The following is a 72089-nucleotide window of genomic DNA, read 5'->3' as shown; positions in this document are numbered from 1 at the left end:
TGTGGCAAAAACTTCCAAAACTATGTTGAATAACAGTGGTGAGAGTGGGCATCCTTGTCTTCTTCCTGATCTTAGTGGAAATGGTTTCAGTTTTTCACCATTGAGAGCGATGTTGGCTGTGGGTTTGTCATATATGGCCCTTATTATGTTGAGGTAAGTTCCCTCTATGCCTACTTCTGGAGAGTTTTTTATCATAAATGGGTGTTGAATTTTGTCAAAAGCTTTTTCTGCAACTACTGAGATTATCATATGGTTTTTATCCTTCAATTTGTTAATATGGTGTATCACATTGATTGATTTGCATATTTTGAAGAATCCTTGCAATCCTGGGATAAACCCCACTTAATCATGGTGTATGATCCTTTTAATGTGCTGTTCGGTTCTGTTTGGTATTACTTTGTTGAGGATTTTTGCATCTATGTTCATCAGTGACATTAGCCTATAGTTTTTTGTGTGTTACATCTTTGTCTCATTTTCGTATCAGGGTGATGGTGGCCTCGTAGAATGAGTTTGGGAGTGTTCCTCCCTCTGCTATATTTTGGAAGAGTTTGAGAAGGATAGGTGTTACCTTTTCTCTGAGTGTTTGATAGAATTTGCCTGTGAGCCATCTGGTCCTTGGTTTCTATTTGTTGGAAGATTTTTTTAATTTTATTTATTTTTTTTTTTGTGGTACGCTGGCCTCTCACTGTTGTGGCCTCTCCCATTGCAGAGCACAGGCTCCATACACGCAGGCTCAGTGGCCATGGCTAACGGGCCTAGATGCTCCACAGCATGTGGGATCTTCTCAGACCGGGGCACGAACACATGTCCCCTGCATTGGCAGGCAGACTCTCAACCACTGAGCCAACAGGGAAACCCCTGTTGGAAGATTTTTAATCACAGTTTCAATTTCCGTCCTTGTGATTGGTCTGTTTATATTTTCTATTTCTTCCTAGTTCCGTCTTGGAAGGTTGTGCTTTTCTAAGAATTTTTCCATTTCTCCCAGGTTGTCAATTTTATTTGCATATAGTTGCTTGTAGTAATCTCTCAGGATCCTTTGTATTTCTGCAGTGCCATTTGTTACTTCTTTTTCATTTCTAATTCTATTGATTTGAGTCTTTCCTCTTTTTTTCTTGATGAGTCTGGCTAATGGTTTATCAATTTTGTTTATCTTCTCAATGAACAAGCTTTTAGTTTTATTGATCTTTGCTATCATTAACTTCACTTCTTTTTCATTTATTTCTGATCTGATCTTTATGATTTCTTTCCTTCTGCTAACTTTGGGGTTCTTTGTTCTTCTTTCTCGAATTGCTTTAGGTGTAATGTTAGGTTGTTTATTTGAGATGTTTCTTGAGGTGGGATTGTATAGCTATAAACTTTCCTCTTTAGAAATGCCTTGGCTGCATCCCATATGTTTTGGGTCATCGTGTTTTCATTGTCATTTGTTTCTAGGTATTTTTTGATTTCCTCTTTGATTTCTTCAGCTATCTCTTGGTTATTTAGTAGCATATTGTTTAGCCTCCTTATGTTTGTATTTTTTACAGTTTTTTTCCTGTAATTGATATCTAGCCTCATAGTGTTATGGTCAGAAAAGTTACTTGATATGATTTCAATTTTCTTACATTTACCAAGGGTTGATTTTTGACCCAAGATGTGATCTATCCTGGAGAATGTTCCATGAGCACTTGAGAAGAAAGTGTATTTTGTTGTTTTGGGTTGGAATGTCCTATAATTATCAATTAAGTCCACCTTGTTTAATGTGTCATTTAAAGCTTGTGTTTCCTTATGTATTTTCATTTTAGTTGATCTGTCCATTGGTGAAAGTGGGGTGTTAAAGTCCCCCACTATGATTCTTTTACTGTCAATTTCCCCTTTTGTAGCTGTTAGCATTTGCCTTATGTATTGAGGTGCTCCTATGTTGGGCACATAAATATTTACAATTCTTATATATTCTTCTTGGATTGGTCCCTTGTTCATTATATAGTGTCCTTGTCTCTTGTAATAGTCTTTATTTTAAAGTCTATTTTGTCTGATATGAGAATTGCTACTCCAGCTTTCTTTTGATTTCCATTTGCATGGACTACCTTTTTCATATCCTCACTTTCAGTCTGTACATGTCCCTAGGTCTGAAGTGGGTCTCTTGTTGACAGCATATATATGGGTTTTGTTTTTGTATCCATTCAGCCAGTCTATGTCTTTTGGTTGGAGCATTTATTCCATTTACATTTAAGATAGTTATCAATGTGTATTTTCCTATTATCATTTTCTTAATTGTTTTGGGTTTGTTATTGTTAGGTCTTTTCCTTCTCTTGTGTTTCCTGCCTAGAGAAGTTCCTTTAGCCTTTGTGGTAACTCTGGTTTCATGGTGCTGAATTCTCTTAGCTTTTGCTTGTCTATAAAGTTTTTAATTTCTCTGTCAAATCTCAATGATATCCTTGCTGTATAGAGTAATCTTGGTTGCAGGTTTTCCACTTTCATCACTTTAAATATGTCCTGTCAGTCCTTTCTGGCTTACAGAGTTTCTCTTGGAAGATCAGCTGTTAACCTTATGGGGATTCCCTTGTACATTATTTGTTTTTTTTTTCCCTTGTTGCTTTTAATATTTTTTCTTTGTATGTAATTTTTGATAGTTTGATTAATATGCGCCTTGGCGTGTTTCTCCTTGGACTTATCCTGTATGGGACCCTCTGCACTTCCTGAACTTTATTGACTATTTCCTTTCCTATGTTGGGGAAGTTTTCAACTATAATGTCTTCAAATATTTTCTCAGACCCTTTCTTTACTTCTTCTTCTTCTGGGACTCCTGTAATTCAAATGTTGGTGCCCTTAATGTTGTCCTGGAGGTCTCTGAGCCTGTCCTCAATTCTTTTCATTCTTTTTCCTTTATTCTGCTCTGCAGTAGTTATTTCCCTATTTTATCTTCCAGGTCCCTTATCTGTTCTTCTGCCTCCATTATTCTGCTCTTGATTCCTTCTAGAAATTTTTAATTTCATTTATTGTGCTGTTCATCATTATTTGTTTGCTCTTTAGTTCTTCTAGGTCCTTGTTAAACATTTCTTGTATTTTCTCCCTTCTGTTTCCAAGATTTTGGAACATCTGTACTATCATTTCTCTGAATTCTTTTTCAGGTAGACTGCCTATTTCCTCTTCATTTGTTTGGTCAGGTGGGTTGTTACTTTGCTCCTTCATCTGCTGTGTATTTCTCTGTCTTATTTTGCTTAACTACTGTGTTTGGGGTCTCCTTTTCACAGGCTGCAGGTTCGTAGTTCTCATTGTTTTTGGTGTCTGCCCCTAGTGGGTAAGGTTGGTTCAGTGGGTTGTGTAGGCTTTCTGGTCGAGGGGACTGGTGCCTGTGTTCTGGTGGGTGGGGCTGGATCTTGTTTTTCTGGTGGGCAGGGCCACGTCCAGTGGTGTGTTTTGGGTTTTCTGTGAACTTAGAATGATTTTAGGCAGACGCTCTTCTAATGGATGGGCTTGTGTTCTTGTCTTGCTAGTAGTTTGGCATGGGGCGTCCAGCAGTGAAGCATACTGGCCGTTGGGTGGAGCTGGATCTTAGTGTTGATTTGGATATCTCTGGGAGAGCTCTAGCTGATTGATATTATGTGGGGCCGGGAGGTTTCTGGTGATCCAATGTCCTGAACTTGCCTCTCCCACCATCGGGGTTCAGGCCTGAAACCTAGCTGGAACACCAAAATCTTGTCAGCCTCACAGCTGGGTCATCCTTTTTACAATTGAATTTCTTAGGTTTCTTTCTTTATTTTCTCAGCAGCCATCTTACTAGAATGAGTCACCCTGCAACCCCTCTATTAGGTCCTATGTTGAATTTGATTTTAATATCTTATTTTGGAATAGCCTAACTCAAAACTATCTACCTCTAAGCTGCAGAGTCTAACAAACATCAGTGTATTTTATTTTGACTGGAGTTATATAAGGTAAGCTTTTTCATTCATTCATTCATTCAAGAAATAGCTTTTATAGAGTGTACAGTCTAGTGATCACACTGGTGAGTTCAACTTCATGGTTAGAAATGTTGTATTTCTTTGGTTAATTAAAAAAATAAGAAAGCAAATTCGTTATTACCCAATAAAATTGGGTAATTCATAGCTAATTAGTTTATACAGACAAGTGTTTCAAAACAAGGTTTCTGTGAAGGAAAAACAAGATTGAAAATAGTCTTTGGGGGACTTCCCTGGTGGCACAGCAGTTAAGAATCCACCTGCCAATGCAGGGGACGCAAGTTTGTTCCCTGGTCTGGGAAGTTCCCACATGCCATGGAGCAACTAAGCCTGTGGGCCACAACTACTGAGCCTGCACTCTAGAGCCCTCATGCCACAACTACTGAGCCTGCACGCCACAACCACTGAAGCCTGTGCGCCCGAGAGCCCGCGCGCCGCAACTACTGAATCCCACGTGCTGCATTTACTGAAGTCTGCATGTCTAGAGCCCGTGCTCCACAACAAGAGAAGCCACCACAATGAGAAGCCCATGCACTACAACAAAGAGTAGCTCCCACTCGCGGCAGCTAGAGAAAGCCTACATGCAGCAACGAAGACCCAGTGCAGACAACAACAACAACAAAATAGTCCTTGAGAAGCAGTAGAGGATAAACGGTTAAGAAGTCAGAATATCTGAGTTCAAAGCCTGACCATTCTTCCACTTACCAGCTGAGTGCCCTTGGGGAAATGACTTAATATCCCTGAGTCTTAGTTCACACTTTTGCAGAATTGGAGCAATAATAATAGAACCTATTTCACAGGATTGTTCTGAATGCTTGGTTATTATTATTACTTTGAGGATAAAATACTTGGAAACTTACCACTTCAGATAATATGGTTTGAGGAGGTGTCTAGCTGGGGAGACCAGACACATATTTCTAAGACAACAGGAAAGCAAAATAAGTCTGTATTAAAGTAATCCATACTGTCAGTTTTGAGAAAGCAGGTGAAATTTAGGTGTGCCCTATTTGATATGGAGCTCATGAGGGAAAAAGTCCTAAAGGGGTTGGATTTGGTCTTCAAACTATAAAACTTTAGAGTAGAAGTGAGTGTAGAAATCATCCAGTTCAACATCCTTCATAAAACATTTCACATCAATCACCTGGTGGGAAGTAAAACAAAAAAAAGGATGAGAATATAAGATTGGCTATTAAGAAGTTTACTGCTATGGAAAATTGATGCTGAATCCTATAGGGACCAACTGGAGTTGCTTCTGATTTGCTCTGTGTGAGGGGCCAGGAAACTGAGATATTTATCTGTCTAATTTTATCCAGGAGCACTTCTATGGTTGGGGGTTTGCTCACCAACAATTTCATCCTAACCCATGTGTGGCTCAGGAATGCTACTACATTGAGAGAAAGCCCTCAGGCAAAATTATGGGAGTTTGAGTGTGAATCTATTGGCACACCCAGGAACAATGAGTGTGGTGAGTAGTGGGTAGGGAGCCAACAGCATTTGCTACAAACCACCACCTTCCCCTCTTGGATCAACTAGTGCCCTCTATTAAGTTTATTCTGTTCTTTTACTGATTTTTCAATGTGGGGGATGGTCACAGTTTCTTAAGAAAATAAAAAGAGAATTAGTGGCATAAACTATAGTCCCTATTGCTGTAGATGGTCCTGAAGCTACTGCTGATATTTATCATCTTCCTCCTCCACCATCCATCTAGAGTCCCTTCATCCTCAGCCAACACTTCTGCTTGTCTAGGTTGCTTGCCTTACAGGGTGACCCAGACCTTTATCTCTGAAGGGTTCAAGTTCCTCATTACTGGGCTGTTGTCAGTCTGTGGTTGCTGAAATTAATGGTTCTATGTTAATCAACAGTCTGGAAGTAACAAGAGCGTCTCAGTGAATCCTTTGAGTTCCATACATACTTTTTACTACTCCAGTTATGTAGCAGCTGTCTTATCTTCTCATGATAACTAGGGCTAATAACTGCTAACAAGATAGAAACTGCCAATTGTCCCTGCCAATAAAGAGCCCCAAATGACCAGGCAGCAGGTGTAGTTTTAGAGTTAGAAGAATTTTACTGTGTCCACTGGTAGAAGTATTTCCCCACCCTGGAAACCTACAGAACCTAAAATCATAGAAATGGGAAGCACAAATTCAACTACTGGTCACTGCAAGAAATTATTCCCGGAGCCTCTTCCCACCCCTGAGTTCCCAGATTTTTGTATTCTACCTGTTAGAAATCAGCACCATATAGTGGCCATTGGTTACAAATATATACTGCATCTTGAAGAATAACAACCTATTCTGCAGAGTTCATCCCCAAGCAGGTGCATTAGCTGTTCAGAGTCTATTCCAACATCCTATCAGGCCAGCAGCTTCCAGATGATGCAATATATGGTTGAAAAGTTGATCTCATTGACATGCACCCATTTCCACATTTCCTTTGTCTTAAAGAGTCTTTTATCTGAGGTGATATTATATGGGCTCACAGGTCAGTAAAATGAACATTCTGTGGACCCTCAAAGAGTGATGCTGACCAAGACACTACCGGCAGGAAAGGAAAATCCTTACCCAGAATATGTATCAATTTCATTCAGGATGAATCATTGCCTTTTCTAGAGAGGAGTCTGATATAATCAGTTTACCAACAAATGATTCGTTGATCCCTTTGAGGGATGGTACAATATCAAGGGCTCAGTATTGGTATCTGATACTGATGGGTTGAATATTCAGCAATGAGAATAACTATATCAGCCTTGGTGAGTGGATCACCATGCTGTTGTGTTCATGCACAGCTTCTATCCCAGCCACTATCACTGCTCAAATCCCATGGGACCAATGTGGAAGAACCTAGACAGATGCTGTACATGGTGGATTTGCAACACAGTTGAGGAACACTGAGCTTGGAATTTAATGCTTTTACAGCAGGAAAAAGCAAGCCTACTCTTTGACTGGGGGGAGTCATAGCCTCATTACTTTTGTTAAATGTGCTTATTTTGGAATTCATCTATGTTATTTGTGTATCCATGGTTCATTCCTTTCTTTCTTTTTTTTCTTTTTTTTGTGGTACATGGGCCTCTCACTGTTGTGGCCTCTCCCGTTGCGGAGCACAGGCTCTGGATGTGCAGGCTTAGCGGCCATGGCTCACGGGCCCAGCTGCTCCATGGCATGTGGAATCTTCCTGGACCGGGTCACGAACCCGTGTCCCCTGCATCGGCAGGTGGACTCTCAACCACTGCGCCACCAGGGAAGCCCCATTCCTTTCTTTACCGAGTAATATTCCATTACAAGGATATGTTTATTCATTCACATGTTGATAAACATTTAGGTTTTTCCAGTTTTGGGTTATCACAGATAAAGCTGCTGTAAAAATTAATGTATGAGTCTTGGGTTGAACATATGCTTTCTTTTCTCCTGGGTAAAACATCTAGGAGACACAATAGGGGTATGTTTAAATTTTTAAGAAACTTCCAATTGTTTTTTTCAAGTGGTTGTTCCATAAGAGTCCCAGTTCTTTCACATCCTCTCCAACTCTTGGTATGGTCAGGATTTTTAATTTTAGATATTTTAATAAGTGTATAGGGAGGACCTTCAAGATGGTGAAAGAGCAAGACATGGAGATCACCTTCCTCCCAGCAGATACATCAGAAGTACATCTACACATGGAACAACTCCTACAGAAAACCTACTGAACACTGGCAGAAGACCTCAGACTTCCCAAAAGGGTCTTGGTGCTCTGGCCAGGTGTCAGGCCTGAGTCTCTGGGGTGGGAGAGCCGAGGTCAGGACATTGGTCAACCAGAGTCCTCCTGGCCCCTCATAATATCATTTGGCGAGAGCTCTCCCAGAACTCTCCATCTCAATGCTAAGACCCAGCTGTACTCAACAATCAGCAAGCTCCAGTGCTGGACACCACATGTAAAACAACTAGCAAGAAAAGAATACAACCTCACCTATTAGCAGAGAGGCTGCCTAAAATAATAATGAGTTCACAGACACCCCAAAACACACAATGGGACATGGTCCTGCCCACCGGAAAGACAAGATTCAACCTCATCCATCATTAAACAAGCAACAGTCCTCTCCACTAGGAAGCCTACACAACCCACTGAACTAACCTTACCCACTGAGAGCAGGCACCAAAAACAATGGGAACTATGAACCTGCAGCCTGTGAGAAGGAGACCCAAACACAGTAAGTTAAGCAAAATAAGAGGACAGAGAAATACACAGCAGATGAAGGAGCAAGATAAAAACTCACCTGGCCAAAGAAATGAGGAGGAAATAGGCAGACTACCTGAAAAAGAATTGAGAGTAATGATAGTAAAGATGATCCAAAATCTGGAAACAGAATAGAGAAAATACAAGAAACATTTAATAAGGACCTAAAGAGCAAACAATCAGTGATGAACAACACAAGAAATAAAATTAAAAATTCTCTAGAAGGAATCAATAGCAGAATAACGGAGGCAGAAGAACAGACAGGGGACCTGGAAGATAAAATAGTGGAAATAACTACTACAGAGCAGAATAAAGAAAAAAGAATGAAAAGAATTGAGGACAGTCTCAGAGACCTCTGGGACAACATTAAGTGCAACAATATTAGAATTATATGGGTCCCAGAAGAAGAAGAGAAAAAGAAAGGGAATGAGAAAATATTTGAAGAGATTATAGTTGAAAACTTCCCCAACATGGGAAAGGAAATAGTCAATCAAGTTCAGGAAGTGCAGAGAGTCCCATACAGGATAAGTCCAAGGAGAAACATGCCAAGACACATATTAATCAAACTATCAAAAATTAAATACAGGGCTTCCCTGGTGGCACAGTGGTTGAGAGTCCGCCTGCCGATGCAGGGGACATGGGTTCGTACCCCAGTCCAGGAGGATCCCACATGCTGCAGAGCGGCTGGGCCCATGAGCCATGGCCGTAGGGCCTGTGCGACTGGAGCCTGTGCTCTGCAATGGGAGAGGCCACAACAGTGAGAGGCCCGCATACTGCAAAAAAAAAAAAAAATTAAATACAAAGAAAAAATATTAAAAGAAGCAAGGGAAAAGCAACAAATAATATAAAAGGGAATCCCCATAAGGTTAACAGCTGATCTTCCAGCAGAAACTCTGCAAGCCAGAAGGGAGTGGCAGGACATATTTAAGATGATGAAAGTGAAAAACCTACAACCAAGTTTACTGTACCAAGCGAGGATCTCATTCAGATACGACAGAGGAAATAAAATCTTTACAAACGAGCAAAATTTAAGAGAATTCAGCACCACTAAAACAGTTTCACAACAAGTGCTAAAGGAACTTCTCTAGGCAGGAAATAAAAGAGAGGGAAAAGACCCACAAAAACAAACCCAAAATAATTAAGAAAATGGTAATAGGAACATACATATCGATAATTACCTTAAATGTAATTGGATTAAATACTCCAACCAAAATACATAGAGTGGCTGAAGAGATACAAAAACAAGACCTGAATATATGCTGTCTATAAGAGACACATTTCAGACCTAGGGACACATACAGACTGAAAGTGAGAAATGGAAAAGAGATATTCCATACAAACGGAAATCAAAAGAAAACTGGAGTAGCAATTCTCATATCAGATAAAATAGACTTTGAAATAAAGACTATTACAAAAGACAAATAAGGAAACTACATAATGATCAAGGGATCAATTCAAGAAGAAGATGTAAGAATTGTAAATATTTATGCGTTCAACATAGGAGCACCTAAATACATAAGGCAAATGTTAAAAGCCATAAACGGGAAATCAGCAGTAACAAAATGATAGTAGAGGACTCTAACAACCCATTTCAACAATGGAAATGTCATTCAAAATGAAAATAAATAAGGAAACACAAGCTTTAAATGACACATTAAACAACATAGACTTAACTGATATTTATAGGACATTCCATCCAAAAACAACAGAGTACCCTTTCTTCTCAAGTGCTCATGGATCATTCTCCAGGAGAGATCATATCTTGGGTCATGAATCAAGCCTTGGTAAATTTTAAAAAACTGAAATTGTATCAAGTACCTTTTCCAACCACAACGCTGTGAGATTAGATATTAAATACAGGATAAAAACTGTAGAAAATACAAACACATGGAGGCTAAACAATACACTACTAAATAACCAAGATATCACTTAAGAAATCAAAGAGGAAATCAAAAAATACCTGGAAACAAATGACAATGAAAACACATCAGCCCAAAACCTATGGGATGCAGCAAAAGCATTTCTAAGAGGAAAGTTTATAGCAATACAATCCTACCTCAATAAACAAGAAGCATTTCAAATAAACAACCTAAACTTACACCCAAAGCAATTAGAGAAAGAAGAACAAAAAAAACCCAAAGTTAGTAGAAGGAAAGAAATCATAAAGATCAGATCAGAAATAAATGAAAAAGAAATGAAGGAAACAATAGCAAAGGTCAATAAAACTAAAAGCTGGTTCTTTGAGAAGATAAACAAAATTGATAAGCCATCAGCCAGCCTCACCAAGAAAAAAAGGGGAAAGACTCAAATCAACAAAATTAGAAATGAAAAAGGAGAAGTAACAACTGACACTGCAGAAATATAAAGGATCATGAGAGATTACTACAAGCAACTCTATGCAAATAAAGTTGACAACTTGGAAGAAATGGACAAATTCTTAGAAAAATACAACCTTCCAAGACAGAACCATGAAGAAATAGAAAATATAAAGAGACCAATCACAAGCACGGAAATTGAAACTGTGAATAGAAATCATCCAACAAACAAAAGCTGGACCAGATGGCTTCACAGGTGAATTCTCTCAAACATTTATAGAAGAGCTAACACCAATCCTTCTCAACCTCTTCCAAAATATAGCAGAGGGAGGAACACTCCCAAACTCATTTTATGGGGCCAGCATCCTGATACCAAAACCAGACAAAGATATCACAAAAAATGAAAACCCCAGGCCAATATCACTGATGAACATAGATGCAAAAATCATCAACAAAATACTAGCAACCGGAATACAATAGCACATTAAAAGGATCATACACCACGATCAAGTGGGGTTTATCCCAGGAATGCAAGGATTCTTTAATATATGCAAATCAATCAATGTGATACACCATATTAACAAATTGAAGGATAAAAACCATAAGATAATCTCAATGCATGAAGAGAAATCTTTGGACAAAATTCAACATCCATTTATGATAAAAACCCTCCAGAAAGTAGGTATAGAGACAACTTACCTCAACATAATAAAGGCCATATATGACAAACCCACAGCCAACATCATTCTCAATGGTGAAAAACTGAAACCATTTCCACTAAGATCAGGAACAAGACAAGGTTGCCCACTCTCACTACTATTATTCAACATAGTTTTGGAAGTCTTCGCCATAGCACTCAGAGACGAAAAAGAAAGAAAAGGAATCCAAATTGGAAAAGAAGCAGTAAAACTGTCACTGTTTGCAGATGACATGATACTATACATAGATAATCCTAAAGATGCTAACAGAAAACTACTAGAGCTAGTCAAGTGAATTTGGTAAAGTAGCAGGATACAACGTTAATGCACAGAAATCTCTTGCATTCCTGTACAGTAATGATGAAAAATCTGAAAGAGAAATTAAAGAAACACTCCCATTTACAATTGCAACAAAAAGAATAAAATACCTAGGAATAAGCCTACCTAAGGAGACAAAAGACCTGTATGCAGAAAAATATAAGACACTGCTGAAAATAATTAAAGATGATACTAATGGATGGAGAGATATACCACATTCCTGTATTGGAAGAATCAACACTGCAAAAATGACTATACTATCCAGAGCAATCTACAGATTCAATGCAATCCCTGTCAAACTACCAATGGCATTTTTCACAGGAGTAGAACAAAAAATTTCACAATTTGTATGGAAACAAAAAAGTCCCTTAATAACAAAAGCAGTCTTGGGAAAGAAAAACGGAGCTGGAGGAATCAAGCTCCCTGACTTTAGACTATACTACAAAGCTACAGTAATCAAGACAATATGGTACTGGCACAAAAACAGAAATATAGATCAATGGAACAGAATAGAAAGCCCAGCAATAAAGCCATGCACATATGGTCACCTTATCTTTGATAAAGGAGGCAAGAATATACAATAGAGAAAAGACAGCCTCTTCAATAAATGGTGCTGGGAAAACTGGACAGCTACATGTAAAAGAATGAAATTAGAAGACTCCCTATCACCATACACAAAAAAACTCAAAATGGATTAAAGACCTAAAAGTAAGGCCAGACACTATAAAACTCTTAGAGGAAAACATAGGTAGATCACTCTATGACATAAATCACAGTAAGATCCTTTTTGACCCACCTCCTAGAGAAATGGAAATAAAAACAAAAATAAACAAATGGGACTTAATGAAACTTAAAAGCTTTTGCACAGCAAAGGTAACCATAAAGAACACAAAAAGACAGCCCTCAGAATGGGAGAAAATATTTGCAAATGAAGCAACCGACAAAAGATTAATCTCCAAAATATATAAGCAGCTCGTACAGCTCAATATCAAAAAACAAACAACCTAATCCAAAAATGGGCAGAAGACCTAAATTGACATTTCTCCAAAGAAGATATACAGATTGCCAACAGACACATGAAAGGATGCTCAGCGACACTAATCATTAGAGAAATGCAAATCAAAACTGCAATGAGGTATCACATTTCACTGGCCAGGATGGCCATCATCAAAAAATCTAGAAACAAAAAATGCTGGGGAGGGTGTGGAGAAAAGGGAATCCTCTTCCACTGTTGGTGGGAATATAAATTGATACAACCACTATGGAAAACAGTATGGAGGTTCCTTGAAAAACGAAAAATAGAACTACCATATGACCCAGCAATCTCCACTACTGGGCATATACCCTGAGAAAACCATAATTCAAAAAGAGTCATGTACTACAGTGTTCATTGCAGCACTATTTACAGTAGCCAGGACATGGAAGCAACCTACGTGTCCATCAGTAGATGAATGGATAAAGAAGATGTGGTACATATATACAATGGAATCTTCTCAGCCATAAAAAGATATGAAATTGAGTTATTTATAGTGAGGTGGATGGACCTAGAGTCTGTCATACAGAGTGAAGTAAGTCAGAAAGAGAAAAACAAATACCGTATGCTAACACATATATATGGAATCTAAAAAAAAAAAAGGTTTTGAAGAACCTAGGGGCAGGACAGGAATAAAGACACAGATGTAGAGAATGGACTTGAGGACATGGGGAATGGTAAGCTGGGACGAAGTGAGAGAGTGGCATGGACATACATACACTACCAAATGTAAAATAGATAGCTAGTGGGAAGCAGCTGCATAGCATAGGGAGATCAGCTCTGTGCTTTGTGACCACCTAGAGGGGTAGGTTAGGGAGGGTGGGAGGGAGGCTCAAGAGGGAGGAGATATGGAGATATATGTATATGTATAGCTGATTCACTTTGTTATAAAGCAGAAACTAACACACCATTATAAAGCAATTATGCTCCAATAAATATGTTAAAAAATAAAAATAAAAAAAAACCTTTCAATAAAAAAATAAAGCAATTATACTCCAATAAAGATGTTAAAAAAATAAGTGTATAATGGTATCTCATTTTTTTAATTTGCATTTCCTGATGACTAATGATGTTGACCCTCTTTTCATGTGCTTATTTGCCGTGCTTCCATCTTCACTGGTAACACATCTGTCCAAATATTTTGCCCATTTTTGTTGGTTTGAGAGTTATTAGTAAGTTTTGAGAATTGTATTTTATTTTTATATTTTTTGTTATGTAAGTCAAGCAGTATCTTTGTTAGCTGCCCATCTACCTTGCTTCTGGAATGTTTACAGCCTGTTAGTAATAACCTTAAATCCCAAGTTATTGCCATTTTGCTGTTTGGTCTTGCTTCCCTTTTCCATAAATACCTGCATGGGCCATGCTGAGACTTGATGTTATATATCCTATATATCTATAGGCCATTGCTGTCCAATATAATTTTCTGTAATGATTGAAATATTCTATGTATTTTGACATTATTGTACTATCTTATTTGAAAAATGAACTCATTAAGGTTATATTTATCTTTGCCTCTTTTTTGCCTTCATTAAGTAAATAAAACACAGGGGCATAAATCTTTATAATAAAATCAATCTTAAAATCCAGTGAATCCATACACAATACTCAAAAAAATAAGCGTTCTTCTAACTGTATACAGTAAAAGGCACAAATGATCCAATAATAATTTTTCTGATTGGCCAAATACATTTCCAACTCTTCTCAAAACAATGAAGTGAGACAAGGGCAGATCCTGAGGAGGATATCATCTTGTGATGAGTCTACTTCAAATCAGGGCTTTGCATGGTCTCCAGGTAATGGAAAATTCACTCTATTCGTGGGAAAGCAGCTTCTCCTGCCATCCCAGAGACACCTGAGGGGGAATCTGAGGTTTGAGTGTTCTCAAAGATATACACCAAAATTCCCTCATTCCTGTTCTCAGGGTCTCACTCCTTCCCTTTGGGGTCCTGACCCTTGCATAGGGGCCCTGCAGGAGCTGTAAATTCAGTTTCCTTTGTAACTCTATCATTCTTACAATCAGATCTTGGGCCTGATCTTCAGCATAGCCTGCCTTGCAACTGCAAGGAATTAAGTCTCTTAATGTTGCAATGGAGACCCTCTACCTTTCACATCATGCCCTGAGTAGATAGTTGGCTGATCTATCATATGTTTTTTCAAGTTCTCTGAAACTTGCCAATAAAACAAGCCAGCCATCTTTATAATTAATATTGCCTCCATTTCTTTAAAATAGTAGAGCTATTGCATAAGCCTTCCACCTGTATTCCATCACAACCCTCAAGAGGTGAACACCTAAGTAATTGCTATGCTACACATGCTGTGGATATCACCAAATTACTTGCACTGAAATCTCTGAGGGAAACCCAAGGTAAGACAAAGATCCCAGGGAGCAATATTAGGCAAGAGGAGAAGTGATGCAGGGAAGAGAGGAAGTAGTATGTGTGTTTATGAGCACACTGGGGACCACACGGACCTGTGTAGAAACTGTCTCAGAGGCTGAGTTTGTTGGGCATTTATCAGCCAGTTACCGTCATCATTGGTGGTATTTGTGCCTGTGGCTTTAACACCTCAGTACTTCAGTCCACCCTGCGCATGGGCAGAACCTGCCCCTGAGACCAGAGAAAACGCTCAGGCAGAGTAATGGGTTGGCGGAAAGGGTAGTCTGCATGCCCAGGAAGACTGAGTGCCGGGGGAAATGGTTGAAGACCACAGCATAAGGTACAATGTTCTTTCCTCTGCCTTTTGTTCATCTTCAGCCTGCACAACTCATGCCATCTGTGGTTCTCTTGAAGATTTAAGATTTGCAGCTTCTCTCACCAAAACACCTGTTTTCTTACCTCAACACCATCGCTCACGCTGTGCCCTTTGCTTGAAATATCCTCCGTTCCCTAAGGTCCACCCTACTGCCCTGCTGAACTATAATTCTTCTTTCAAATCTCAGTTCAGCTGCCGCATCCTCTTGGAAGCATTTCCAGCCTCCTGCAGGCAAAGTTTCGCTGGCCTGGAAGCCCACTTAATACCCTGGACATATTTCTGGTATAGAGCTTCTTGTGCTGCTGTTGTTACATTTGCTTTCCTTGCCTATCTCCCTGAAGGAACTTGGAGCAACTTAAGGAGAAGGATTTCTCTTATTCATCTTTATTTCCTAAGAACATAGCATGGGGCCTGGCATTAGGTAAAGAATCAAAAGGTGTTGAATGAATAAACAAATGAATATCATCTACTATAGCTCAGATTGCTTTTCAACATCTCATAGCCAGCCAGTAGCAAAGCTGGGGATAAAATTCATGTTTGTTAACACCCAGTCTTGGAGGAAGTGGCTTTTATCTTAGGTAATTAGAAGGCAAAAAACATGGGTGTCCCAGATGCCACGTATGAAGAATTCTCTCAGTGTTGTTTTGTTTACTTTGGTATTCCAGACCGTGAGGGTTGTCCTGCTGACCTGGAGAACTTTGATTTCAGGGCCAGACTTGGAGTGGGTGTTGGAGGATCTTGGAAGATGTACAGTGGTTTTTCTCCTTAGGCGTTCTGGCAGGAAGAACCTTGTGGAACGGAGCTGTATTAAGGGAAAATGATGGTTACTTTTCCTAACTGTCATGGGCACCTCACTGTTCAGAAGGCCCTTTCAGCGCTTTCATGAGTGTGGCTAGCTCATTGTTTGTGCTTCACATTTTCAGCATGCAAATTTCTTTCCAAATAAGCTCAGCAGAGCCTCAGAGTAACTAGTTTAATTTGCTTTCACGCAGATGCCTTATATGTTACTTTTGTCATCACCCACAATAATGATCTTTCTGGGTACTCCTTTAGGGTTCCCCAAGAAAATCCAGAGTTGCTGAACCACCACTTTTCCTTCAGCATGGCTCCTCCTTCTTTGAGGGTCAGCCACCAGGTGAGCTGAGTTTTACACTGGCCCAGAGTTTTATATAAGCCCTCCCAGGCCTGGCTCGGAATGAAACAGTGATTTTCTACTTAACAGCCCAAAGATTTGGGTGGCAGGAAGGGTTGAGGTAGGGGTTAATCAGGATAGGCTTGCTGGTGGGCCGCCAAGGGGCTGCAAGGTGAACATTCATCTTGGCCAGGTGAATGAGGTCAAGGTCTGACCCTTGGCTCTATTGCTTTAGAAACGTGGTTTGTCAAGGAGGCGGGATTCATCTCTCAAGAGGCTCTCTCAGGACCTGAGCTCAAAGAGACTGACAGATAACACAGAATACTCACCTATTACTTTATTTTGAAGCACATCTCTCTCATGTACATTAAGAAATGCACATCATGGTCTCTGTCAAATTCTAGAAAGCCAAATTCTAAACGGAAGCGAGTTCGGTGAGCAGGGAATCAGAGAAAGGGGAGCCTGCGGCATGACTGAAATGCTTTGTGGCATCTTGCTGATAACTGAGCCACTATCCAATGGATAGCTGGGCTACCATGTTAAAAATGCATATCTGAACATAAATCTCTTGGCTTAAAATCTTCAGTGGTTTCAAATTGCTCTTGGAATAAAGGGGAAAAAAGAACTTGTTCCATAAAGTCTGACATGAGTTTTCCTCAGCTTCACTCTAGCTTCTTGGTTTGCTTTTACTCTCCAAAGCCTTCTTACCTGCTCTTCTCTTCCTGCAGTGGCTTTTTTCTCTCTTATCTTAGTTAAATCCTACTACTTTTTATTTATTTTTTTTTAAACTTCTTTATTGGAGTATAATTGCTTTACAGTGGTGTGTTAGTTTCTGCTTTATAACAAAGTGAATCAGCTATACATACACATATATCCCCATATCTCCTCCCTCTTGTGTCTTCCTCCCACCCTCCCTATCCCACCCCTCTAAGTGGTCACAAAGCACCAAGCTGATCTCCCTGTGCTATGTGGCTGCTTCCCACTAGCTATCTATTTTACGTTTGGTAGTGTATATATGTCCATGCTGCTCTCTCACTTTGTCCCAGCTCACCCTTCCCCCTCCCCGTGTCCTCAAGCCCATTCTCTATGTCTGCGTCTTTATTCCTGTCCTGCCCCTAGGTTCATCAGAACCTTTCTTTTTCTTTTTTTAGATTCCATATATATGTGTTAGCATATGGTATTTGTTTTTCTCTTTCTGACTTACTTCACTCTGTATGAGAGACTCTAGGTCCATCCACCTCACTACAAATAACTCCATTTGTTTCTTTCTATGGCTGAGTAATATTCCATTGTATATGTGTACCACATCTTTAGAGAAATGTGAAATGCAAATCAAAACTACAATGAGGCATCACCTCCTACCGGTCAGAATGGCCATCATCAAAAACAATCTACAAACAATAAATGCTGGAGAGAGTGTGGAGAAAAGAGAAACCTCTTGCACTGTTGGTGGGAATGTAAATTGATACAGCCACTATGGAGAACAGTATGGAGGTTCCTTAAAAAACTAAAAATAGAACTACCATATGACCCAGCAATCCCACTACTGGGCATATACCCTACTACTCTTTAAAAAATGTGTGTAATACATGATTTCCAATCATCTGTAGTTTTATTCGTTTTTTAATAAACCTGTATTAGCCTCTTATGGGTATTAGGGATACAGCAGAGCAGTGAACAAAGAAAATTCTGTGTCCTGTAGCCTTCTTGGAGAGAGACAAACAGTGGGAGGAACAACCAATGGAAAACAGAACGTTATACACACACTGCACGCCTATGTACACATATGTGATACATATATGTATACATATACATATACATATATATATATATAACATCTAAAAGTAATAAGTATAATAGAGAAAACATAAGTGGCATTAAGGGAGGTGGGGAAGGAGGAAATGGCTGTTTTATACCAGGATTATCAGGGCATGTCTCACTGATAGAATGATGTTTGAGCAGACCTGAAGGAAGTGAGGGGAGAGCTTTAAGGATATCTGGAGAAAAATTGTTCCAAACAGGAGGAACAGCGAGTGTAAAGGCCCCAAGGTAGGGTTGTGCTTTGTCTGTGGCTTTGTAACATTTATCACAGGTATTCATTACAGCAATTATATATTTATATGTGTTATTGTTTTATTAATGCCAGTCTCTACCACTAGACGTCTAAGCTTTCTGGGAGCAGAGACTCAAATTTTTTTAACTTTGTATTCTCAACCTCTAAAGCATAGGTCCTGACAGAGAATATACAGTTCATACATATTTGTGGAAAAGTGAAAAGGAAAGAAGGAAAGGGAGGGAGGAAGTGGATGGGAGAAAGGGAACGAGGAATGAAGGGAGAGGGAAGGAGGGAAGGAGGGAGAAAGGAAGTAAGAAATCCCCCAAAGAGATGAGTTAAGCCCCTTGTCTCAGGCACCCTCTTCTCTGGTACGGGCAAAGATGGACATCACCAATATTAACCCCCAGACCTTTTCCCTCCTCTGCTTCTGTTGCTGCACAGCCCCTCTGTTGCCAGACATATTTTCCCCTTTAAATGTGTTGATAATTTCCTCTGGGTTAGTGTCAAGTCTTATGTGCCTGGAAAAACTCTTCTAAATCTTTAATGTGAATTCTCATATTTTTGCTCTGATACATTTTCTGTTGATTTTACAGTTTAAGTCTTGGGAGGCCTCTGTTTTTCCTTGTATTCAACACTTAGAGGAACCTTACTTTCGCCCCCGCCCCTCCTTAGCATGCATCCTTTCTCATTTTCTTTTGATCTCTGCTGGCCACCAATCTAGGCCAAAGCCACAGGTTAGTCCAGACAAATGTCTCTTTTCTGGGACTGTCCAAATTTCCCAGGCAGTTGGGCAGGGGTTTACTTCCTGTACTTTTAAAGCTCTTGCAGTTGTATGCCAGGTTTGGAATAGACACTCTCTAATCTGAAACAAGGACTCTCAGGAGGATTGGCTTCTTACCAAGTGAGGTGGGCCAGACAGCAAAGTTTGGTTTGGGTTCCAGGATGGGTAAGAGTAATCACACACCCACAGAGTAAGGCTGCTTTTCCTTAGCTTTCCTCCTGAACCAACTCACCAGTCGTGAACCAGCATGTATTAGTTTGTACCTGATAACGAGGAAATAAATATGTTACAAGGGTTTTGCATTTTTGCCAAGAGTGTCATGTGAGCCCTCTGGACTCAAGTCTCCCACGATCTCCCCCAACTGCCACATGATGTGGGTCTTTCCTGGGCAAGTCCAATCTTTCTCCTGTCAAGGGAATTGAGGAGGCCTTTTTGCCCCTTCACAGCAGTGTCCTGAGAAAGACATTTGGACTTCAGAGCAAAGAGATTAGAGGGCAGCTTAGGTGTCTAAGTTCAGAGCTAGTGAGATACTCAGAAATCACCAGGGGTCAGCAAATTTTCTATAAAGGGCCAGATAGTAAATATTTTAGGCTTTGAGGACCGTATGGTCTCTGGAGCAACTATCTCTAGTATTAGAGCATAAAAGGAGCCATGCGTTCCAATAAAACTCTACTTATAAGACAGGTGGAAGCCTGAATTTGGTCCATGGTGGAAGTTTGGTGACCCCCGTCATAAGCCATAAAATTTCTTCATTTCTGTTTGAATTGAACTCTACATTTTATGGTGAGCTGCCACCAAAAATGTTGAGTATATAGTTATTATTTTACACCTTTTAAAAAACGTTGATTATCACTGTATACATTTTAGAAAATATTGTCTTTTCCCCCAAAGAGTCTATCATCTAGTATGTTTAATAAGAAATCTGTGATGACAAATAGGAGTTACATCAACAAAGTGAAAGATGCTCTTGTAATTTGCTGCTCGAAGTGTGCCCACAGACAAGGAGCATCACGTCATCTAGAAGCTAGTTAGAAATGTAGGATTTCAGGAACGTCCCCTGATACAGTGCAGCAGAATTTGCATGTTGACATGATTCCCAGATGCCTCGTGTGTATTAAAGTTCAAGAAGCCCTGTTCCACCACTCAGCACTGAATGCAGTGTCTCACAAGCATTTCATATTGCAAACACCTAAAAGATGGAATGCAGATTGCCAACAACTCTCTAAAACAACTAGTAATAGGTTCAGATTTTCTCAGAGACTCCTACAGTAAATTTTTGTTACATGAATAACCATCCATTTACTTAACTATTTTGCAAATGATTGGTTTTCACACTATTCCTTAAAAAGTCTGACACATTCCTACTTTTACACCTGGACTTTCTCAGTTTTCTTGGCCTGGAATGACCTCTCACTAACTGACCTCTTTCACTAACTGAACCCCAAGGATCCCCTGGGGCATGATTCAAGCCCCTTTCCCTTTGACGTGGTTGCTCCCTTTTCTGAACGCCTATTATCTGGTCAACTCACAATTTGCTAAGCATGAGTTCTAGACTGCAGTCTCTCTGAGAGTGGAGACCAGTATCTCAATCATCCTTGAAACACTAAGGGCTTAGAGCATCCTCCTTTGAATATGGTAAGAACCTTAAATATATATCGATTTCCATATCACGGGACAATAGGTCCACTCACACTTGCCAAAGAACTGAGGCCATGTCCTTTTTCTGGAAAAATAGAAATCTCACTGTGACTTAAGTAACCTACATCTCGACCCCATTCAAACCAGGCAAGAACTAGCAGCAGTAGTACTCCAGGCACTCTGTGGATAGCATTGCAGACTATGAACTGTCAACATAAGAGCTCATAGGTGGATGGCATATGATATAAGATCCATGCAGGGGCTCATATTTCCCAGCACCTGATCCAGCCTATCAGATGTTATTTGGTTGAAGGTAAAGTGAAGATCTGCCACTGATACTCGGGTATCCTCAGGTCAGAAGAAGCTGATTCCTATAGGAAGCCTTGACTGTGTCCATGTAATAGATTCTGCTATAGTGAGACTTTTGATGAATGAATAAATCAGACTCAAGTCTGATTTATTGAGTGATTCTTGGTATCTCAAACTTAGCACTGTGCTTAATGCTGTGAACATATGAAAAGACATATAAAGAAGAACACAGTGTGATCCCTGACCTTTTAATTCAGTTGGGGAGGTAAGTCAGGACCTGCTTCCTTAGTTAAATAAAATGCATGGTCACTTAGCCAGAGCTGCTTGTGGCAAAGTGGTCAGTACTTAGTACCAATGCAACGAATATGTGGTCAGTAGGTGCTATGGTAGCTGGTAGGAGAGCCAGAGAGATTACCATAGGCTGGAGAGTTAGGAAAGTCTTACTGGCGGCAGTGGGCTTAGGGTAGGCCCTCAGCAAAGGGTACTTTGAACAGACTTGTGTGGGAAGGCTTGCGTTGCCCAAATCTGGGGTAAGGTTAGCTTCCTTAACCTTATCCATCCTTCTCACCCCCACCCCTCCTCCCTGTAGCGTGTAGCCAGGGAAAATCTGCTGCTCTTTCCTTCCTGGAAGCTGAACCACTGGCTTGGCCTTGTCTGTTAGTCGCCTTTACTCCTCTCCATCACCCAGCAAATCCGGGTGCTTGGCACTGTGGCTGGACTAGTGATGCAGTGGTAAAGCCCCTCTTTTTCATCAGAACTTGGTTCTTTCACTTGCTGTCAAGTTGTCTTCTCTCTGGGCTCCCCGAGGAGGCCATGGAATAGACTGCACGGCAGCCTGGGCCTACCTGAAAGTGAAAGTGAATTCTTGCTGCAGGAAAAGAGCAAGGAGCTACATATGCCTCATCATCTGTTCCTGCGTATTTTTTCCCTCCGCTGCAATGAGACCTGCTCTTAGCTCTGGGGGACGCAGCAGCTAAAGTTAAGTCCCATCTTTAGGAGGAAATATTTATCAACTTTTATATAGAATATTTTTTCATGTTACTATGCCACTTATCCTGTAGTCAACAGATGTTTATTAGGTACTGATTTTATGCCAAGCCCTGTATCAGATACTGGGGGTGTGACACCAAGTAAGGCACAGTTCCTTCCTTCTTGGTATTTCCTGTATATGGAGGAAACAGAAAAATTAAGCCAGGAAATTATAGTTCAGTGATAAGTGCTGTGAGACAGGCGTTCATGAGATTATTAGGCACCACCCAGGAGGAGTACTTCACCCAGACTTGGGGGTAGTGCAGTAGGAAAGTCTTCCAGACACACAAATGTCTAAGCAGAGTTTTAAGAACAAGTAGGAGATGCTAGGTGGAATTGGATAGGAATGGGAAAAGCACTAGGAAAATAATTCCCAAACAAGGGAAATGCCTGGACAAAAATCAGGGGAAGAGAGAGGTCATAGTGCTTTTAGGGGATTGCTTGTGGTTCAGCGTGGCTGGAGAGAAGAGTACGGGTGAGGAGAGTAGCATTAAAGTTAGAGACGTAAGTAGGGAACTTGTGTTTGGTATTTTTATATGAGATGGTCAGTCAAGTATTCTCATAAGAGGAAACAGATGAGAAGACTCAGGAAAACCAAGTTTATTGTATTCACAAGTCCTAGAGACAGAGGACATGGCATACTATGCAGGGCCACATGGGAAAACACCGGGTCGGGGGGGTGGTCAGGAGAGAGAAGACAGGGACCAGGCAAAGGTTTAGGCCAGAGCCCTTACTGGGTTTCCTTGGAAAAGGAAGACAGGGCAATGGAAACAGCATAGGACCCGCTAGTTTGAAAAATTATGGAGGGCTTTGGGCTATAGGAATGGTCTCTAGTTGCCTGGTATCTGACCCTAGGATAATTGAGGCAGAGGAATATTGCCTCCTGGGGTATATGGGCCAGATAGAGGAGATAAGGCTCTGGACTGGGTAGTTTGTATACTAAAGGCCTGCCCCAGACTCAGTCCTTGCTCTCTATGAATTGGCTAGCCCAACTAGGGGGAAGTGTCTCCCCAGGCAGAATGGTTTTTTAGGAGGTCAAAATATGCTAACGAACAGAAAATTAAAAAGTCTATATACAGTATACCTTGCATGTGGTATTAGTTTTGGAAGTTATTATTCCAGGCAATAATGGGGAGATACTGAAAGATTTTAAGGGAGGCAGTAATATGATCATATTATGCATTTTAGAAAAGTCACTTTGGGTAGAGACTGGGTTGGAGAGGGGCAGTACCAGGGCAGAAGGTTGAGGCAAAAGTCATGCAGCTACTCGAGTGGTTTGTGGCAAAGTGGTCTGTACTCAATACCAATGAACGGTAGTTGATAGGCTAAAGTTGTCCCAGCATTAAGTCCTATGAAGGAGAGTTCCACTTCTCCAAAAGGCCAAATAACAGTCACAAAACTCAGACTTCCACACTGCTCTTCTGACTTAGATCACGCTCCTTTTCCTGGAATCAATCACTGTGGCCAGTAAAATAATAAGCCTGATTCGGCCTAGACCAGGTTATGGGCACCTCCGCTAAAGACTACTCTCCCAGAGCCCTTGGGCTGAGAGTTGACCAGCAGAGGTTCTTCTAAAGGGAACTCATGGCAAGATTATCAGAATGAGAGCAAAAAACAGCTGGGAAAATAAAGAATCAATGTCACCCTCGTAAGATTCTGGTTTGGGCAACTGTCTGGGTCATGGTACCACTCACAAGGACTGGAACCATTGAAATAAGTGTGAGTTTTGAGTATAGAAGGGTTTGATAATTAGGTTTAAAACACAATGACTTAGGACACTGGAATTTTGAGTACTAGAATGAGATATTCAGTATGGGTGGAGAAAAGATTACCTGTGTCTGGGCTTTGTTATTTATATAAACACTGTCTCTGAACTGATGACGCTGGCTCAAGAATTCCTCTCTGTTGTACAAATCCTCTCTGTTGTTCTAGACACCACCACTGTCCCAGACAAGGTTGTAGGTACTGAAAATACAAAGTTCAGTGATCTCTATCCTCCAGGATCTGATTGTGTGGTAGGAAGGAAGGGACATATAAATAAGAAACTGCATTATAGTGAATTAGGGATTATTAGAGAAGACCAAAAATGGACAGAATTAACATAAAGAAAGGGACTAGTGATAGACTCTATTGGAGAGCTGGGGAAGTCTTCAGAGAGGAGGTAATTTCTGAATAGAGTTTTGCTGCGAGTGGGAAAGGGAGTGGAAACCCTAAATAGTATGTTAAGTGTTTGCAGAATTGCAAGTAGCTCTGTATAGTAAGAACGTGAAATGGTGGAGGTGTTGGTAAGAGTCTTTGCCCATTGATAACTCTTATTCTAAATAATAGCATGTCCACCTCTCCATGTGGTACAATTTGGGAAAGAGCAAACTCTTTATTCTTCCATCATTTTACCTATCCATCATAGGTATGACCTATCCATCATTTTACAATAAAGGATTAGGGTTTTGAGCAAAAATTAAAATATTAATCTTGAGGCAAGTAAAAAGCAAGGTAATCATTACCTTTTATTATGTATTTTTTCATATTAGCTAATCACATAAGATTAGACAAGAAGGGCTTCAGGAAGTGGGATACATTCTTGATACTCTCCCTCCTTCCTAGACACACATTAGGATCCCAGCGAGCGTCTGTATATCAAAAGTTCAAGAGCGTTAGTTGCTGCTACAAGAAGGACCGTGATTACTCACCAAAAACTATCCAACTCTCTTTAATACGGAAACTCCTATTCATTCTTCAAAATGCTGAATTGCAATACGATAAACCATGATTTGAACTAATGTAGCTTCTGCTTCAAGAGCAATTTTTTCAACTATTGGTACATTGTATTGCAATACTTCTATTCACTTATCTGTCTTATCTGTGAGATGTTAAGCTCTTTTTTGGAGGCAGGAAAGGAACCTTATGAATCCTTGTAACTCAAGGGTCTAATGTAATGTGTGGCACATTCAGAAATCTTTTAAAAGACAGAGTTCCATATGGTTTAATCACCTTCCAGCTCTAGACACTTCCCTAGAGTAGTCCAGAAGGGACAACCTACCTAGAAGTTTTAACATAGGAATTTCTAAAGATGACACAATTATTTGTTGATGATGATTGAATCTAGTCTGTGTTCTTCCCCTCCCATTTTCTGTCAGTTTTTATTTGTGTACCCAAGCCTCTTCTTCTCACATACTGTTTGGTTAGGGCTGGTTATCTTCATGTTGTAGGACTTTTAATTCAACTGTAAAAAGTTGAATTGTAATCGTTGTATAAACTGATCAAATTTCATTATAAAAATCTTAATAAAACCTCACTGTCTATTTTTTTAGTTTTATAAATACTGGCTTATTGTAGAACTTTCATAAAATATAAAAGAATATTAAGTAAATAGATTCCCTCATACCTTCTTTTCTTTTCACTTACCAAGCTTCCTGGCCCCAAGGTGACTACAGTTTTCTTCCAAGTTTTTTTCTTTCCATTTACAAATGTACTCATTTATTTTTTCCTTTCAATACATAATTATTGAAATTATATACTATATGCCACACTGTTCAGACACTGGTAATACTGCTGTAAATGAAAGAGGCAAGGTTTTTGCTTTCTTGGAGCTGAAATTCTAATAATAGGTAGAGGTAGATAGATAGGTAGGTAGGTAGGTAGGTAGACAGAGCTAAGAAATATTTTAAAAATATAAAAATGAGTGATAAAATACACAAAAAGATTTAAAACTGATATTATAGAGATTGAATCATTATTTCTATATGTATATATGTACATTTTGCTAAAAACAAGATGACAGGCCCAAAATGGGAGTCCCGAATGCTGAGCCCCATGTCACCAAACCAAGACTTAATTAGTTTTGGCTCCCCAGAAACAGAATCTTAAACCAGCCAATCAGGAATCACCTGATCAGCACTAGTTAGGTGATATGACTCCTAGACCCCTGCCAGCCCCTAAAGGAAAGTAACCTTGCAACAACAAAGCCACGTTTTTGCCTGGTATAACTTCCTTGCTCTTGTTTCCTTCTGCCCATCAAAGACTTTATTTCGTACAGCTCCTTGGGGCTCCTTTTCATCTGCTAGATTGGATGCTGCCTGATTTCAAAGTGAGTTTTGCTCAAGTAAACCCTTAAAATATTTAATATGCCTCAGTTTATCTTTTTTTTTTTTTTTTTTTTTTTTTTTTTGCGGTACACGGGCCTCTCACTGCTGTGGCCTCTCCCGTTGCGGAGCACAGGCTCCGGATGCGCAGGCTCAGCGGCCATGGCTCACGGACCCAGCCGCTCCGCGGCATGTGGCATCTTTCCGGACCGGGGCACGAACCCGTGTCCCCTGCATCGGCAGGCAGACTCTCAACCACTGTGCCACCAGGGAAGCCCCTCAGTTTATCTTTTAATTATATATGTATAAATGTATATAGTATACATATATGCAAAAAGGAATTATTTAATACATTCTTTTTCAGATTGCTCTCTATCCTTAATAGAATATTGTAGACCTCTTCTGCTGTCATTACGTGTGGATCTATATTAAGCTGTTTCATAAGAGTTCATAGTACTAATGTTGCACATGGGATGAGGGTGCCCCTGGAGTTGGCAATGTGTTCGCCTTGTATAGAAATTCACTTTAAATACAGTCATCATTGTATTGTATCATGAGCTTTGATGTTATTCCTTATACTGAGAAAAGTGCTAAATAGCCTGCTTTCCTTATTAGCTTGAGGTTGGATGGCTCAGATGGCCTCTCAGATGCTGTCTCTCTTTAACCCGAGCTTTCTGGGTTGCATTGGTCTCTGTTCTCTTTGGCAATCAGCCTTGCGGGGGAGGGGAGGGTGCATGGAGGAGAAGGTGGCCGTGGGGGAATAGGTAATGATGGGATGTGTTCTTTTGGCAAAACGCATTCTTTGCTGTATTTCTTTCATTGCAGAGGTCTGTTCCTTTTACTAGGAAGAACCTCTTGCTGAAATATACTACGTTTTTAAAAAATGGATGTTTTCCATTGTAGAGTGCACATCTGCACATTGAGAGTGTTTTCCTAGAGGACACAGCTAAATAAGCCAAGAGCAGAAGTGGCTATAAGGATACCTCTCTCATGAAGTTTCTGATAACATAATGTCGGACATACAGTAAGTACTCATTAAACACATGAACGAATGATTGGTATCAGGACCACAAGAGGACCCTGCAGTCATCAAAGAGTGGGAGGGTAATGAGTATCTTGTAAGGATGGGAGAAGCTCCTGAAGGGTAAGAGTGTTCATTCATTCAGCAAATATACAGTGAGCACTTACTATTCAGCAAATATTCAGTGAGCACAGCCTCTAGAAAGGGGCTAGTACCTTTCTAGTCACTGGGCATGAATGGACTCTGAAGATAGAATTTACCAGCTTCATAGATTTATCAGGGATCTCCCCCAAATAATCCGCAATTTTCCTTAATCACTTGTTTTAAAACTGAATGTTTCAAAGCTCTCCGTGGGAGGGGGATATGAGAATGGGAACAGCAACAAGAAAATTAGGATTATAATATTGTTAGAGCGCCTACTATGATATATTTTAAATCATTTCAACTAGGTCACTCTAGAAAGAGCCTCTCTGGTTCTGAAGAGCTTAATCCTCCCAGATAATTTCCTCTAATGTGCCACTTCAAACCCAGTCCTCTTTTCTCTTTTTTTCCCCAACTCCTTAAACCTCATCAGAGGCTGCTGAGCAATTTTTTGAACACAAGAAAAAAGATCATTATCATCATTATGCTGTTACCCTTGAAGAAAGCATGTAGAGACTGACAGAGGTTGTATAATTGAAGAAAATATGGAAACTCGAGGTTGTATCATAGCCTTTTGCTTTCCTGACTTCCAATAAATCTAATTGAGATGAAATATGTGTGTATTTACACACACACACACATACCCCTATTATGGGACAGTGTTTTGATAAGTTTCATCAGACTGTAAGTTTCATGATAATAGGGGCCACATTTATGTGTTCACCAATATATAATCCAGTGTTTGCACAGTGCCTGGCACAAAGTAGGCACTTACAAGATAGCAGGTAAATGGACAAATACATAAATTGCATTTCTAGCCCCTCTTATATGTTAATTCTTATGTTTATCTTTTTCTATTTGCTGTAGCTTTTACATTCACGGGATTCCATTTCAAGTAACTCTCCTCCTCTTTCACAATTGTTCTCATTAGTTTATGGAACTCCTGTATTATTAGAGAATTACCTTTCATTACCTATACCTATATCTGATTTATGGCTTTAGGAGAGGGTCGGTTTTTCAATCTCCTCACTCCTCCTTTTAAAAGTGCTCCAGAATTTTCTTTCCTCTCCAATGTCCCCAGGAGCCTCAGTATTGTCTGCTGATTGAGATTTAATATCCTCACCCCCAGGGTTCAGCTTCAGTTCCAATTTCAAGTCAGGGAAGTTCTAGTGAATGAGGCAGCTGTGATAGGAGGGAAGGAACACTGAGAGTCAGACCTGGTTTAATGATGGTATTACAACTTATTAAATGTTCGGTCCTGGGAAAGTTATTTAAATTCTGAGCCTTTGTTTCATCGTCTGTAAAATGGGATTAAGCACGTTAACATAAGTAAATGTCTCAGCACAGTGTTTAGCTGATTGCAAACGCTGCAGATTCACTTGTTTTCCTATATCTTCCCCAGGTTCCCTGGACATTTCTAACTCAAGGTTTCTCAACAGAGCCTCCTCAATACTGACATTTTGGGCCAGTTAATTCTTTGCTGTGGGTTTTGTTCTGTGCATTGAAGGACATTTAGCAGTAGTCCTAGCTTCTATTCCCTAGATGCTAGTAGCACTCCCTCCCACTAGTGACAATCAAAAAGTCTTCAAAAAAAAAAAAAAAAAAAAGTCTTCAGACAGTGCCAAACATCCCATAGGGTGGGGATGGGGGGGAAAATTGCCCCAGTTGAGAACAACAGCTTTAACCATAGAAACTGAATTTATTAAACACATTCTGCAAGTTTAGTTATTTCAGATGCCTGAACCAATCCTGCACATATTAGAGGATCTAAAATTCCTTTTGGTAATTGTTCACTGTCCATCCAGCCAGCCAGCCAGCCATCAACCCATCCATATTTAATTCATTCATGTATAAGCTTCTTGAGGTCAAGGTTTTAAAAAATTTATTTTGTTCTCTGCTACATACCCAAAGGCCTGGGGTTGTGTCTGACACATAGTAGGTACTCGTTATATATTTGCCAAATGAATGAATGGGTTAATAAATACATCCATCCACTTATTTATCTATCCAAAATTTACTGTCATGAAAGATAAAAAGATGAATAGAACATGGACTCTGTACTCAGGGAGCTTAGAATTTAATGAGGAAGACAGAAATTTACACAAAACCAATAGAATATCTGCATTAGTTTCCCAGAGCTGCCATAACAGGTAACACAAACAAATTTATTCTTTCACAGTTCTGGAGGCTGGACATCCAAAATTAAGGTATGAGCAGGTTCACTCTCCCTCAGAAGCCTCTAGGGGAAGATCTTGCCTCTTCCAGCTTTGGGTAACCCCAGGCATTCTTTGGCTCATAGCAGCGTAATTACAATCCCTGCCTCTATCTTCACATGGTCATCTTTCCATAGGAATGTCTGTGTATCTGTGTCTCTTTTCCTCTTCTTATAAGGACACCAGTCATATTGAATTAAAGGCACACCCTACTTCAGTATGACCTCATCTTAACTAATTACATCTGCAAAGACCCTATTTCAAAAAAAGTCACATTCTGAGGTATTAAGGGTTAGGACTTCAAATATCTTTGTAGCAGGCCCAGTTCAAGCCATAATGATATTAAATCTGAAAATAGGGGTAGGAGGAAAGTACTCTAGGACCAAGAGGAGAGAGAGAGTAATTCTTAATTGTGAATGGATGAGAGTAAGGAGAAATTGAGATTGGCTTTTTGGAGAAGCCTTGAATAATGAGTAGTTTTGGGTAGCAAGATAGCACCAGGAGCAGCCATTTCAAGCTGAAGATACAGCATAAACAGTGGCAGACGTGGGTTAACAAATAGATGACATGCAGGTTGTCAACCATTCCCTGCCTTGGCTCAGTCCATCACTGCCTGTTATCTTACCCTAGTTCATTATTCTTGCTGATTCCAAACATCAGTCTCAAAACTCTCCTCAATACAACACTCCAGGCAGCTATAGACAGCCAAGCAGCCTGGGCACCCAAGACAAAATTTAATTACTACTGTGGCATAGAGGAGGGAAGTATATTTAAGTAACTGTGACTAGTTCCTATGGCTGGAACATGGCGTCCACCGTAGGATGGGTGGGTAAGGCGGCTGATTCCATTACAAAAGCTTTTATGAGAACCCAAGCTTAGTTTTTTGTTGTTGTTCTCAGATTCTATGAGATTTCTGTGTCTTTACTATAACTGCCCCTCCCCTGAAACCATTTTTGGTTCTACTCAAGCTGGTTTTATAAAGTTTCAGCTCCTTGAAATAAAAAAATCCCCACCCAGATAAGTTATTGAGGAGTGAATTCGTTTTTTCTTGGCTGCATAACAAATTACCACAAACTTCACAGCTGAAAACATTATTCATTTATTGTCTTAGAACTTCTGTAAGTCAGAAGTCCTGAGCGTGACATGGCTGAGTTTTCTGTTCAATGTCTTACCAGTCTGATATCAAGATATTGGCTGGGGCTTCAGTTCTCACTTGGGCTTGGAGTCCTCTTTTAAGCTTACCTGTTGCTAGCTGTAGAACTGAGGTTCCCATATTCCTGTTAGCTGTCAGCCAGAGACAGCTCTCTGGGCTCCTTGAGGCCCACCTCCGTTTCTTGTCACATGGTGCCCTCAGTCAGTCCTCAGAGTAGATGTTTGTTTTCTTCTAGGCAAGCCAGCATGTATTTCTCAGACTTCCTGTTTTGCAACCTGCCAGAGACTAACGTTTTAAAGCACTCACCTAATTAGGTCAGGCCCACCCAGGATTATCTTGATTTGGCATTAAAATGTAACAATCACAGGAGTGCTATCATATTCACAGGTGCTATCGTATTCACACCCGAAAGGGAGAGAATGGTATCAATACAAGGATGAGGGTCATTCAGGGTCATCTCAGAATTCTGCCTGCCAAGAGGCATATTCTGATTGGTGTTCCGGTCTCATGGCAGACCTGTGACTGCCTGTAATCTTGGATGATGCACTTTCATCTCTCTGGGTCTTAATTTTTCTTGCCTGTAAAATGAGGGCGCTGTTGTTGATAAGTTTAGAGTTGCTGCTGGTTCTATGAGCCCCTAGGGAACAGATATTTGTATCCATTGCCTCCTGGAAGGTCTTAAAGTTTTATGCGTCAGGTGGATTGGGGGATAGAGGGGTGGGTCACCCTTGCCTTTTCTATACCACATGAGGCTCACCAAGCCCTTTGTTTCCAGCTTCAGTGTCTACTTCCTGTCTGTTCATAAGACTACACTGAAAGCAGAGATATACATAATCACTATGTCCATGCATGCTTCTAATTCCTCTAATCCTGGCAGTACCTACTATGGTTAGGAGCCTCTTGGGAGCCTTTTTTTTAAAAAATGAAATTGGCACTACCACATATGACTCTCTTCTCTCAGATTTCTGCCTCTCTCCACCTCTTCCAAGGTAAGGCTTAAATGAATTGAATCATAGTTAATATTTTTTTCAATTCTGAACATTACCACTATTGCCACCGGCAAGAATCAATAATCCGCTGAATGCCACAGGGGTCAGATTCCAGGCAGCTTTATATTTGGTTCAGCGTGAACCACCCCATCTTCTACAGGCTCTACATTTTAGAGGAGATTTTTTTTGTACCTTTAATTATAATGTAGATGTTTTCATTAACATGGATGCCGAGAATTTCTATTTGATCTGCCTGTCTTCACTGTAGTTGCTCATTTAGTCGGAATTAAATTAGAGGAACAAATGCCCTCCCTTTTCCTTTGCCACATCTCCTGCTGGTTATTGTCTGTGGCAGCCCCAAAGGGCTGTGTCTGTGGGTTGTTGGGTTATCTGATGAGTTATACTGAACATGCTGCAAACAAGCTGGAAGAATCAGTCCTCAGAGGGTGTGCATTTCTCTCACAGGGTATTCGTAAACAGAGCCGGTGTGTTATATTCATCGGCGCACTCCCTTATTTCCTGTTTTATTTCCTGCCCTTGAGTTTTTCTACAGAGTATACAAATGGGCGGAGATGGCATGTAAAGGCTGAATGGGTGGAGATGCTCTGTTGTACTAATGATGTCTCCTTCCTCCAGTCTCTTCTTGGAGAGGCTGCCTATGTTCCCTTCACAAAGTATGCTTCTCTCATCCCTGCTGAGCAGGCAGAGAAACAGGTAACTCAGACCTTTGGCCTACTCGATTACTTGATTGGAATAGAACCATCCAGTCAGTTCCTTGGATTCTTTCTTCTTGGAGCTTAGAATTCAAACTCAGAAGCATCATGTTTCTGCAGGGTTAGGGACTTCAAAAGGCATAAGGGCACAGTGCAGGTGGGGACTGTTCGTGTGGGCTGTCTCCACAAAAAATCAGGTAAAACTTGAGATAGAGAGAGCAAGAGAGAATTCAAATGTAACCAGAGAAGCAGAGATGACACTCTTTTTGTTGTGTTCACCTCAGAATCTAACACAGTGCCTGGCACACCATAGGAGTTCAATAAATGTTTGCTGAATGACTGACTGACCCAGACCTAGAGAGATGGAGTAATTGCAGTGGTCCCTCCTCTACATCTCCTTTCTTTAAATCCCTTAAAATAGTCCTGTGTTCTCATAGTATATCCCCCCTTTTGTTATTTAGCTCCTGTGAGTGGGTTTCCATTGTTTGCACCTTGATGATCCACAGCTAAGATCCCAGCCAGCACGAACACCTGACCTCCAGCTCCTCCCTGGACATCAGCTCAGACCATCTGAGTGGCTGGATATCAGTTTACGTTGCATTCAGAAGGCATTCCTTAATATTTGTGGATGTGACCTTTTTCCCAATTTATATAACCTTTCACTCTACAGAAGTGTGTAACGCTGAACAAACAAATCTTGTCCCTCCTTGGAAGCAACTTTCAGGTCTGGTTTTCTGTTCCAGGCTCAAAGCTGCCACCCGGTTAGAAGTCCCCATCAAACCACCTCTGGGTGACTCCTGGCTGCTCTGATGACAATCTCTTGTCTTTGTCTTTCTCTTTCATGGGACATATTTTATTTATTCACACATATTATTGAGCACTCAAGCTGTGAGAGGCAGTATTCTGGGTGGTGGGAAAATGAGGTAAACAAAACAAAATCCTTATACCTGGTTATTCTCCGTTTATTGCTTCCCATTCCCAGATCCATCCTCCACTTCTCCGCCCTGTTCTGTGCCTGAGATGCTGACTGCTGCAGACAGCACCACCCGTGCAGACTTGCTGGCTGGATTCCAGTTGGCTTTGTCTAGTGAGCGTCAACGCGGAAAACGGGGTCGGGGTAGAGTGGTGAGAGGTTGGGCTTTCTCCCTGTCCCACGGTCTCAGCTCCAGCACTGGCCATCTCCTCCATTGCCACAGCTGCTGCCCGCCAGCCCCTCCTGCAAGCTCCAGAAATTGCTGATTCCGTGGACAACATTTCCTCCCTTTGTGCCTCCCTCTAAGCCTAAGGGTGGTAATGCCTTCTGGCTTTTGTTCAGTTCTAGATGTCTCAACCTTCTTCACTGTTTTCCTCAAAACAACTCTAGCCTCTGTAAAATGCCCACCTCTCTTTTTAAATCCTTTGGGTGAAAGCATCAGAGTGGAATTCTGTGTCCTGCTGGGACCCTGCTTGATATAGTCCCGGACCTACATGGAGCTTACATTCTAGTGGGGAAGAGACAACTAACAAATGAATAGCAAATTCCTTTCATATAGTGATAGGTTGTACAGAGAAAAATAAAGCAAGGAAACAGAGAGTGGCAGACACTATTATGGTGAATGGGGTCAGAGGAGGCTTCTCTAAGGAAACTTCTGACTGAGGGAGGGAGGGAGGGAGGCAGGCAGGGAGGGAGCTACATAGACATATGAGCAAGTTCAAAGCCTGAGATGGGAATGTGTTCGGGGTATTTGAGGAACGCAAAGGCCAATGGACTGGTAAGAAATGAGGGCTTAGTGTTTAGTATATTGCTTGGTTTAGGGAGAGGGAATGTGGTGTTGGGAAAAGACCATGAATTCCGGAGTCATGCAGTGAATCCAAGGTCTACCATCACTGTGTAGCCCTATGACAGCAGACAAATTACTTCAAATCAGAGTCTCAGTTTCCTTGTTCACAAAATGAGAATAATAATAAAAACCTCAAGAGACTAAGATAAAATTCATGAATTCGTAGCCCAGCACCTGACTCTAACTTCTCCTCCCCTACATTTCTTGGCCTTACTCTTAAATGCTGAATTAAACTCCATGGCTTCACGAGATTTATCAGATGCCCTTGTTGAATGCCTTCATAGTACCCCTTATTCATTTATTCATTCTACCAATATGGACCATCACAAATGTTATCACAGTTTGCAGCTGTGATTCCATTTTGAGAATGACCTTTTAAGGTGTCTCTCTCCCCCTAGACTGTAATCTCCACAAGAGCAATTCTTTGTTTACTCTTGGATACCCAGACTGTAGCACAGACCCTGGCACATGGTGAACATTTAATATTTGTTGGATGAAAGGAAGGAAGAAGGAAGAACATCTAGTATACTTTCAATAAGATTTTATTTTCCTAGAGACTTTATTCTCCTGGGGAATTCCAGTTCACTCAATAAATACTAGTTTAATTGAAATGAACTGTATGTAAAGCTTTATACTTATTTCTGTGGGGTATATTAAAGAAGAAAACTCTGTGAAGGTAAGGATCACTTTATCTTTTTCATCTTTACATCACTAGTGTTTAGTATAATGCCAAACACTTAATGATAAATATGCTTAAATATTTGTGAATAGAAGTAAGACAACAAATTGATTTAAAATCTGATGTGTGTGTGTCAGTGGTGGGGCGTGGAGATTACAAAACGGAATCATCTTAGATATTTTTGTGATATGCAAAGTCACAGTGAGATTTTTTGAAAACCTTTTCCCTCTCTCCACCCAGCACACAAAAGAGGGCTCTGAAAAGAGGCTCTTTTGGAAACTGTCTAGAAAAGGTGAGGTGTCACTTAGGAAGGGCCCACACTGTGAAAACATCATTTCCTCTTTTCTTTTTAGAAAAGGTTGATAGGAGGATGTGTAAAAGACAGAGATGTAGTGATTTGGTTGCCCTGGGGGGACCTTGAAGCCACAGATGCCCTGGAGGAGGGGCGCAGTGTGTATTCTTTCCCTTACCTGGTACTGGTTGCCTAGAGAAAGCACATTCCAAGGCTGGAGGGCATCTGACACCCCACTGAGAACAAAGCCCCCCAGGCCAGGGACACGTGGTTCTGGTTATGTGGGGAATTGTGTTTTTCAAGGACAGTACTATTTCCCCTTTATACATGTCCTATTTCAGAGAGGCTCCTGGCCCTTCCCGGGCGTGTCTCCTCTCCAGGGGGTAGATCCATCTGAAAAGCACAGCCACAGGCAGACTGGTCCTGGCCTCTAGCAGAAGTACCTCTCTATTAGGACCAGGGCTGGGTTCCTGGAGGTCACGTTTCTGCAGGGCATGTGGTGCTCACTGAAACATTGTCTCATCAAAATCCTGGGGTAACAGCTCTTGCCCAAAGTACTCATTCTCTCTATAAAATTCTTCAAAGAGCCTATGTCTGAGAAAACCCCCGCCAGCCCAACAGAGTTGGCAGATGCAGTTGTAGTCAGTTATATCTGTGTCCCTGCATATTATTGTCTCTGGATGAAGCCCAGATTTGGACATTAACAAATGTGTGAAACAGCAAATGCTTTGTACTTATATGTCTGTAAAAACCAACTTTCCATGAGAAGCAAGAAAAAAATATATCTTTCTGCCCATTTCATTCTGTTCTTGAGAAATTCTGGTTAAAAGTATGTCCCCGAGTAGCTCCTTTTACATTGATTATGATAAGGGATGCCGTAATTAATTGGACTCTGGAGAGTAGATATTCCCCTTCCGTGGCAGCACAACCTAATAACCTCTTTCCCAAGTTTGGAGAATTCACCATTACATCAATCTTGATGGAAGGCAGGGTTTACTGCCTTATGTGACAGACACTAAAAAACAGACACTCTCTCCTCCTGCTGGCCCCTGGGAAGATAAATTAAAGACACCCAGTTAAATTTGAATTTCAGATAAATGACAATATTATCAGTGTTAAGTATACACTAGATATTGCATGGGATATACTTATACCAAAAAATCTCAGTGTTTATCTGAAATTTTCATTTAACTGTGTATCTTACATTTTCATTTGCTAAATCTGGTAACCCTACCTGGGGGCCAGGATATATGACTAAAGCTGAACCAATTAGGTGTTCTCTGTATAACTCAAGTGATGCAGAGAAGCAGCTGCACTTTAGAATTTATTCAGCCAGTGGCAGTGGTGGCAGTGATGTCCGATGTGTAGTCATGGTAGAAGGGGTGCCAGTGGAGGTTGCCATGGTGCAGTGAAAGTGCTGGAGTCTGGCGTTCAGTAGCAGCAACAGCAGCAGCATCTTGATCAGATGCTGAGGCATAACCTTGATTCCTGCCCATTTCCTAAGTCTTTCCTCTAGCCTTCCCATAAATCCTGTGAGCTACCCAATACCTTCCCATAAATTCCTTTTTTGCACATACTTTAGCCAGCATTGATTTCTGGTTTTTCGAACTCTAAACCCTGACTGCGATGGTTAGGAATGTGGTGACGATGAAATGCGTTATTCAGATCTCCCACTGTAAGGAACACAACTGACCGATGGCTTACAGCTGTTGCCCCTCTGAATCTACCTCTGTGTTGGCTCCCAGGCACTCTTCTTATAGACTGCTTCTGGACTCTGGAGAGATGCAAGACTCCTCCAGTGAGCAACTTTGGTTAGAGGACTCCCCACTGGTCTGGCTGAAACATCCTTGGAACTGTGTTGCCGTCTAAGACTCTTTCTACCCAATCTTCTTTCCTTCCTTCTCTCCTTGTACAGGTGTCAGACCTACATCCTGATCTCCACCTTCTGCTCCCCCCGCCCCTAATAATTCTCTTTCATATCCAATACCATCTGGAAATCTGCAAGGAACTAACACAGGGTGGAGGAAATGTCTACATAGCTTTGGTTTACAAAATTTTCCTTGGTGGTGCTACCCGAAAGATACTGTACAAGATAGAAATGGAACTGTTAAGATGGCTCACACCCTCATCTTTGGTCCCTGTTGTCTGTCCTCTTGCAGTTGAGGGAGATTATCTGCAGCTATTTTAAGAATGTGTGCCTCATGGTGTACTTAAGTACTTGAAAGAATCCAGTTCCTCCTTTCACTCTGGCTTTCTGGCTCAGAAGACTATCATGATTTGGGGTGTAATGCATATTATAAAATTTTCCTTGATGTTTCAAGATAGAAATTAATTTATCATGACCACTCTGGAGCTGAAGTTCAACTTCTGTCCACCTTGCACCTTTCAGGTAAGCTTCACCCCGGCATCATCTGCTGCGGGCATTTGCATAGTGATGGTGTCAGTGAGAGCCTAGTTTATGGCGCCATCTAGCCCACAGTGGGTGGTGCTGAGAGGAGAGTTAGTCATCTTGCTGTATTTTGTAATTCAGCATGACGGGGAGGTATAGCTCTGACTGGATATTCCACAGATCAGAATTAGCTTTGAGGAGAATATTTCTAGGCAGTGACCACGGCTGTGGCTTTGCCAACGATCTGCTTCAATCTTCCTGTGACTCTGACATGGAGGCAAGGTGATCTGAAGAGTAGGGATGAAGTGAGTACTAGACAAGAAATCAGAAGATGTGATTAGCCCTGACTTTGTCTCTGGGAAGCCACATGACCTGGGGCCATTGAAGCATCTGGGAATAGGTTCAATCAAATATCAAGGATGGCAATACTAGGCTTTGTATTGATAGCTTCTGCTCCTTGTGTGCTATGAGTTCATTTTTCCTGGGGAATCTTACTATTGGTGGCCACTTGTGAAGCTCCCCTTGGTTTTCTGGTGACTTCCAGCTGGTGACCTCAGGACACAGTCCTTTGATGGGTGTTCCTTGTAGCTCCACAAGGTAGTTGCCTCCAGCAGACTTGCAGCTCCCACCTAATATCCACCTTTGGATGGACTCTAGGACAAGAGATTCATCTTTTTACTTCTTGGAAACTTGGGAGCCTCTGCCAGATGGATCACAACTCCATCTCCCCATGCTCTTTTCTCTGCCCCAACCACTCAGAAACAGGCTGGCAAAACCAGACATTGACTGGACACCCAAACCAGGAATGAGGTGTCAAGTTCCTCTTCTGACCCACATTCCCAACTTCTAGGAACATTGTATTAGGGCCCTTCCCCTGTGATGGCTTCAGGGAGGGAGCCAGTGAAGCACTCCCTTCCCCTTCTAAGGTACAGGAGATAGCATTTCTTCTCAAATACTGCAGTTTCCAATGGCAGCCTTTGGGGCTTCCTGTCCCATCTTACATCTCTTTGGAAAAGACGGTCAGACAAGTTTCAGTTACTGTGTACTCGGGGAGAGAGAAAGCAGGTGTATTCTGAACTGGGAGAATGTAGTGACTTTGCTTTCAACAGAGTCCTCTAGCCATTATAGTCCCCGCTATTGGAGAACTTCGGGGAGGGAGAGGTCTAAGTCATTTCATTACATCATTGTTACTACTATGTTGTCTACAGTAGAAATCCAGCGATTCTCACATCTTTCTATTTTCTCTCAAGAACTTAACTATGTAAATGATCATACATTCTTTTAAGTTTTATTTTAGGTTTTTGGTTTCTTCTCTCCCACTTTTCATTCTTTCTTCTATTCCTCCCTTTTTTCCATTCTCTTCTCTTTTGGTCCTTGGCCTGGACCACCCAGTTATTATGTATGGTCTAGTCTCATTAGGGTTAAGAGAACAAATTCTGAAGTGAGACTGCCTCAGTTTTCAGCTCTAAAATTTGTATAACAGCACCAGTATCATACGATTGTTGTGAATTTTAAATAATATAATTTCTTCCTTCAACAAACTATTACAGAGCACTTCATGCCAGGTTTTGTTCTAGAGCACACAGAGATGCATGTTTCCAGTCTCATCTCTCACTTCACCTCCTTGGGTTCTTGAATGTTATAGTCACACTGGATTAGTGAACATTCCCAAAATGAGCCTCTTCTTTCCTGTCTACTGCCTTTGTTAATGCAGGTTCCTCAATCTAGAATGTCCCTCCCTCATCTATTGAGTGTCTTGATGGTGTTGTGACCTCAGCGTATGTTTGTGCTGGAGTTTTGCTACTTATCATTTTCACTTCCAGGTTTCTGGTTGAAGAGCCAGATGGGGTAAGGAACCACCATGAGATAAAACTTTCTGGAAATAATTAGATTTGAAAAGAGTTAAGCCTAAATCTTGAGGTCACATGACCTGGATTTTCCCCCATCTGTTTGCAGGGGGTAAGGTTGAAACAGAATAATGAAGGTTTGCTCTTGGGCAGTGGGGTGGCCTCACCTCTCGTTATGGTTTTCACCAGTTATATTAATCACTTCACCAGAGAAGGGCAGGGAATGCGCCTCCAATGTTACTGCCTTTTGGAAAGTGGACCTGAAGTACACTCATGTTTTTTATAAAGACTTATGGGAAGGGGAATAAATAGTCCCTCTTAATGATAAGGAGTTATGACTTAATTCTGTACGAAATGGGAGCCTTTGAAGTTTTTTCAACAAGGGCATAACATCCTTATTGTTTTGCATTAAGCTTCACAGCACTCATACCATATATTGATACATTGTTTTAGTGTTTTCAAAGGTTTCTTCAAATATGTGATCTCATTTGACATGTACTTCAGCAAGCAAGTGTATTACGTCTTGAACTATATACAGGGCAGTGTCTTGCTGGCTCCCCTTCATACTAGAAATCTGAAGATGGATAGTATATCCATAGGTAAGGCAGGGATCTTTTGTTGAACTCATAAGCAGAATGTTCTGGGTTTTTTTGTTTTTTGCTTTCCCTTGGTGTGGTGAACATGTATCTTGAGAAGCTAAACTTGAAAAGGTCAACCTGTCTTTTAAGCACTGAGTGTCTAGGAAACCACACGGCTGTGAGCCTTTGCCATGGAGGGTTATCTCTGTCTGGAGTCGAATCTGTATATATTATGTCAGCCTCAGCCAGTTGTCCAGTGATGAATGTGGTGCCTATTTCATCCAGCTTGGCGTTCAAGGGGGCCCTCTGTCTTCCAGCTGATGGAAGGATAATTAATAAGCATGACAGAGGATGGTGAAGAGACTTTTGCATGGAGAATCTGTTGGCTTTGCCCACATGTGTGAGTGATTGTCCTTGTGCCCTTGGGGGCAAATCCTCTTGTCTAGTGTGAGTCATAACAACTGTAGCCTCTTAGTTGGAGCCTCAGGTCATACGTGAAGGGAAGCCAGCTTGAAGCTGGAGCTGCTCACTCATGCCTTTTCAATGAAGAGCATGAAATGTAAAGCCAGGTGGCCCATATCTTTTCTTTTTGAGAATTCAGTGATGACCCCTCCAGTTACCCATTAACTCAGTGGTATAACTTCTGAATTTGGAGTTCATCCTTCAGAATCTAAGAGAGGTAATTTTATTTATGCCATTTCCGGTCGGGACAAAGACATCCACTGAATCCCTTGCCCATTCTTTGAATTTGGTGCCCCAGGGCACTAGTGCATGTGAGTGTACACACACACACACACACACACACGCCCACAATTTAGACTCAGTTGTGGAATTTATATAAGTTAAAACAAATCAGTGAATAAGAATGATTTCTAAACTATGGTCAGTCAGAGACCAAAAAGCTTAGAACAGATTTTTGATGCTGTTTTACTATTTCTCACTATTCTAAGCTCCAGGAAATAGGAAATATATCTGTTTAGTTTTTATTTTTTTTAAATTATTTTCAGCTAGGAATGCTTTCCATTTCAGATAACAGAATACCTACTTACAGTAGCTTAACAAAATAACAGTATTTTTCTCCCATAATGTTAAAAAGAAGTTTGGAGATAAGCAGCTTCCATATGTTGTCACTCATGCACTCAAGATGGCTGCAGAAGATGCAGAAGTCATGGATGCAATCAAAGTCAGAACTCAGGAGGACTGTATCACTGCTGAGAGCCTTTCTCCTCACCAGTTTCTTATTTGAGAGATAATATCTTTTCCTGAAAGTCCCCATCATACTTCCCCTCATAATGACTATTCATGTCTACCCCTGCATGGAAGGCTGAGAAAGTATGTAATTTGCTTTTCCAACTTTATAAAAGACATTTTAAGAAAGAGAAGAATATTGTTAGTTGTTTTGGAATAGATGACCTATGTATATGCTACACAACTCTGTCTCTTAGTGCCTGATATGGGGCCTGCTACTGCCCAGTAAATAATTGTTGAGAGAAAGTGATCCAATCCCTCAATAATCATTGGCCCTGCTGATTCTCTCTCCTTCTTTTCATCAACTATTAAGAAGTTACACTTAAGCTACAGCAGACCAAAAAGATGTGGATTCTTCGTTCCCAAGTCCCAGAGTTTCTTCTAAGTGGATCCCAGGTGATTTGGATCTAAAACTACTCTGTTTCCTTTCAAGAAAAGATCCAGAAAGGATTGTCTCAATGAATACATTGCATTGTTTGAATTATAGCATCTTTTAAATATCTTAATATTTGATACGGCTATACCCTTTCAGCACTCTTCTTTTGAAAAAAAATACTGGATTATTATTGTTTAGTTCCTATAAAATATCAATTGTTTTCTGTTTTCTTTCTTCCCTAAAATTTTGTTTTTGTAAAATTGAAAATATATTGAGTTTATTGGTTAATTAAAGGAAAAATTAAGTTTGTGACATTTGATTTTCTGTTCAGGATCATGGCAAACATTTCCATTTGTTTGTCTACTACTTCTGAGTCCGTGATTAGTATTTTGAAGCTTTATTCATGTAGATCTTACATGTGTTTTCTTAAGTTTGGAATTTGTCTATTTTGTTGCTTTTGTAAATGAGGTAGTTTCATTCACTTATTTTCTAATGGTTTTTATTGGCATGTATTTAGGCCATTGTTTTCTATATGTGAATTTTGTATATAACTACCATCCTAGTTCTTTTAAATTTGTAATAGTTTCTCATTTATGTTCTGGGTTTTCCTACAAAATATTTTTTGGGTGTGCAAACAGTAATGATTTTATATTCACCTTTTAAATGTCTATATACATCTCTTTTTATTCTTTTCCTAATTGCACTGGTTAGTTCCTCCACAAAAATATTAAATACTATTGATGATAAAAACATTCTTATTTACCTTTTTACTGTATGGGAATGGTCCTATTGTTTCTATTAATTAAGATGCTGGCTCTGAGTTCTTTTCCTGTTTTCTTAAGAGGTATTTTCAAGAGTGGATGTTAAGTTTTATCCTTTGCCACATCTATGGAAGTAATTATGCTTTTACTCTTATTATCTATTAAATAATGATTAATCAGATTTTCCAGTGACTCACTTGTTTCGTTCTTATTCATTACCATTAGCTTTAAGACTATAAATTTTCTTTGATCACTTCTGTAGTTTTATTCCATGAATTCAATATGTATAGTATTAATTATGGTTACTTTCAAAATATTTTACAGATTTAATTTTTATTTCTTCTTTGATACAATAGTTGTCAAGAGAGAAGCTAGGAGGAAGATGTTTGTTGCTTTCTTTTTGTTGTTAATTTCTAATTTGTTTCTTTCTTTCTCTTCCTTTCTTCCTTCCCTCCTTCTCTTTCCCCCTTTCTTTTTCCTCTGTCCTTTTTTTTCTTTTTTCCTTGAAGATTGTTAAAGGCATCAAAGCCTTATATTCTCTTTTCAAATGAGGTTGTGGAGAAGTGCAAGACCAGCCCATATTTTCCCCCTTATGAATAACTTCATCTTTTCTCCCCAGATATCTAAGGGATACTTCTTATTTTTATAGTCCAGAAAATATATTGGAATGTATTAATTATTTTGTGTCAAATTTACCTGGGACACATTATTCTCTTTTAATCAGTAAAATTATTATTTTTTTTAATTTCTAGAATTTTTTTTTTAGTGACAATGTTATACATTTTATTTCTTGCCTATTATTTCTGTTGTTTTCTTTGGGATCACTATTCATGTGTTTATGTATCTCTATGCCTTTAATTCATATATATCATTTTCTCTCTGATACTTTTATCTGTTTATTCATATTTCATTTTATTTCCTCACTTTTCTCATTCCTGTACACTGTCCATAACTGTGTTTTCAACAATGTTTTTATTTCTTGTGCTACTTTTAGTTTGACTTTAATTTTTCTTCCACTCTTTTCTAAAGTTTGTACACCAACATTTTATCTTCTGTTACCTTATTATAGCATTCCTAAACTCTTATATCTCTCCTTTGTGCTCTTGTTTTATAGAAGTTGTTTCTATATTCTTTTAAAAAATCATAGTGATATATTTGTCACAATTTTCTTCTTCAAAATTTCTGGTGCATGATATTTGGTTGACATTTTTCCCGTTTTTTTTTTTTTTTTCTTTTTATAACATCTTTCCACATAACATCTTTAGACCTTCAGGTGAGTTTTGAAGGTGGTTAAATATGAGAGAGAGTCAAAACCTCCAGTCTGAACCAGAAGTATGAATGAATTTTCTTAGCCTTAAGTTTGTGCTTTGGGGCTGTTCACAATATAAATTTACTTATTTTTCTATGCCTCAATGGCAGGCTACTTTCCATATTTTTTACATTTGGTCTGTTCTTCCCAGCTTCTCTAGACTTCATGCTTAAATTAATTCAAGGAAGCTCCCAACACCACTTATATGTTTTTTTCCCTCCTTGAGCTCTGATGAGTTTTGTTTCTCAAAATGTGCCACATACTTTGGAGAAGTAATTTGTGCTGGCTTTGTTTGAATTCTAAAGCTATGGATATTCTTATTTGGTGTCTTTCCATACCCTAATGTGCTTTTTTTTTTTTTTTTTTTTTTTTTTTTTGCGGTACGCGGACCTCTCACTGTTGTGACCTCTCCCGTTGCAGAGCACAGGCTCTGGACGCACAGGCTCAGTGGCCATGGCCCACAGGCCCAGCCGCTCCGCGGCATGTGGGCTCTTCCCGGACTGGGGCACGAACCCATGTCCCCTGCATCGGCAGGTGGACTCTCAACCACTGCGCAACCAGGGAAGCCCCATAGTATGCTTTTTAGTGTATCTGTCCTCCTTGGTTATATACTTTGGTTTACATTTTATATAGATATAGTTTTGTTGAACAAGGATTTTGTATTACCTTTGCTGTTTGGAGGTGATTTCTAGAAGAATCAGGAAGCAACTTCTATATTTTTCTGTGATTTTTAAAGCTTGAAGATAGTTTATTTTATCTTATAATTAACAAAATTTAAATTATAAATGCAACTATGTGCTCAGTGTTAGATGAAGTGTATATTGAGTATTGATTTCATTTTTTTCCATCCTTTTCCAGCATAATCATATGATAGTATGATATTACAACCTTTATTTTACTTCACATTGGACTTTTGCAGTATGATAATTTAGAGTGTTACTTTTACAAAAATATTCTGGAATGGCACTATTTTTCCATAGGACTGCTCTTAATCTTTGATATTCAACTACTTCTATTTTGGAATGCATATCTCACCATCCATGATGATTTCTTTCTTTTGTATTAATTAACTGGTCTAATTTTACCAGGTTCTCTTGAGTCAATGACTAGTAGAATTTGAGAAGTTCTGCAGAGAGAACTTAGCATACTTCATGGAACCATGAATCTCTTGCAAGTTTGTAATTTTATTTGTAGTCAATTTGCACTGTGTTTGCATGGTTGTTTGCATTTTGGTTGTTTAATAGCTTACAAACAGAAGGAAGTGACCCTCATAGGTAATGTAAAGGTCAGGAAAATACATTATTAGTAGGAGGGAAACAATGTTAAAGTGGGGAAAATTTTTACCTGTGATCATAGGAGAATATTTTCATTTTATGATGAGTTTCCTTCCTACACAGTCTTATAATTATAGGGATTTAAATAATGTATATTGCTATGAAGAGGACTTCCTAAACTCCCTTGTTTAGGTAACATGTACATTCATGAAAGTATAGATTAGCAAGGAAAATAAAAGTTTACTTAAAGTTAACTAAAATTGGGTTTTATTCTATTCTGACAAGATCCTGGATAAATACATAAATATAAATATATATTGTTATATTTTGGGTGCTATATTTGTTTACATTTTCCATTGCTAGTTCAATATGATTATGAAATTAAGATGATTATCTGTCACTACTTAAAATAATCCTACCTCAGATATTTTTAAATTATTACATTTACCCACTTTTAAAACTTCTAATTTCACATTTGCTTTAGTACAAATGATTCTTCAATCCATATTCGTGATTGAATCCTTCTTGAATGGAAAAAAACAGTAAGTTAGGAATTATAAGACTTGAGTTGAACTTCTTTCCTGACTTGTAAACTTAGTCACGTCATGTCACCTCTCTGAATGAATCTTGTTTGAAGAATATTTTGAGATTTATCTAAAATATTATTGAAAACTTCAAAAGTGTATTAAAGTATAAAAGAATCTCTATTCCCAAGAATGTCCAGAAAAACATCATTGGGTGGTATCTAGATGAAATGAGAGAATCAGGCAAATGAGAATTTGCTTGGTCATTTCAGTGACAAAGGAGTCACTTGTGTAATTATCATTTTTGTTTTTCAACAAGGATGATTTTGTGTAGAATCAGCCCTTACAGGTTTGCATCACTTCATATCCTTTCACTGCTGTGTTTTCTCTTGCCTTTAACATAGCTCAGTCACAGAAGCCATAAGATAACATTCTTAGCATATTTAGCACATTAAATTAATCAGTGCCCACATATAAAAATATGCCCACTAGCAGTTCTATAACAACTCAGTGCCTTTCACATAGATGATCTAATTTGGCTGGATACCACCAAAACACAAAACTGACTGTGGTTCCTGTAGTATTGTTTCTGAAGTTATGAGTGTTTAAACATGTGACATCTGGCCTAAACAGATGTATCATTCAGATCCAAACCTGACAATCACTTATTGAGACCCCAATAATTCAATTATACATGCATAATTTATTACAAATATTTACTGAGTATTTTCGCATCTATTCTTTGTTGAAATTACACTAGACAGTGGGAATGTGGATGCAGAAGATGCTGCCCTGCTTTCTAGGAGCTTAGAATTGAATGTAGCAAACAGAGGAGTAATGGGACAATTATATTAAAATCAGATATAGGTGCCATTTCCTACCACTCTTCCCTTGTTTACTCTGCTCCAGCCACAAAGGCCTGCTTCCTGGTCCTCAAACATGTTAGTGGAATGTTCTACCCCAGAGAGGCATATGCCTAACACTTCATCTAGGTCTCTGCTTAAATCACCTCTTTAGTAATGTCTTCCATGACCTTCTTATGTAAAGTGGTACTTTTTCACTCTGCTTTATTTTTCTTCATGGCACTTATAATTTCCTGATATTATATTATATTATATCATATCATATCATATTATTTTTCTTTTTTTTTTTTTTTTTGCGGTACGTGGGCCTCTCACTGCTGTGGCCTCTCCCGCCGTGGAGCACAAGCTCCGGACGCGCAGGCTCAGCGGCCATGGCTCACGGGCCCAGCCACTCCACGGCATGTGGGATCCTCCCGGACAGGGGCACGATCCCGTGTCCTCTGCATCGGCAGGCAGACTCCCAACCACCGCGCCACCAGGGAAGCCCCATATTATTTTTCTTATTGTCTTTCTCCCCCATTAGTATGTAAACATCACAAGGGCAGAGTCCTTGATTTGATCACTATTTTACCAGACCATCAAAAATAGATCCTGGTTCATAGTAGGCATTCAGGAAATTTTTTTTCATAATTCAATAGCTATAATAGAGATATGCACAAAATGTTTTATGTCTGACACTAGACGAGACTTTCATATACGTCTATAATTTCAATTAACTCCTACAACCCATGAAATAGCTACTATTATCTCCTTGTCAGCAGTATGGAATGTGAGACATGAAGGATTAATGTGCCTTTATCTGGGGGTATAGTGAGGTACAGCATAGTAGATGATAGAGCCCAGGTCTTCTGAGTCCACTTCCAGTAATCTTTCCACTACACATGGACTGTCCAGTAGGTAGGAGAGCAGATGAGAGTTTAAATACATAATAGAAAATATTCTGTTATTGTTTTTGCTGAGACTCTTCTCACAGGCCTAGAAAACTCTTATCAACATAGATTTTTCTTTAACATAAATCACCCATGAAACCTTGAGTTAGTTCCTTTAGGTAGAGTTTTTATGACCCTGTAGCTCATCCTTTCTATTTATCTCTGAATGGGATGGCAGGTCTAAAATGTGGAAAGGGACTGTATGAAGCCACGTGATTTATTGTCTTGGCCAGGTGTCTTTTGGTTGCCAGTGAGAGAACCCCAACTCCAATGGTAAGAGAATTTATTGGCTTATATAACTGGAAAAACAAAAGGTGGATATTCATGCTTTGCTGCATTCAAGTATTTGTAGGATTGCACCAAGACCCTCTCTCATTTTCTCCCTCTCTTATTAGCAAAAGGCCCCATGGCAGTTCCAAGTCACCTGGTCTTTAGAGTGGATGAAGTCAGGAAAAGAAAGAGCAACTGTCCCCATGGTACTTGCGAAATGTTTGAGGAGAGCCCTGATTGGTCTGGCTTAGATTACACACATGTTTACCTGACCCAGGAGGCCTGGGGGCTAGTGAGTACTTTCAGGTTCACATCCCTGGGCCGAGTGTGGGCCTGAATCTTGTAAAGTGATAATTATTACAGCATTGGAGCTTCTCTTCACTTCCCTGAAGGAAGGAATGCTATGCAGACAGAAACTATTCAACCACCTCTCTTAACTCCCCCTACTCCTATAAACCTTATTTCTGCAGTAAGCAAATCTTTGTGAGAATGTTCCCTATGCCAAGCTCTGGGATAGGCCCTGACTATTATCTTTTTAATCAATAATCCTTGACCTTGAAGATACAGATATGAAGAAAAATGGCCAAAATGGAGAAAGATAAATAAAATCACAAACCAAGGTAGAAATTGCTCTGGGAGCTCAGATGAAGCACTGAAAAAATATGGACCTGTTTTCCTGACCACGCCCCTCTACATCCCTCCTTCACCATTTCCAGTAATTTTATTGTACTTTATTTTTTTATTTTTATTTTTTTGCGGTATGTGGGCCTCTTACTGTTGTGGCCTCTCCAGTTGCGGAGCACAGGCTCCGGACGCGCGGGCTCATCGGTCATGGCTCACGGGCCCAGCCGCTCCGCGGCATGTGGGATCTTCCCGGACCGGGGCACGAACCCGTGTCCCCTGCATCGGCAGGTGGACTCTCAACCACTGCGTCACCAGGGAAGCCCCTCCAGTAATTTTAGATGACAGTCTCTTTGCAAACTCTAGTGTATCCTTGGCCACATTCTTTCTGCATTTGTTCTGTCATCAAAGACACTCCCTCCCTAAGTCATCTCAAACAGCTCCAAAGCTGCCTTTCCAAAGTCATGGTTTTGCAATGTTTTAGGATCTTACTGTCCTCTTTTTATTTCATGAAACTCCTTCCGTGACATTTTGTTCTTAGACACCAGGGACTGTTGCTGGGAGAGGAAAGGGATGGGAACAAGTGGGGAGGGTTAAATTGTGACAGAAAGTGAAGACGGGGTACCTTCAAATTAGATTTATTTATTAGCATGATGACTCACAGGAAAATAATGCCACTTTGCCAGTGGCCAGGATAGAAGGCAAGACTATAAAGGAATAACTGGCTGATACTTAGAGGCATCCAAGTTGTTATATCTTTAGGAAGTTAAAAAAGTACCTTAGTGTCTGCTTACTCATCCCTGGGCAGGATGTTCTAAGCTGGAAGAAAAAAAAAAGTTTGCTTTCCTCTGATTCTGATTGTCAAGGACAAAAGGCCCAAGTTCTGCCACTAATTAGATTTGTGACCTTGAGAAGTCACTCAATGTAGCTTAACCTCGGCTTCTTTGCTAAAGAAACAGATGGTAAATTATATCTATTTTATGGGTTGGTATCATAAAATCGATCTACATATCTAGTATCATACCCACTGACATATTTATATGATATGTATATATATACGAAATATATATACATATGTATATATGTGTGTGTATATATGTATATATTAGAGAATGTTTACTAAGGTCCTGTTCAGCAATAGAAGACAGTAGGTATTGAATAAATCATTTTCCTTATTGTTCCCCCTTCCTCCCACTTAGTCTTGGTTTCCACCTTTACAGATGGCTGAGCTGAGTCAATTGATCACTAAAATACCTTTTCTTCTCTGAATTCTATTCTTTTGGACATTTTTATATCTTTTACGAGTGAGGAAAATAGCATTATTTTCCAGAAATTATTTAGTGTAAGTAACATATCCTCTGGTCAGAAGAACTCTTCTGCTCAGTGTTCTCACACATATTTTTTTTCTACCATAAATACATTTAAAGAGTCGTTACCGCTCAGTTTTACCATAGAGATTTCCAGAGCCTTTGGGAAAGAGAGAGGCAGCCTTCAAGGGGGACAGAGCTCACCTTCCGGGCATGGCTTTCTCCAAGAAGTTTCTTGGGGATGAACGGTGTGTCAGTTTCCAAGTGTATAGTCACTGCAGAATTTCTTTACTCTTCATCTTTGCCCTCACTTGGAGAGGAAATGATTCAGAGGACACTGGGACAGAGCATTTCTTCTAAAGCCATCCTACCCATCATCACATCAGCACTGAAGTTAGCTTTGTGTTTCCTGCCAAACTCAATGAGCTCAATTTCCATATCATTTTCCAGGACTCTGGAAGAAACTGTCATGACCCACAAACAGACCAGTGGAATCACAGAATAACAGAATGATAGAGTCAAAAACAACTAAAGAAGTCACCCCCATTCAACTCCTTGCTTTAAGGATGAAGAACTTGATGGTCCTTAAGGTTAAGTGACTTGCTCAAGGTCTCAGAATAAGTTAGTGACAGAGAAAAACAAACCAATATTGTCATTACCCATCCCTGGTTAACATTTATGTAACACTTTAAATTTACAGAATGCCTCTTCTATATGTGTCCTATTTCACAATTAAATTTATTTAAATTATTTATTATTTTCATTTCCACATACAGGGAAGCTAATTTGAGGTTAGAAAAGATTAAATAACTTTTTCTGAGATCATATCTCCAGAAAATACCAGAACATAGATTTGCATTCCAGTTATTTTTGTTTATTTATTTGTGTGTGTTTGTTTCCCTTGTCATCCATCCAGTCAGGGAACAGCTGGCCAGCCTTCCTTTATCAAATTTTAATTAAGGGAAAAAGTAATAAAAGGTATCCCTAAATTAGACCCTGATGATTTAAATAGAAAAGAAATCTATTGTGTAATTGTGGCTTTAAATTTACAATGGACAGACTTGTTTTTGATTTCTATAGAACTATGACTTTTAGAAATAAGGATGTCCTAGTAAATAAATACTAACATATTCCTGATTTGGCTTCAGTAGAAAATTTAATATGTCTTTTATTAGGGAAACTGGTGAGTTTTTATTTTAAAAAATATGAATTTATTAATTGAGGTAACATTAGAAATACTGATAAGAAAATGGAAGAGTATAAAAATCACCCATCCACGACTTTACAATCTAGAGATAACATTTGGTATACATGCTTTCAGATTTTTAAAATTGTCTTATGCATATGTATAATTCTTTAAACCAAAAAAAGTGATTATAGTATATGGACTCTTTAAACTATTTTAAAAATAAATTGAGATCATTTTCTTTATGAATATACACAAAGATTCTTTTTTAATCACTGCCTAATACACATTTTATGCATAAAAAAATTAATTTCCTTTTGCTACACATTTCAGTTATTTCAAATTTGACATTATTATAAATCATGCTACAGATGAACACCCTTGTTTATAGATGTTTGCACATTTCTCTGATTATTTCCCCAGAATATATTTCTAGAATTGAATTGCCGAGTCACAGAGTATGCATATTTTTACAACTTTTTATACATCATGGCAAATTGCCTTCTAGGGTGGGGAGGATGGTATTCTTCCTACCACAACACTCTGTCTTAATAACGTCAGATTTCCCCCATCCAAATACCATTTTCTGAGTTTAAGGGAATGGCTTTGATCCATGTTAGTAATATTTATCACCAATTACTTTAGGAAAAAGAAAAACTCTTACATGTAAGATTGATTCAGATATTCTGGCTCCTAGAAAATTATAAAAAGAGTCCTAGCCTCTGGATTTGGATACACTGTGAATATGCCTAGTACAAGGGATGCTAGTACTTGGTTTCTAGGAAGAAATAGATGGAGACGCTTCTGGTCTGCTTTACCAGGGCCATGGTCATTGGCAGTATAGCAAAGAGCATAGATTCTAGAGCCTGAGTATCTGCATTTAAATGCTGGATCTATTACCCACTAGCTGTGTGACTTCAGGCAATTACTGAATTTCTCTGTACTTGTTTCTTTACCTTTAAATGGGGTAATAGTCCCTATTTAGCAGTGTTGTATGAAGATTAAATGAGTTATACAGGTAAAGCTCTTGAATAATGCCTGACACATGAAAATACTAAATAAATATTAGCCGTTATTGTTGTTGATATTATTGTTATTAAGCTGTAGCAATTATTACTGAAAGCCAAATACATAGCAGATACTCAACAGTGTTTGCTGAAAGAATAGTAAAGGAATGGTGAATGCATCTAGAGAGAGAGTTCTTGGCTAGAGACACAAATCTGGGAGCCTCCTGCAGAGCAATGGTAGGTGAAGTAGGTAAGGTGACTGAAGGGTGGTCCAGCAAAGAAAGTTGAGGAATGAAGTCCTTGACTCAGGAAATACTACTCATGTCTACTATCAGAAAGAAGAAAGTAAGTTTACAAAAGACACTGAGGTGGAGCTGATGTTGGTGATGAAATAGTTGGAAAACCAGGACAGCAAACAGAGCAGCCTATTCTGGTTCGAGCAGTGGCTTTGGGTTTTAACCCTGGGAAATAAAGATGAAGAAAATAGATATGAGAGGGAATAAGGATCCCTTTGCCCCTGTCCATGACTTTAGGATTATAGGTGACCTGATATACTAGCAATAAACTCTTAAAAACCAGCAAGGAGTTAAGGTATGGTTCTTTCCAGATAATAATTGCATTTTCTATACAGCTGTACTGTCCGACATGATAACCTCTAGTCATATGTGACTACTTAAATTTTACTTGATTAAAATTTAAATTCAGCTCCTTGGCTGCACTGGCCACATTTCAAATTTTCAATAGCCACATATGGTTAGTGGCTACATATTTTACAGCACTGAATTAAGCATTTCCATCATTTCAGAGAGTCCTATTGGACAGTGCTGCCTTCTATGATCTGAAGGAGTTAGCAGTGTGGGGATTTCAGACACCCTGGCAACAAGGAAACTGTGATTTGAGGGTACAGCACATCCTGAGCCTTATTTAATTCCTGAGATCAGTGTATCAGTCTGGTCTCTGCAGGAAACAGACACTACACACAGATTGGACAATTTGAGGAGAGTTTAATAATAGATTCCCATTGGCTGGACCAAAAAGAAAGCCAGAGGGTGAAAGAACCTGTTAATGTAATCCACTAAGGTCAGGTGTAGAAGGATGGACCACAGATCTGCAGGGTTACTTGGCAACTGTTGATAGAAATGACTTGTGTCATTTCTCCAGCACTGAGGTCTTTGACCTACTGAGGGAAGCATGCAAAGTGAATCCTGTGTAGTCTGATCTTTTCCTTCTGTCTTCTCACAAAGAGGCTTTGGGGAGCCTTTTTTTGTGTGACATTTTTCCCACGTTAGAAACACACTGTTTAAGGTGTGCCTGGGTGGATTTTATTTTACACTTGGAGAGTCTGACTTTTTTTATGTTAGTGAATTACCCATTAGTTAGGCATTAAAATATACAATACAAATCAGAACCAGGCTCGGGCATAACCTCCGATGACCGAGGCTATGGGGTGAGGGAGAGGAAGGGGAGAAAGCCCTCTTGACTATACAAGTAAATTTGAGGTATGGAGCCTTGTTTTTCTCAAGGATGAAGAAAATGTGGAATTAAGTAGGGAAACATCCGTTTCCTTTTTGATGTCTGGATACAGTCACCAGGCAGCTTTGCTTTTTGAAAGTTAGATTGGGAGAGAAGTATTATACATTTAGTTATGGAACTTGGTCCCCTCACAGACAGTTTCTCACTACTGGTATTTTGATAATTATAAGTGGTTCAAGACAATTCAAGAAGAAATTCTTATTCAGCGTAAGACCACCTCCCAACACCCACCCAACTAAAAATTGTGTAGCTCTTTAGTTTGTGTGTGGCAGGTATCAATATTAATATCTCATTTTGGAGATGTGGAAACTGAGACTCGGGTTAAACAGTTCAGTCTGAATCACACATTTAATTGGTACTGGGATACTCAGAGCCCTCCAATAAAAACTGGTGCTCTTCTAAACATTTTTCTGGCATATATAAAAAAGGCATATCACTTGTTTCTTGTTTTGATTAAATTTTAATTGAAGAGAAAATGTACATACATGAAACAATGAGATGGTATTCCATAAATTTAAATATACTGAGGACTCATAGTACCTTCTAAGCAAATTCATTTTCTTTCCCTCCAAACCTGTTTCTCTTTCCATATTTTCTATCTTGGTTACCACCATAATCTTTTGAATCACACAAGCTAGAAACCTGAGAGCCATCTTAAATTTTCTTCTCTTTCTCAACTCTTCCAGTCCATCCTCCAAGTCCTAAAGACTGCTAAAGATCTATCCCCTCCTCTCCAACCCCACGCCTCTGCTCTAAGTCACATATTCCTCATCTCTCACCAGAACTGTTCCAACAGCATCTTCACTGGGCTATAGCTCAATCCCAGTCTGAGCCGTTTTCCATCCTGGTCCCTTGGAGACTTTCCTTAAAGCCACATCTGAGCATGCCATTCCAGTTGCTATAGCGGTAATTCCCAAACTCTGGCCTTTCTAGTCTTGATTACCTGATTTTAGTCATAACGGCAGATTATCTATACCCAGGGCTGATTCAGCTGATGTGAAGCAAATACGGCCACAGTGGTCATTAAATAAATAAAACTAACTCACTCTTTCTAATTTTCCTTGTTCTAAGCAATAATAACTGAAATCATAGGTTGGAATATGCATATCATATAATGTTTTTATATGAGAATCATTAAACTAAATACATAAGTACTAACTGTTTAGAAGAGTTATTAACATAACACCTAAAATCGTCTTAGGGTAAATGTTTCAGCATTCAGAAAACACAGGACTCTAAGGCTAAACTCCTTAATGTGATACCAAGATCCACTAGAATCTGACCGTATCATTCACATTCTCTCTCATTGGGTCTTACTTATTTTTTCTGTAATTATAGATAATTATATATTCTGACAGCTAGTTTAGATCCTGGTACAAAGTAGATATTCAATAAATATTCATTGAATAAGCAAATGAAAAGAACTTGCCTGCCCTACTAGATGTTAAGCTCCCTTAAATTCGGGATCAACATGTTGGTCATCTCTCTCTCTCTCCTTTTTCTCCAGAACATTATGCATATAATGCATAATGCATATAATAAATGTTTGTTGAGGTGACGTGCCAGAAGTATGTAGATAAAATACATCACTGGCAATAAGAAAAGTAAAAGAGCAATATGAACCAGTGGTTGTAACAGAGGTGGTGTGATTTGAGATAGGTCTTGAACTAAGGGTAAAGAAAGAGGAGATAGGGAATTCCATGTGGGGGAATGAATAAAAGGTCAAGGTCGGGCAGATCATGAGTGACTTAGCTAGAGTGTGCATTTGAGAGGAGGTTTCTGTGTAGCAAAGAATTTAAAATTGCTCAAAGAGAGCTCTAGGCTTTGTCCTCGGCTTCTGGGAGGTAGTCTTGGAATGTCATGCCTAATAGGAATGTCTTTATTTGCCTGGGAGTCTTGGGTCACATTGGATAGTCTAACAAAGAAATTAAGGGTGCAGGCTTTGAGTCACATGGTACAGTCTACCTCCAGAAGGACTGGAGACTGAGATCTACCACACAGGCAATCAATCATGCCTATGCCTGATGGGCCCCCAGTAATAACTGTGGAAGGCTCAGGTGAGCTTCCCTGGTTGGCAGTGCTCTGTGAGTATTGTCACATATCAGTGCCAGGGGACTAACACTGCTCTGATGCCACAGGAAGAGGACAATTTCAAGCTACATGTTTGAAAACCTCCTGGACTCAGCTCTACCCACCTATTACCTTGGCTGATTTTTAATCTGTATCCATTAGCTGTAACAAACTGTAACTGTGAATATAACTGCTCTCAGAGTGTTCTATGAGTCCTTCCAGTGAATTGTATCAATACCTGAGGCTGGTTGTGAGAACCCTCTGAGTTTGCAGTTGGTGTCAGAAATGCGGAGAGTCGTGGGCACACTCTTCCCTCTACCTTTGCAGCTGGTGAACTTTCCCACTTTCCAACTCAGTTTAGATCTAAAATTATTTTTCTTTTTATTTATTTATTTGGTTGTGCCAGGTCTTAGTTGCAGCAGGCGGCCTCCTTAGTTTTGGCATGCAAACTCTTAGTTGTTGTGGCATGCATGTGGGATCTAGTTCCCTGACCAGGGATCAAACCCGGGCCTCCTGCATTGGGAGCGTGGAGTCTTAACCACTGCACCACCAGGGAAGTCCCCTAGATCTAAAATTATTTTTTAAAACAAAAGAGTCCATGGAATCCCATTACCTAGAGCAGATGTAGAAGGAGTTGCTGTCACTGCAGCAGGCTACAGGCTCCACATCTTGTTGCCTTGACCTTTCTCTCACTCACCTTGGTAGTCCTGAAGCCTCGAGCTATGCCCATACCCTCAGAAAACCCCCATCACTGGCTAGATGCTCTGCTAGAGGAAGGAAAAGTAATAACATCTTAACACCTACTGAATGCAGCCTTTGCGAGCTATTTCATGGCATTTCATTTAATCCTGCAGTCACCCTCTGGGTTAGGTATTTGTCCCTTTTACATGCATAGAAAATAGGCTTAGAACAATTAGGAGCTAGCCCAAGGCCACACAAGTGAGTGCAAGGCAGAGCTGGGATTAGAAAGTCAGCAGAAGTTCAGCTTGATCCTTCAGTAATAGGGAGATAACCTGGGGGGCTGAGTAGGGCAGGAATTTCACAAGAGAAGCATGGGAGGAATATGCAGTGTCAGTGTGGAGCCAATAGAGGAATGAAGATGCTGGGAGATGGTTGAAAGATGAATAGAGTCATGGCTGTGCTTCAGCCAGGCTGCTGGAGATACAGTGTGGGTACAATTTAACTTCACAGAGTCCTGGCCTTTTAGGTCAACACTGGAAGAAAAAAAAAAAAAAAAAAGAATTTCCTGGACCATTGCTCTCTGCCCCACCTCTTTAAATGTGAAGAAACATCTTTCTGTGTTTAAATTTTTTTAAAAGCTATTTCATTTTAAGTCACTCATGATTTCACCTGTCAAAGGACAAGCTTTCTCAGAACTAGGAAGAAAATGAATAAAATCTAGAGAAGATCACTAAAGAACTCTAAACCATGAAAGTGTTTCAGCGGTATCTGTGAAAAAAAATGAAAATCCTGGTGACCTCTGCCAAACTGGAGTCAAAACCAACTCGCTTTGTGAGATAAAACTTCTTGACTTGAAGTTTTTGACACATAGAATCATAACTGGTAAACAATATAGGGCATGAGGAAGCTGCTATGACAATATAATAGCTAGTGGGTGTGAAGCACTAACTGCTTTATGTGCCCACAATGCGTTAGCTCATGTAATACTCACACTAACCCTGTGCATGAGGCAGGTATGTTTAGACCCACCCAGCTGTTCCAGCACAACTATAATTAAATCATCATTTTGTAATTTGTTGTTTAGTGTGTATCTTCTGTTCTAGAACATAAGTTCTCTAAGGACACAGACCTGGCCTGTCCTACTGCTCCATTCCTCAATGTTCACATGCCTTACCTATGATAAATATTCTGAGAATGCATGCTTAGTATATACTGCAGCCCCGAATTCAAACTCGGTTCTTCTGACTCTCAGGCAAAGTTGTACACAATGGGACCTAGGATAATCATTTAGGTCACTATAAACTGGCCCCTTAGCTTCTTCCCCAATGACCTTTGTTGTATCTTAGTTGCCTGACCTATCTGAACCACAGTTTCCCATCTATGAAATGAAATGCTTGGGATTAATGACTCCTGAAGTCCCACAAATCTTTGTGAAGCTATGAGTCCATGAATTTCATTAGTTGGTATTTTAGTTGATTTCATCTTTAAGAGAAGCAAAGCCTGTCATATGTGATATGGGCCATGGTGCAAATACGTTTCTTCTGATATTATGATTTTTTTTTCCTCCTTCGCCAGGGGATCCAAATAAATTCAGTAAAATTAGGCATCTGTTCCCACTTTACTAGCAATAAGAAGACCTGCCTTCATGTTCTGATTCTGTGATCGCTTGATGATACTGAGCACCTTTGGCTTTCAAGCTCTCCATCCGTCATTAATAATAATAATGATAACAATAATGCATAATAGTAAGAATAAAAATAAAGTCTAATATTCTTGGAATGCCACTGCTATAACTGAATGTTTGTGGCCCCCTGAAATTCATATGTTGAAACCTAAAGCCTTATGAGGTGGTATATTGAGGTGGAGCCTTTGGGAGGCCATAAGGGCAGAGCCCTCATGAATGGGATTAGTGCCCTTATGAAGGAGACCCCAGAGAATTCTCTTGTCCCTTCTACCACGTGAGGAGTCAGTAAAAAGATGGCCATCTATGAACCAAGAAGTAGGCTGTCACCAGACACTGAATCTATCAGCGCCTTAGTCTTGGACCTCCCAGCCTCTAGAACTGTGAGAAATAAATTTCTGTTGTTCATAAGCCAGCTCATCTATGGTACTATGTTATAGCAGCCCGAATGGACTAAGACAGCCAGGTACTATGCCCTCACTTCATATTTTTAATTCATTTAATTTGTAAGACAATGTTATGAACCAGATACTATTATCACCACAAGTGACTATGGAAACAGAGACTCAGAAGTAACTCGCTTGGGGTCTCACATCTTAGAAGCGGTGGGAAAAGGAATTGAAGCAGACCTCTCTGACCTATAGATTTAAAGACTTTAGCCATTACATTTATAGCCTTTGAGATGAGTGAGGTGAACCAGTCCAACTTTTGGACTTTTAAATTAATTTTGTGTTTTTAAAGTCTTTGTGAAAATCTGATGCAAGTTATAATGTGCCTTCCGCAGAAAAATAAATATGATTATAATCAATATTTGGAGGCAGTGTAAAGATTTCATAAATTTCCTAAAATGTAGCAATTGGAACTTCAGAATAAAAAAAAAAAAAAAAAACAACGAAAAAAGAAAAGCCCCAAATCTGAGCTAGATTTTCTCTAAGAGCATCTTCCAGAATGGACTTTCAGAAGCCTATGAGGAAAATCCTTTTAAGAAAAGTCACAAGGGATACAAGTAACCTCTTTCGCCATTAAGTGAATGGTGTACTGTATACTATGGGTTTAGTTATATTGAAGCCCCAAACCATCTCCTCGCCTGCCTGTAGGCTGGAGAATTCAGCCTGGTTGCTGATTACCACCATTGTCACGAGTTTCCACGTTTGCTCCAAGTTCTCAGATTTCTGTTTTTCAATTTTAATTTGCCCGGGACATTGCAGGAAGAGAAACCGTGGGGGCATGATTAAAAACATATGGTGTATGAGGTGGGGGAGGGGGAGCAGTGAGCACAGCAGGAGGGAGGAGGATTGCTAAATTCAGTGTTTCTAATAAAGGAGAGTGGGAGAGTATTTGCTACTTTTGCTTGGGCTAAACTGTACTGTGTAATACTCCTCTCTCTTGCCCTCCAGGTCTAGCATGGCAGGTAGAGAAGGAGGTTAGGGAACTGTGATGTTACGGTGTCTGGTGTCTGGACATACATATGTATATATATCTCCCCCTGGAGGGCTTTCATATTATCTAATGACATAATGACAGCCATCTCTGTCTCTGTTCTATCTCTATTGTCTCCTGTTAAACGAACAGGACAGTAATGGTTCCCAAAGCTGATCTGGCATCAGAACCCCTTGAGGAACCAGAATGTTTCCAAATACATATTCACGGGTCCACCCAAGATGCACTAAATCAGACCCGTGGGGGAGCTGCCGTTTGCCTTTAAGTATATATCCCCCTTGTGTTGTCAGTTTCCTCTATCAGAATTCTTTTACAGTGTAATAAAGTCTACATGGACTCCCAGGATATTACTGCTATAAATAACTTAACACCTGTTAAAGTGGACACTTGTGGATTTGGGCTACCCAAAGTCCACTCTACCTTCTATTGATCACAGCAGCCATGTTTCCTTTTAGGAGTTTTAGGAATTGATCTCTCCCCATCGTGTGCAGATTTAATTGGATTTACTCTTGCTTTCACCTGAAAATGGGAAGGAAGAATGGTAAATTAGGTTAGTGTGTTCTATCTCTTAAGAATGTCTGAAGTGATAGAAAGGCATCAGAGAGAAGAAGAAGAAGAAGGAGAAGGAGAAGGAGAAGAAGAGGAGGAGGAGGAGGAGGAGGGGGAGGAGGAAGAGGAGGAGGAGGAAGAGGGAGAAGGAGGAGAAGGAGAAGGAGAAGAAGAAGGAGAAGAAAAAGGAGAGGAAGGTGAAGAAGAGGAAGAAGAAAAAGAAGGAAGAAGAAGGATGGATGCACATGTCCTCCGGCATGAGCATGCTGGCTAGGCTGCATGGGACTTCCTGCCCCTGAAGTCCCCAGAGCCTCTCTGGTCCCCGTTCTTTCCTGGACTGGTTCCCTAGGACTTCTCTCAATTCTGTGAGCCACCTGAATCTTTCCAGTGAATTTCTTTTAGACTTAAGTTAGCCAGAGTCGTCTTCTGTCACTTATCCCTACATCCAGTTTTCTAATCCAACACCTTTACTTTATGTAAGAAATAACAGAGATCCACAGATCCTAAATCACTTGCCTAAGGACTCCAGGTTAATAAGTGGTGGCATTGGCCTGGAATCTGGATCTCTTGATTTCAGGGATGAGCCGTGAGTATTGGTTTGCCTTTATCATATGGTTCCTCAGTTTTCTGCTTAACCTCGCTGTGATTTTCTAGATTCTTTTGGAAGTTAGGCCAATAGGAATAAGAAGCCCCTCTTTGTCTGCTAATGTCACATTTGGAACCACAACTTCCATCATTTCTCAAAATATTTCACAGGCCAGCAGGCCTTGCAGCCTAATTTCCTGCCTTTGGCAAATACCTATTTTAGATGTTTATAAAGAAGATGAACTCTCTCCTCCACTGGGCACCTGGCTCAATATGGCACCCCTATGGGGAGAAGACACTTTCTTCTCACAGCCAGTGGTTGTCCCAAAGCCCCAAGGTGTAGCTATTGATTGAGCATGGTCGAGTTGAAGAGGTGGGTCAGCCATGCTATTTTCATCTTGACTTTTCCCCCCAAAGACACCAGCATACACATTATGTAGAAGTATTTATACTAGTTAAACCTGGAGATGGAGTCTGAGGTGGTTAAAGTCTGTTGGTTGAGGAGAAATTAAAAGGCACAGGTCATAGAGGCTTTAGGAAGTGCCTGAAAATAATTGTTTCCTCCTGACTGTGATCATCTCCTTCTCTGTCCATATCATTCAAAATGCTTTAATAATGGTTCGATCTATTTTAACCCATTCTTTATCATTTCACGCAGTTCTTTTCATTCATTCAGTACTTAGTAGTTCACTTACATTACATATTATTAAATTTTCCCAGTACCCTGGAAAGTAGACTCCTGTGAGCCATAGGGACACTTCTAGAGAGGTTAATAACATGTCCAAGGTATACATGCCCCGTAAATGGCAACATGAGGCCAGAAACCTGGTATCCTGGCCTTGTGCTGCTGCTGCCCCTTCTTTTACACTGAATTGCTGTCATCATGCTGGCAGTGTCTTTGGGGAGGAATAAAGGGATGAGTATAGAAGACATAAGAGAAGGCCTCAAGTCAGATGTGAGAGTTTTCTGACTGTAAATAAATCACTTGCCATTATTCCTCTACCACTCACTAGAGATTGGGTAATTTGTTAACCAATTTATTCATCAAAACTTCTATTACTTTCTTACTGTGTACCTCCAGTTCCAAAAGGAATAAAACACAGCACTCCCCCTCCTAATTTTAAGTTCTTACGAAAGACCCTGCCTGGCCCAACTTGTCAGGTGGTTCCCTTTGAGCCAAATCAGTTGCAGACATGATGGATTCCATTGTGAAAGGTGGATTTGGGAATCTCACTCTGTGATCTGTTACTCTCTGTAATGTTGTTTGTCACATAGTTAAGGAATTGGGAAGCCAACCTAATAGATGCTTTCACATGACAAGGTATAATATATTGTGCAGTAATACAGTGTAAGTGGGAGAGAGCTTAATTTATATCAGTTCTGCTTTTAAGGTACATGGCATGGAGATGTTGGTGATAAAATAAAGACCTTACAGAGGAGCTTGGTATTTTGTTAGGGTCTTTAGGAAGGTATGGCACAGCAATACCTGAGTCTAAAATACTTTAAAGCTATAATAGAGTAAGTAAAACTTAATAGTATGTAGGGCTTCCCTGGTGGCGCAGTGGTTAGGAATCCACCTGCCAATCCAGGGGACACGGGTTCGAGCTCTGGTCTGGGAAGATCCCACATGCCGCAGAGCAACTAAGCCCGTGTGCCACAACTACTGAGCCTGCACTCTAGAGCCCGCGAGCCACAACTACAGAACCCGTGTGCCACAACTACTGAAGCCCGTGCACCTAGAGCTCGTGCTCTGCAACAAGAGAAGCCACCACAATGAGAAGCCCGTTCACTGCAACAAAGAGTAGCCCCTGCTCGCTGCAACTAGAGAAAGCCCATGCACAGCAACGAAGACCCAACGCAGCCAAAAATAAAAATAAATAAATAAATTTATTTTAAAAATTTAGGGGCTTCCCTGGTGGCGCAGTGGTTGAAAGTCCGCCTGCCGATGCAGGGGACATGGGTTCGTGCCCCGGTCCGGGAAGATCCCACATGCCGCGGAGCGGCTGGGCCCGTGAGCCATGGCCGCTGAGCCTGCGTGTCTGGAGCCTGTGCTCCGCAACAGGAGAGGCCACAACAGTGAGAAGCCCGCGTACCACAAAAAAAAAAAAATTAATAGCATGCAAGCAAGTCACCTAAGTACTTTCAATTCTGAACAGAATTCTCTGGAGGAAATGCACCCTATAAATCTCATAAAAATAAATGAAAAATAATGTTGGTCATCATAAACTAAGTGGGAGAGTATATTGTGTACCCAGGAGAGAGGATCTTTTTTTTCTTCCTCCTAACTCTGTTATGGAAAGTGTTAAGACATATTATCAGCCAGGCTCTTGATTTGGAAATGATCCATAAGCCATGAAACATTAGTGGGAGTGAGTATATTGGTGTTATGACCATTCTGGGATATTAAAATGCCATTGACATCCATAACTACCAATGTATAAAAATAACAAATGCTAATGAAATGACCCAAGTGCTGAGAGCATGAAGTTTGGCCCTTGTCAATGTTTCGCTTCATGAAATATAGGCCATTCTGCTTCCCCTGCTTACATTAGACTGTCCAGGAGAATATGCACTTCATTATTCCACTGCTATCCATCAAAACTTTTGTACCCAAAAAGTATTAGGGGGAAATAGCGCCTTCTCTTTTTCCTTTTTTTTGCAGGTTGGAGAGTTTGTTGAATAATGGAGTTAAGATTTTGGAATGCGGAAGTGATTATTTGGGCCCAGGTAATCTGATTATACTGTTTGTGTTTATCAGTGAATATTATTTGCTATAGACTGCATGCTTGTGTTTCTCCAAAGTTCATACATTGAAAACCTAATTCCCAATGAGATGGTATTAGGGTATGACGCCTTTGGAAGGTGATTAAGTTTAGAAGGTCATGAGGACTGAACTTCCAGGATGGGATTAATGTCCTTATTAGAAGAGAAAGAGATGAGAGTTTGTTATCTTGGCCTTGTGAGGGTACTGTGAAAAGGCAGCTATCGACAAGCCAGAAAGCAGGCCCTCCCCAGGCTGTAGATCTGCCAGATCTTCTTAGAATTGATCTTGGATTTCCCATCCTCCAGAATGGTGAGAGACAAATGTTTCTGGTTTAAGCCTCCCAGTCTATGGTATTTTTGTTACAGCAGCTCAAGTTAATACAAGTCTTCCCTGACCAAGCCTCAATATCACACTCTTTGTAATAAGGTGCAAGTTTGGCATTTACACTAAAAAATGCCAGGTGACTGTAGTTGAGAGTCATGTACTGAGGATTACAAATTTCTATGAATTTCAAATTTTGGATAACACTTGATCAGAGTGGTAAAGGAAAATGGCATTCTTTGGGTGGTTTATCAAATGTCTACTGAATATCTACTGTATACAGAGCATTGATTCAGATACTAAGAATTGTCTGGAGTAGATGCTAAGGACGTACAAGATAATGTTCTCATTCACACAGAAGAGGAAACACATGTATTAAATGATGTGAGGTCAGTTAGGGAAGAATGCACCAGTGCCTGATAATATCATCCAAATACAAACAATCTCTCATGCTAACAAAAAGCAGTGTTGGACTTCCCTGGTGGTCCAGTGGTTAAGAATCAACCTTCCAATGCAGGGGACATGGATTCACTCCCTGGTCAGGGAACTGAGATCCTACATGCTGTGGGGCAACTGAGCCGGTGGGCCGCAACTACTGAGCCTGTGCGCTCTGGAGCCCACACCCCAGAACTAGAGAGAAGCCCGCATGCTGCAATGAAAGATCCCACATGCCTCAACTAAGACTCAACACAGCCGAATACATTTTTTAAAAAAGAAAAATGTATGTGACCAAGTGTTAAGGTGACCAAGACCAACAGATTCATAAGCAAAAATCATGAATAGATAATTCACAAAAGTGAAATACTGCTCATTAACAAAGATGAGAGGTTGCTCATTTTCACTAGTAATCAAGGGAGTGCAAATGAAACCAACAACACTGATATACTAGTCCCCTCTATCAACTTGGCAACTTCTCTTTTTCTCTGTAAAGACAATTCTTCATGCAGGCAAGGCTGCACAGCCCATCGGGGAGTTACTTGGCAAGATGTAACAAGCATCTTCAAATATTCACACCCTTTGCCTCTGGTAATTCCAATTCTGGGAACCTCTCTGCTAAAGAAATAGCTAATTCTAAATAACAAATAAGCTTTTTCAGGTGAACAGCAGTGCCTTTTTTAATGGTGGAAAATGGAAAACAATGTAAATTCCTGAATTTGGGAAACAATTAAGTAAATTATGGTAAATTGACTTAAGTGCTAACATTTATCATTTAGACTTTGCCAGATTCTGTTCTAGACACTTTTGGTGTCTTAATGCATTTAATTTTCATGGAAACTTTGTTACTATTCCAATTTTACAGATGAGACTGAGGCATAGAGAGGATAAATAACTTGCCCAAGGTCACCCAAGTAGCATATGGCAAAGAAGAGATTCAAATTTAGGTGGCCCTAGACTGATGGGCTATTCTACAGATATTTAATAATAAGTTTATACAGCATATATAATACTGACAATTCTTATGAAAGTATTAAAATAGCCCAATACATTGTGAGACAATAGCCTAATTCAAAGCTATTTTCAAAACCAACCATATATAGAGTGTATGTAATAAATAGAGATATATATTCTGAATTTTGCTGGCTTTTAAGGCCTTCCTTTTGATTCCATAGCATTCTTCTATTTCCTGCTCCTTCATTACATGACTCTTCCTCTAATATCTAGGTTGTTTTTCTGTCCCCCTCCCTGCCCATGTATATTATGTAAATTATAAATGACTTCACGCTCACATAGGTTATCCCCTACTCTCACTCTTCTGTAGATATTTTTTCAAAGCCCAGTGTCAGTTCTATCTCCTCCAAGATCTATCGAAGATTGTTCCAGCTTATGCTGACTACTCAGTTCTCTGATAGCCATTGCACTGATCCCTCACAATTTCCTACTCTATCCCATGCTGTCTCACTTACTTATCCCTTCATGTGTATCTGTGTGTTCTCTGAACTGGCCTGTGTGCACCTTGAGGATAGGAGTTACTTTGTATGTCTCTTATCTCTCCAACAGCTCTTATCAGAAGATTGAGTATAAAAAAGACCTCAATACACCCTGATTCACTGAAACAAGTTTTAACAAATCATTTTTTAAAAGGCTCATTTTACATACTGCTTTAAAATAGAGGAAATTTGTTTAAACAAACAGGGCTTTATTTCAAACACTTAAGAATTACAAAGAAGTCAGACTTCAACACTTTATAATAGAATATTCCAATTGGAAAAAATTTTGAAGGTCCTACAATTCAACTCCTAATTTGACCAATAAGGAAAATGAGACCCAGTGAAATGCAGCACTTGGCCCAAGTTCTACAGCAGTGGAATTAGGACTAGAATCCAGGTCTAACACTTCCCAGGTAGGAGCTGCGATGGACCAGGTGACACTGCACAGTTCCCAACCACATTTAGATGACTCCTCTCCTTCCCTTGGGTTCCATCCCATACTTCTCCAGTTCTCCATTTCTTTTTTTTTTTTTCCTAGTCCAAAACATGGACCTTGCATCCAGGTCATTCTCAAAATGCAGAGGTCCTGAAACAACCTCCTTCCCTGCTGAGGAAGAGGAGAGAAAGCGTTTCCTGAATGTCTTTCTTTTTCCTGACCCCTTCAGCTCCGCCTAATTTTCTGCACCCTGGCACAGACTGCCCTGCATGTCTGTGGAGAGACAACCCCTGCCACATTCTACATTCAAAAGTTTTGGGTTTTATTAGAAAGAGCTATAACATTTGACCACCTTACCTAAAGACCTCTGACATGCAACCACATGGCCAACAGAAAGCCTTTGAACCCATAATTTGACACTTGTTTTTATTTTTAAGAATTCATTCATCTTCATTAGGTATCCTACTCTTCACTCAGGTCAGTGATGGCATTTCCTGACCCCACCATCTTTATTGGAAACAATATTATTTCTTTTCTCTGATCACTTGGATGAATGAGTATACACACTCACAAGAGCATGGTTCCCAAATGATGTTTATTATGTAACATATGTTGGAAAATTACAAAGGCCTGCTGTGGTCACCAAGGTGTGCTGGCCAGGAGTTCCTCCCTGTGGGCGCCACCTACTGAACTACCACAGCCAGAGCTGCTGCCCCTGGTAGCTCATGTTACTTCCATCTCAGGACAGTTTGCTCTGAGAAGTGATTAAATGTGACTTTTCATGCTTCCCTGAAGCCTGCTAACGGAACCTCGCATGATGATGCAGAAGGCAGCCTGCATTGCAACACGCTGTAATCTGGCTGGAATTAAATGAGCTTAAATAACAAATGCTCAGATCGTGGTTACTAATTAAGAGTGATGCCAGAATGTCTCTAAGTTTTACATATGTTCCTCGTTTGGCTGAAATTTTGACAATGAGTAATGCAACACAGACTTGGTCACCTGACCTCCAGGCAACCCTGCTAGTTGGCTGGGAGCTAAGATCCCAGTGAAGACCTTGAGACTATAAATCAGACTGGTCCTAAAGACGATGGCATTGACCAGGATAGCTAGTCTAGGAATGAGGGTGTGTGTGTGTGTGTGTGTGTGTGTGTGTGTGTGAGTGAGAGAGAGAGAGAGAGAGAGAGAGAGAGAGAGAGAGAGGCAGACAGGGTATGCTTTACCTTGCAATGAGATCAGAACAGATGCCAAGGTCTGACACTAGGAGAGGTATAAATTATCAGTAAAAGCCTTCATCTACTAGCAGCTAAATGCATTTATGTGTGTCTTGAAACTATGTTGTACCCAGGAAACAAGGAAAGACTGAACCCAAAGATAAATCTCATGTACTATGTGGCCCCCCCTCTCCAGCAACCTTGGAAGATGTTCCTTATGGCAGGACCACGAAGTGTATAGTTTCAAGCACAGAGCCAGCCCCTGCAGCACAATCAAAGTTCATTACTGGTGGAAGGAGTTCCCTCACCAACTTCTCCACGTTTCTCCCCCTTCGGCTTTGCTCATCACTGTTCTTGTTCTTCATTCTTTGTTCTAAACCTTGGCCCTGCTTCCTGGTATGGGCTGATTCCAGGCGAATAACAGACTTCTTTTACCTGGTCTTGGGACATTGTTCTGGGATTGACCTCAGCACATGGTCAGCCCTGGGACACGATCTAGTCTCACGAGACTCACCTTTTCTTTGCCAGTTCTCGCTGCACGACAGTCCCCCGTCCCCCAATCGTATCCTTAATATTAAGACAAAGTTTCAATTGCGATTAATCCTTTTTTTCCTTTAGAGTTAAAATAGTTCTTGTGTCTCTGTCTTACTGCCTCTGATATCTGTATTACCTGCCTCATCCCATAGGACCCTTCCCTTCAGAGGACTTTTCAGAGACTCTGTCATCATAGTTTGATGACAAAGAGCATAGACTTTCATCAGACAAGCCTATGTTCTAACTTTGGGCTTTTTCCACTGGGACAGATGACATTTTCTGAGTCACAGTTTCTCCTCTGTAAAATGTAGATAATAATACTTACCGCACAAAGTTATTGTGAAGATTAAAGGAAATAAGGTACACACTCCATTTAGCATGGGGCTGGTACAAAACACAGTCAGATATAGTAACTAATAATATTCATTAACATTTCTCTCCTTCTCCAGTTACTTTCCTTATGATCTTAATTTTTGGTGTAAGTCAATAGTATTGGGTGGTAGTAATCAGAGATGAATGTTCCAAATTAGTGGATTGTTGAATACCAAACATGCCTTGGAGATATTGAGAGTTTGGTTCCAGACCACCACAATAAAGCAAATATCGCACTAAAGTGAATCACATGAAGTTTTTGGTTTCCTAGTGCATATAAAAATTGTTTACACTATACTGTAGTCTATTAAGTGTGTAATAGCATTATGTCTAAAAACACAGTGTACCTACCTTAATTAAAATACTTTGTTGCTAAAATATTCTAACCATCATCTGAGCCTTCAATGAGTCATAATCTTTTTGCTGGTGAAGGATTTGAAATATGGTGACAATTACCAAAATGTGACAGAGAGACACAGAGTGAGCAAATGCGGTTTGACCAACATTGAAGAAGATCTGTATATCTTCTTTGGAGAAACATCTATTTAGGTGTTGCTCAAATACTTGCTCAATGCAGAGTTGCCACAAACCTTCAAGTTGTAAAAACAAATGTAATATCTGCAAAGCCCAATAAAGCAAAGCACAATGAAATGAAGTATGCTTGTCCTCTAAAACTTCTTCAGGACTATACATCAATTGGGCTATAGTTCTAATCATCCAAAATTCAGATCTTTGATAAAAAATTAATACATCACTAATCAGTCTTCTTCCCTCACGTTGGACTAGTCAGTACAGAGTCTTTCTCATGTGACCGGAATAAGGAGAGTGTGACAAATTTGACAAAAAGTAAATACTACTATTGGGTTGGGGCATTGGGAATTCCAAGACCAAACAGCAACTTGAGTTACTGTAGAGTATGTAGGACAGATGTGAAGTCCAGCAATATAATTTCCCTCTGCACTAAACCTGCTGAACCATAGAAGACAGCTTTAACTAAAAAGAAAATCTAGCGAGATCTCCTGCAGGGAGTTGTGTTATATGAATAGAGTGAGTTTTAATTTTAGTCTGCAGATATGAGCTCTGTAACACAGCACCACTGTCACCTGCAGGCCCTGCCTTTTGTCAGTATGCCTCCACTTCTTCGTAACCCTAGCAGGTTGGCATCAGAGTCTTGCATTTCACTGTATTAAATATTTACCAACAACCTATTGGCCATCTGTCATTGGAGCATGTGTGGTGACAGACTCACTACTTGGCACCTTTTCAGGTGGATTCTGTAAGATCTGCAGGGTTCTGTAGGCTCACAGATCCTTTTTAATAGCCAAGTCTTTTGTCCTTTTCAGTCCTCCTGTTCGCTGAGCTGGTATCAATATCATATGCAGGGTTCTGAGGGAGTGAACCTGTCCCGTCATCCTTTCTTCTATATTCTTTCTTCCTGGGGTGCCATGAATGATATCAGTATTCCTTCCTCATTGCTTATTTATTTTACAGTATTTGTTTTTTCTATTGTACAGGTGCTGACTCATTTTCCTTTAGAAAATGAAATTATTCTGAGTTGAATTCTGCTTACGATGCTTATTTACCAATGAGTTCTGCTTTCTTCTATGCTGTTTTAAGGAAAACACACCTGAAACGATAAACTTTGGATTTAGACTCGTTAGGTTTTCAAATTGAAACCCATTCCATGGAGAAAATGGAGCAGTTTATGACATTAAGCGCCGCTTGAAAACTGTTTTGAGATGAATTGCATGTCCGGTTAGAATTGATTGAGGAAACAGATATTCTCCATTCTAATAGCTCAGATCCACTTGACATACATTTCCTGAGGGTCTACTATGTGCCTCTCCCTTGCTAAGCATGGAGCTAAATAGATCAATCAGATAGTTTCTGCTCAAGTGTTATGGGGCTGGTCCATCAATTTTTGGAAACTGGTAGCTTCTCTCTTACACCTTGACTTATGTGAAATGACACAACTTTTACGTTTTTTAAGAAACTTACATAAAGCAAACATACTGGTGAAAGTGTATAAATTTATGGCTTTACCAGTTGTGTATGGTCAATGTGAGTTTTCATTCATCCAGTCTTTTTATAATCTATAATTTTTGTAGATTTACAGTAATAAATCTACATTTGAGTTTTTCACTTATTATTGGTATATGAGATATTATTGACTTGATTCTGCAGGGAACCTGGACATTGTGTCTTGTTCCATGGGGTGGGAGAAAAATGAGAATTTTTTTTAACATCTTTATTGGAGTATAATTGCTTAACTATGGTGTGTTAGTTTCTGCTTTATAACAAAGTGAATCAGCTATACATAAACATATATTCCCTTATCTCCTCCCTCTTCCGTCTCCCTCCCACCCTCCCTATCCCACCCCTCTAGGTGGTCACAAAGCACTGAACTGATCTCCCTGTGCTATGTGGCTGCTTCCCACTAGCCATCTATTTTACATTTGGTAATATATATAAGTCCATGCCACTCTCTCACTTTGTCCCAGCTTACCCTTACCCTTCCCTGTGTCTTCAGGCCCCTTCTCTACATCTGCGTCTTTATTCCTGTCCTGTCCATAGGTTCTTCAGAACCACTCTTTTTTTTTAGATTCCATATATATGTGTTAGCGTATGGTCTTTGTTTTTCTCTTTCTGACTTACTTCACTCTGTATGACAGACTCTAGGTCCATCCACCTCACTACAAATAACTCAATTTTGTTTCTTTCTATGGTTGAGTAATATTCCATTGTATATATGTGCCACATCTTCTTTACCCATTCATCTGTTGATGGACACTTAGGTTGCTTCCATGTCCTGGCTATTGTAAATAGAGCTGCAATGAACATTGTGGTACATGACTCTTTTTGAATTATGTTTTTTTTCAGGGTATATGTCCAGCAGTGGGATTGCTGGGTCATACGGTAGTTCTATTTTTCATTTTTTAAGGAACCTCCATACTGTTCTCCATAGTGGCTGTATCAATTTACATTCCCAGCAACAGTGCAAGAGGGTTCCCTATTCCTCACACACTCTCCAGAATTTATTGTTTGTACATTTTCTGATGATGGTCATTCTGACTGGTGTGAGGTGATAACTCATTGTAGTTTTGATTTGCATTTCTCTAATGATTAGTGATGTTGAGCATCCTTTCATGTGTTTGTTGGCAATCTGTATATCATCTTTGGAGAAATGTTGATTTAGGTCTTCTGCCCATTTTTGAATTGGGTTTTTTGTTTTTTTGATATTGAGCTGCATTAGTTGCTTGTAAATTTTGGAGATTTATCCTTTGTCAGTTACTTCATTTGCAAATATTTTCTCCCATTCTGAGGGTTGTCTTTTCATCTTGTTTATTGTTTCCTTTGCTGTGGAAAAGTTTTAAGTTTCTTTAAGTCCCATTTGTTTCTTTTTGTTTTTATTTCCATTTCTCTAGGAGGTGGGTCAAAAAGGATCTTGCTGTGATTTATGTCATAGAGTGTTCTGCCTATGTTTTCCTCTAAGAGTTTGATAGTGTCTGCCCTTACATTTAGGTCTTGAATCCATTTTGAGTTTATTTTTGTGTATGGTGTCAGGGAGTGTTCTAATTTCATTCTTTTACATGTAGCTGTCCAGTTTTCCCAGCACCACTTATTGAAGAGGCTGTCCTTTCTCCATTGTATATTCTTGAGTCCTTTATCAAAAATAAGGTGACCATATGTGCGTGGGTGTATCTCTGGGCTTTCTATCCTGTTCCATTGATCTATATTTCTGTTTTTTTGCCTGTACCATACTGTCTTGATTACTGTAGCTTTGTAGTATAGTCTGAAGTCAGGGAACCTGATTCCTCCAGCTCTGTTTTTCTTTCTCAGGATTGCTTTGGCTATTCGGGGTCTTTTGTGTTTGCATATGAAAAATGAGAATCTTGATCTGAACTAAAACTTATTAAGTGATCAATCTCCTCAGTTGATGCTGTTTTACATGTCTCATGTGAAATGAAAACATATCATTAGTTCAGAGTTTTAGTTTATTCTGAATTTGAACATCAAAGCACGGATAGCCCTAGAGAGTTAGATTTGGACCAGATTTCAGCCATGACCTCAATATCTATAGTGCTTTCCTCCACAGTCCAGTACCATATCTATACTTAATACTGTTAAGTAATTGTGTTTTAAGAACATTAAAATCTCAATAATGCAGGTGATAATAGATGATGA

This window comes from Globicephala melas, chromosome 8, assembly GCF_963455315.2.
Source record: "Globicephala melas chromosome 8, mGloMel1.2, whole genome shotgun sequence".
NCBI lineage: Eukaryota > Metazoa > Chordata > Mammalia > Artiodactyla > Delphinidae > Globicephala > Globicephala melas.
This window is presented reverse-complemented; position numbering follows the sequence as displayed.